Source organism: Pituophis catenifer, unplaced genomic scaffold (assembly GCF_029215685.1).
Source record: "Pituophis catenifer annectens isolate HBS135680 unplaced genomic scaffold, rPitCat1.0.hap2 SCAF_8, whole genome shotgun sequence".
Classification (NCBI taxonomy): Eukaryota; Metazoa; Chordata; class Lepidosauria; order Squamata; family Colubridae; genus Pituophis; species Pituophis catenifer.
This window is the reverse complement of record NW_027256888.1, coordinates 58,043,010-58,111,308: the sequence shown is the minus strand read 5'-3', so window position 1 is coordinate 58,111,308 and position 68,299 is coordinate 58,043,010. Positions and strand designations below refer to the sequence as shown.

General features: G+C 39.6%; 1 protein-coding gene across 1 annotated transcript; it reads left to right on the top strand.

Moving 5' to 3' along the window:
- The first annotated feature begins 15,906 nt into the window (after window positions 1-15,906).
- On the top strand, window positions 15,907-42,964 carry ALPK1 (alpha kinase 1). The gene is made up of 13 exons (XM_070948554.1): window positions 15,907-16,036; window positions 19,868-20,022; window positions 28,830-29,028; window positions 30,811-30,870; window positions 31,418-31,504; window positions 31,612-31,688; window positions 32,768-32,863; window positions 34,441-34,545; window positions 35,475-37,551; window positions 39,434-39,587; window positions 40,620-40,782; window positions 40,910-41,096; window positions 42,300-42,964. Exons 1-13 carry the CDS (start codon window positions 15,922-15,924, stop codon window positions 42,497-42,499), a joined length of 3,675 nt encoding a protein of 1,224 aa, XP_070804655.1. The 5' UTR covers window positions 15,907-15,921; the 3' UTR covers window positions 42,500-42,964.
- The last annotated feature ends 25,335 nt before the right edge of the window (window positions 42,965-68,299 follow it).

The window sequence follows — 68,299 nt, the reverse complement described above, 5'->3', positions numbered from 1 at the left end:
GCAACGACTCGCATGCCATCAGAGAGGGCGCTGTGTGCCACTTCTGGCACTCATGCCATAGGCACGCATGCCATAGGTTCACGATCACGGTTCTATAGGCTGAAAGTATAGCATATTATATAGTGGTCTAAACGGTACCCCAAATTTTGTCTATGTATGACAAGATATGTTAGACTTTGCTTTATTTCCCCTATTTATTGAAGAAATTTAAAGTGGTATTACTTCTGGAGAAATGCTGTAATTGTATCTCTGTATCTCTCTGATTTCTTTTCTTTTTTTAATGCAGGGAGTCAATATTAAAAAAACTGCAAGGTTTTAAAACATATTGGTGTCACTTATAAAAATGCATTATATAAACATTTAGTCTCATAAATTTAGGTTGAAATTATATTATTTATCAAATACAAAAGCATAATTGACAGACTTTAACTTCTTTATATTTGAATCTCAAACAAGATAAACATTTTGAACTCTTTAAGTCAAATATTGACTTAAAGAATGCTTTCACAACTCATGATCATGATCAGGTAGACATGTATCAAGAATTTTTTGTCACATAAAAAATTATCCAGATTTGTTTTGCAGAAATGGTGATGTTTGTGTCTTGCCACTTTAAAACTAAGGCCCTGTCAATTTTAGACATAGATGTAAATATTTGACCCCTGCACAGTGCATCTGGAAACGCATTTGAAGTACATAAAAGGGACTAGATCCCTAAAATACGTAATTGTTTCTTTTCCCCTGAGAGACTGTGAAGGTTTTACACATTTGCACATGAAGAAATATTCCACAAACCTCATCAAGCTCTAAAGAAAGGTTTAAAACAGAGAGTTCCTCTGGTTAATTTCAAAAGCGTGAGCTCACATTACTCTCTAGCATTTCAGCCCAATAGCTTAGGGTTTTAGTGGCTGGTTGGCTGGTGAGGATTTTTTTTTTTTAATTGCAGTTTTGAAGGGTTTGTCTCTGTAGACTTGTGGGCTGATGATACATATTCATGAATGAGAAAGTCTTTCCCAACCCTGTTAACACTGACAAAGACTAAGCTGGTTTCACACAGCAAGTGGATGGGAGTTGTGGGTGACAACAGCTGAATGACAAGATTAGCTGGGGGAAAAAAATCCTTGCATCACTTGGCCTTGCCTTCCTAATGATTTTGCCAATTGTTGTTGGGGACAAGGCTGTCATTCACTGATGACTTCTTCTGACCATATTCAGATAATGACAATTTCCTTAACTTCTATTTTATTGGACACCACCAAGCAAGATCAGAACAAAAAGGAATCAGTTTCAGTTGTTCACGGATTGGAGTTTGGTCACTTCAAAGGTACCTTTGATCTAGAAATATGTAGTGTACCAAATTCATTATGTCTTTTTAATGGGCTTCTTAAATTTATTGCTCTTAATGCTGATCCTCTCTTCAACATGTAGCGTAGTTTTGAGATGGCCATATTTAGAGAGGAACAGTCCAAACTTGTACTTTTAAGAACATTAGTGATGGAAAACAACAGGTGCTTTTGTTCCTAAATGTGACTCTCTTCAGATTCTGCCTTTGGCCACAGAATCTTCCTGCCTGAATGGAGTTGCATACAGAGGATAGTTAGAATGTAGGACTTATGAATAGAATAATTCATCACATAAGAAAAGTGGGTAGGTTTTTAAATTTGCCACCCAGGCCTAAATATATCCCAAGCAAGGCCTAAGAACCCAAATGGGCTCGCTAAACAACAGATGGATACTTGACCTGGATATGACAGCATATAAAAACTGTGTCTGCAAAAAGGAAGACCATAAGTCTTTTGAAGCAGAAAACTCTACTGGCCTCCTGTCTACTGTGCTTCATGGGGGCATCCAAGAGGAAGAAAAAGCCAGAATGAGGAAGTAGGAAGGCCCGATGTAAACATAAATACATGAGGATGACATACAGATTATTCTTAATGTATTTCATATTTTCTTCATTGTTGTGTTTAAAGATTATGATTTGACAGAAGCTTTTGAAATGCCTCTAAAGGGACCAAACTCTAGATTTAGAGAGTGGTTCCTTGAGGCAACACCCTGTGCATCCAGCAGCATCTGCAGCAGGGAGATCAAAATAACAATCACAGCACTGCATTGAAACCCCGCCTCTTCGGTACATGCATCACAAATACCAAAAATGGAATTAAATAATCATGGAACATGTACAATAGAATGCTTCAGTATGAGATTACTGTACAGTAATGGGTTAATAAGAGGATGCAAATGATCACATAAGCTGTCTGAAGAAGAAAAGCAACAACTGCAGCAATTAACAGATTTACTATTAGCATGAATAGAATAATTGATAAAATAATTAAAATTATTTATTAATTAAATAATTAAGTACTAAGTACCTAAGTATTTTACTTAACAAAATATAATAAAGATTTATAAAGCTCACAGAATTGGATCAAAATAATGGCAGATAATTCAAGATGGAAAAAGTTAAACTTGTGATTAGGAAGAAAGGCATTACACAAGTTGCAAAGACAAATAATCATAAACAATGCAGAATACTCAGATTTGACTGAATTTGAAAACATTGCAACATTGCAAAATTCAGAACATCTCTTGGCTCTTATTTATAAGTTGTTATTGAAATAGAAACTAAACAAGTCAAAGATGATCGCGTGATCAAATGAATGGATAATTGATGGTTCTTATAATATTGACTATATATATTAATTATTGACCATTTTAATTGGGATTGATAAATTCCAATAGCAGTTAAGATTACTTTGATCAACCTAATTTTATTTTGAAATATTTATTCAATTTTATCCAGTACATAACTTTTTTTTATTAGTTTGGGGTTCTTGGACCTTTTATTCCTTTAAATAACTTATTCTAGCTATACTACTAAATATTTTTTACAATATTTTTTTAAACAAAAATAGAGTCAGAGCTTTGATTGCACTGCCACAATTGTCATTGTGCCTGTTCTGTTTTCCCCGGAAGGAACCACTGCATATAGCTCTGATCTAAAATAAAAGTTATTCCATCCTAGCTCATGCAACCTTGTCTCGGGGTAATTCACTTGGAGGAGAACCAATTGATTAATTGGAAATAAAAGAAGGTGCTCTTAATATTTTTGAATAATTACTACTGTGTTTGTTATAGTTATTATTGTTCTTATTGTTAAGCACAGCAGAATTTCTGTTCCAAAATTCCATTCTTTCTCATTTTTCTATTATGAGACCTGAGGACAGGTAGTCCTCAATTTACAGCAGTTCATTTAATGACCGTTCAAAGTTACAACAGCGCTGAAAAAGTGACTTAAGACCGTTTTTCACACTTACGACCATTGAAGCATCCCCATGGTCACATGATCAAAATTCAGATATTTGGCAACTGGTTCATATTTATGACGATTGCATTGTCCTGGAGTCAAGTGATCAGCTTTTGTGATCTTTTGGCAAGCAAAGTCACTGGGGAATCCAGATTCACTTAACAACCATCTTATTAACTTAACAAATGCAACAATTCACTTAACAACTGTGTCAAGAAACATTGTAAAATGGGGCAAACTCACTTAACAAATATTTCACTTAGCAACATAAATTTTGTGCTCAATTGTGGTCCTAACCTGTACCGGTAGTCCTCGACTTATGCCCACAATTGAGAACAGGTTTCCATTGCTAAGTAAGGCAGTTGTTAAGGAAGTCATGTCTAATTTTATGACCTTTTTTGCCATGGTTATTAAACAAGTCACTGCAGTTATTGAGTGAAACATGCAGTCATGAAGCTCATCTGACTTCCCCCATTGACTTTGCTTTTTGGAAACCAGTTGGGAAGGTCTCAAATGAAGATCACATGACCCTGGCACATTGCAACCATTGTTAATATAAGCCAGTTGCCAAGCACCCAAATTTTGATCATATGACTGTGGGGATGCTGTGACAATCATAAGTGCAAGAAATGGTTGTAAATCACACTTTTTTCAGTGCCATGGTTGCTAAACAAATAGTTTTAAATTGAGAACTTACTGTACTTTGGCACTTTATACTGCTCTGGGCCAAGGAGCAATGTGTTACATATATATTGTAGATATTGTAGATCAGAATTGTCCAGCATGGCATCCTGCAACATATTTTGCCTATTCTGTCCATCTTGCTGATTGCTGTACCATCCTTCCTGAGGCAAATAAGATTTTCAAGATTTTGTTTTTTGATATACAAAACTTAATGTATAATATCTTTTTATCATAAACAGTTACATATGTGGAGAGGGAAGAATGAGAATATCTGCACTTTTTACCTTGTATTTTAAGACTGCCTTTTCTTTTTTAAAAAAAAAAAATGGAATCTGGGGATGCAGGTCCCACTTCACCATCTCCATCAAAACTCATACTATGATATAAATTAAACATTTTCCCTGTTAGACTATAATTTGCATAATTCCTAAAATGAGACAGATTTGGAAAGCATCAAGTACAGGTAGTCTTAATTAAAGAAAATGTGCATAATAATTCAAAAGTAAAATACAATTTGGGATTTATTTAAAATGTTTTGTAAAATTATACCTGCAATCCTGTGCATATAGTTTAAGAGTAAAGTTCATTGGAATGTGTGCTTAATCCTATGAAAAAAATGTGCATGATATTCTGTCGTCAATATATTTATCTATACATTAGCATCATGAGAACTAATAGACTGTAGTGATTAATGTACTGGACTAGCACTGGGGAGGCTCACGTTCAAGTCTTCTGTTAGACCTGGAAGCCACCCAAGTGATTTTGGGTCAGTCACCCAACTTTGAGTTTTGCTTTGGGATGCTGAAAAACATCTGTCTAGTATCTACGAACCCACACTGGATCAAGTTTGTTAGATTATGATCCATAACCATTAATGAAGAGATCTTTATCCTTCAGTGGATTGATTTGGGCTAATTAGAACTAGCCTCACAGAAATTAGCATATGTACATTGGTAGCTGTGTAGGATTTCCAATAAACATTTTTGTTTTAGAGGGCTAATCTATATAACTGAGACCTGGTACACCCCAGGAGGGGGGAGATGTGCCCAGATGGGTTCCAGATATTGCATCAGCTGCAACTCCAGGGAAGGGGTGGAGGAGTGGCAGATATTGTCCGGAAGTGTCTTTGCCCTCGCAGGAATCCTGCCCCTGAGATTGTTGGTGTGAGTCTCTCCTCTTGAGGTTGGACTCAGGGGCTCAGTTGGGCTTGTTGTTGAAGTACCTGCCTCCCAGCTGTGTTACGACAGCCCTGCCTGTGCTGCTAGAGGCAGTAGCCGGGCTGGCGGTGGAGTTCCCTAGGCTTATGGTACTGGGGGACTTCAATTTGCCGTCACTTGGCGAATCCTCAGATGCGGCTCAGGAGTTCATGGCTTCCATGACAACCATGGACCTGACCCAAGTAGTTCAGGGTCCGACTCATAGGGGGGGACACACACTTGACCTGGTGTTTCTCTTGGGGCAGTGGAGATATGATCTGGAATTAAGGGGTATAGATGCTTCTCCCTTGTTGTGGTCAGATCATTTCCTGCTGAGGTTAGACTGCAGGGTGCTAGTCCTCCATCGCAGGGAGGCGGAGCCGATTAAGTGGTTCCGCCCCAGGCGCCTAATGGACCCTGAAGGGTTCCAGAAGGAGCTTGGGGAGATACCTGACTCCCTTGTCCACAATCCGGCTGAGTCCCTGGTTGCTGCCTGGAATAGGGCGGCATCTAGGACACTGGACCAGATTGCGCCTTTGTGACCTCTCCATGGCGTTGGATCCAGGAAAGCTCCCTGGTTTACCGAGGAGCTCCAGGAGATGAAGCGCCAGAAGAGACGTCTAGAGCAACGCTGGAGGACCAGTAACTCCGAATCTGACCGAACACTCTTAAGAGCCTTTATTAGCACTTATTTAGTGGTGATACGGGCAGCAAAATGCTCGCATTTTTCCTCACTTATTGCATCCGCTGATTCGCGCCCAGCTGCCCTATTTAGGGTGACTCGCTCCCTCCTTAATGTAGGGGGAGTGGAGGAGCCCTTGCAGGGTAGAGCTGAGGAGTTTGTGCAGTTTCTGTCGGATAAAGTCGCTCAGATTCGGATGGACCTGGACTCTGATTGGGCAATTCCGACCGAGATGATGGTGGCAGGTCTTAGTCCCGTTGTGTGGTATGAGTTTGAGCCTGTGACTCCTGAGGAAGTGGACAAGGCTGTAGGAGCGATGAGTTTCTCCACTTGTTTGTTGGACCCTGTGCCCCTCCTGGCTGGTTTTGGCCAGCAGGGAGGTGACACGAGGCTGGCTCCAGGCTTTAGTTAACGTGTCCTTGAGGGCCCTTCCCGCAACCATTAAAGGAAGCGATTGTAAGGCTCCTCCTCAAGAAGCCTTCCCTGGATCCAGCAGAATTAAAGAACTTTTGTCCAGTCTCCAACCTACCCTTTGTGCGAAAGAGAAAGTGGTGGCACTTCAGCTCCTGCGGTCATTGGAGGAAACGGATTATCTAGACCCTTTTCAGTCTGGCTTCAGGCCAGGCTACAGCATGGAAACTGCTTTGGTCACGCTGATGGATGATCTCTGGCAAGCCCGAGATGGGGGTCATTCCTCCATCTTGGTGCTACTTGTCCTCTCAGCGGCTTTCGATACCATTGACCATGGTATCCTTCTGGGACGACTAAGGGAGCTGGGAGTGGGAGGCACCGTGTTACGGTGGTTCTCCTCCTATCTCTCTAGTCGGTCACAGTCGGTGTTGGTAGGAGGACAGAGGTCGATCCCTAGGCCCCTCGTTTGCGGGGTGCCTCAGGGCTCGGTCCTCTCTCCCCTCCTATTTAACATCTACATGAAGCCGCTGGGTGAGATCATCCGACGACACGGGGTGAGTTATCAGCAATACGCGGATGATACCCAGCTGTATATCTCTACCCCGCTCAATTCAGTGATGCGGTGGATGTGATGTGCCGGTGCCTGGAGGCTGTGAAGGGAGTCAACAGGCTCAGACTTAACCCAGACAAGACCAAGTGGCTGTGGGTATTGCCTCCTAAAGACTATGTTGATTGTCCATCCTTGGGTTCGGGGGGGGGAGAAATTGTCCGCCTCAGAACAGGCTCGCAATTTGGGTGTCCTCCTAGACTCACAGCTAAGATTAGAGCAACATCTGACAGCTGTGGCTAGGGGGACCTTTGCACAGGTTCGCCTGGTGCACCAATTGCAACCCTACTTGGATCAGGAGGCTCTCGTCACAGTCACTCATGCCCTTGTCACCTCACGGTTAGATTATTGCAACGTGCTCTACATGGGGCTACCCTTGAAAAGTGTTCGGAGACTACAGTTGGTCCAGAACGCAGCCGCCCAAGCTGTCGTGGGTGCACCTAGATACACCCACATTACACCAATTCTCTGCGAGCTGCACTGGCTCCCTATTGGTCTCCGGTCACAATGCAAGGTGTTGGTTATTACCTTTAAAGCCCTACAGGCTTTAAAGATAACCTGGCTCAGGGCCAGGTTATCTTCGAGACAGCCTTCTGCTGCATAGCTCCCAGCGACCGGTAAGATCCCACAGAGTTGGTCTCCTCCGGGTTCCGTCAGCTAAACAATGCCGGCTGGCGGGCCCACGAGGGAGGGCCTTCTCTATGGCTGCCCAGCTCTCTGGAACCAGTTACCTCCTGAGGTCCAGACCATCCGCACTCTACTGGCCTTCCAAAAAGCGGTGAAGACCTGGCTTTTCCGGCAGGCCTGGGGCTGTTGATCTTGCTCTTGTGATCTGGCAAGATCCAGCCATGAATGGCGTGAATGAGTTTTTAATGTTTTTAATTTTTAAATGTTTTTTTATAATGATTTTTTGGAATGTATTGTGAGCCACCCTGAATCTTCGGAGAGGGGCGGCATATAAATTGAATTAATTAAATTAAATTAAATTAAATTAAATAAGCATGTTTACTTTACAGCCCTTTTGGGCTCAGTGTGATTTATTTCCTGTAAGTATGCAAACAATTGTACAGTCAGGATCAAGCTAGATATGAGACTGAATGCATCATTAGGAAATCTGTCACTTTTGTTAAATAAAGAGGCAGGTGGGTGGAATATGATTGTAGTGCATTGATGGTGTCAATACAACTCTTATCTCCTTGGTAACATAAAAAAATCATGCGAGTCTTCAGAAGACTGCAGACACATTTCTTAACCAAGGGTTTAAATACAGTATTAAAGAATACCTTTTTTTGCACCTCTTAGAATGCCTAGCAAATATGCCCATGTATGTATTGTTGGATATACTTGTGATATTTAATAATAAAGTTTTACGTCCAAGCTATATGGGTTATTTTTTGGCCCAAAGATAAATGGTGATAGATAGAGCCATGATATAGTAATTCCCTCTCATATGAAAAATGTTCTAAAATTGATCTCTTTCTTGTTTTGGATCTGGATTCATATACAGATCTCAGATGACTTAGTAAAACTGAACATTAAGTAAATAAAGTAAGTAAATGATTACTTATCTCCCACTCTAGGTGACTTAATAAATAATCATTGTGGATAAATAGAAGGAAGGATCATGTTATAATACTGGAATCATAATTTTGAGGGGTATTTATTCTTGGCTGTTAAATGCTATGCCAGAGGTCATATACCAAAAAGATTTGTGAGACCACGGCAAAAAAATGTGGTGGATCAAGGGCCCAACCTTAACTTAGTGTAATTGGAGCAAAATTAAAGTATTCAAGTAAACTCATCTGTCTGATTATTTCCCCCTTCTGTCCTTTTGAAAAATGCCTTTTAGTGGCAAATTTTGCAGGGGTTTCTAGAGGCCACCCACCAAGCTTTTCATTGACCACATGTAGCTTTGGGACCATAGGCTGGGCACCCCTGTCAAATCAGTATCCACAACAGCTGGATCCAATTTCTGGAAACATGCTAGATGCATATAGAAATGCAGGAAATCTGCAAATTTTAGGGCAATTGGAGGATCAAGATATTTCCAGTGTTCCTACCTCTGTTTCGAGCTACCAAGCTAAATTCTGTATCTTTCCACATTTCTATAAATTTACAGTTCTCTGGAAGTTGGGGAGATTTGTTTTATAAAGGGACCTTGGTCCTGAACTAATATCTACTAAAATGTATTCATCTCATTCCAAGCTTATCTATATTATTTCTGCAAACAATTTCTACATTGCTCTAGACTATTGTTGATCTCCTTTCACAAGTATTTCTGCTGCAGCTTTTGCTGAGGAAAGGGGGTGGGGTAGGACCATCCCCTCTTGGTCCCCCTCCCCTTTCCCTCATTTTGCCTGTTAATTGGCCGAGACCACCAGAATTTGGGGGACACAGATGTCACTGATAGTTTGCCTAGGGAGCGCATTCATGCCCATCTGTTGCAGTCTCGAAGGCTGTTCATATAGTCACAAGGCCTTCATTTAATTCTTGTCAGAAAGTAATGTAAATCCCGTTTACCTCAGAGGTCGCAGCCAAGATTTATGCCAATGAGCCCCCTGCAATTTACACACACACACACACACACACACACACACACACACCAATGGTTGTATAGGAGAAAAGAAAGCCTTTCATGTAGCTGCATATTAACAAGTAAGCTTGTCTTCAGAGAGGCTTTTCTTGGTCAGGGTTTTCCTTATTTTAATACTGCTGGGGTCATTTGGTGTACTGAGCAATACAGAAAAAAGGAAGCCTTGAGCCTTGCAGTCCCCAAATCAGATGGAAATAGGACTATGAGCAAATTGGCTGGCTCATCACACATTAGATCATTGTGTTACACTGATTCCGTGCTGTGTGGAATATTACGTCTATTACAAGAGTGAAAAGCAACAAAAATTGCCAGGAGGAAAAGAAGGAGAAGGAGGAAGGCTTCATATCTTCTACTGTTATAACTGTGAGCTCAAAGAGTGGCTGAGTATTTATTTCACAAAACTCTGCAAAGTAAATCAAAGCAAAAATACAGAACACAACAAATAGGGAGAGGCCAACAATGCTAATTTTTACTTGTCTTAATAATGCCTCCAAAATTAAACAGCTGGTAGTTCCGTTCCTCCCAGACCCTTGATTCTGCTTTAAATGTAATTTCTGATGAAAAGTGAAGAAAGTGCAAATAAAATGGGGTTTTCCTGATTTGAAAATGGGGAGAAGGCTCATTATCGTGAAAATAAAAAAATTAAATCTGACCTTTGGAAAGGCCATGTGTTTGGGGCTCAGTCCTTCTCCCCTTGACAGAACCACAGGATTTTTGCTATTCAATTCCAAAGAGAGCAAAGCCCACCCTTTTAAAAGAATAGAGACAAAACGCACTGTAGCGTAATGACACGGGTTCAAAGTAGCTTTAATAAGCACGCAGTTCAAAGTGCAGTAGGAAAGGGAAGATAATTTGCAGTGAGGCTGAACATTGGATGCATTAGTTGATCATTCTCTAAAAATGTTTTTTCAACTAATATCAGAGGGGAGAGAGATGACTGCAACCTCCACTCCATTATTGCTACAACAAATAAAAATTGGGCTCTATATTTGTTACAATATTGGCTGCCATTCCCTGATGATAGACTTCATCTGCAGTTTTGTTTACAAGCTTTTATAACATTGTTCCGATCTATTCCACTACTCTATAACTGAAATAACTTTGCTATTCATGTGATTGTAAAATTGTTATCTGATGCAATACTGACAATTCTTTTTCTGTTTTTTGATTTGCAACAGAATTTTAATAGCATGAGTTCTCATGATACACTGCCATAGACGATTCTATTGTATTGACAGCCTCTAGATGGTACCAACACACCATTTCCAGCCCCGAATAAAATAATAAAAATAGCAACTTGTTTATTTCATCATATTCTGATGTTCATGCATGTTTGCTTTAAGGTATCAAAAAAAAAACACCCCATCATTTCACCATTTTTCCCAAAAAACTTGGGTCTGAGTGCAGTATCAAAATTGATAAATTTGTGAAATTTTAACCATTTTACACTGAATATAGACCTGAGTTACCAGGATTGGGATGGAGAAACCTGATTATAATACAGATGTCTGCACAGGGAATTGTTCCTACACAGACAAATAGACCCTAGCATGTAGATTATCCATTGACTGTCCTTAAAGAAGAAGAAATATGAAATGTATTCCATAGGTAACAAACAACTTTTGAATCTTGACTTGTTCTCATTTTGGCTCTAAAATTAAAAGCTTGGTTCTGATATAGTAACATGCACCATGCAATTGTGGGAGACGACCAGGCTAAATCCAAGGGAGGGGTAAAATGCATCATCAGTCTTGAGTCTCTTCACGCCCATAAGACCTCTAAGTCCAGCTGACCTTGAATTCCATCTACCGCCAATTTGCTTTGACCATTAGTAGTTCAGATTCTTGTCGAGAGCTTAAGCTTGCAATAAATCCATTTATTCATTTGAACTGCCTTGGTTTCCTGATTTGTGTGCAATACTATAATTAAAGCTGGTCCTTCCAGGCAAATACTATGGGTGAATACAGCTTCCTTTCTTTTTTTGATACTTGAAAACATGTCTAACTTTGGTAAAACACTATGATCTTTATATAATTTAATTTTATGAATTTAATTTTATTAAATTATGTTATACTTCATCTTTGTGCTGATTCTGCTCAATTCTTTGTTCTGGCATGGGCAGAAGACTCTCTTTCCTGGCACTTCTGGTGAAATGGCTAATTAAAACACAGAGGTTCTCTTTGATATCTTATTTCTTTATATCATAGCTCAAAGTAGATTGTCTAGCTCAGTGTTTTGCACACTTGGCAACTTTAAGATGTGTGAATTTTAGTCCTCAGAATTCATCAGTCAAAGTTCTTTATGCTGACTGGGCAATTCTGGGGTTGAAGTCCATAAATCTAAAAGTGGCCTAGTTTGAAAAACACTGTTCTAGCTATTGGAAGCAAGGCAATCCCCATCAGTGGTGGGATTCAATTTTTTTTACTGCCAGTTCTGTGGGCATGGCTTGGTAGATGTGGCATGGCTTGGTGGGCATGGTAGGGGAAGGATACTGTAAAATTTCCATTCCCACCCCACTCCAGAGGAGGTTACTGCAAAATCCCCATTTCCTCCCGATCAGCTGGGACTCAGGAGGCAGAGAATAGATGGGGGGCAGGTCCACTCAGAGGTGGTATTTACTGGTTCTCCGAACTACTCAAAATTTCCACTACCAGTTCTCCAGAACTGATGAGAACTTGCTGAATACCACCTCTGATCCCCATGAACCAAGTAGCCATGCTTTACACAAGCTTTTTCTGTAAGAACTTTTCTAATTTTATTCTAATAACAATCCGGTAAGGGAGGTTGGACTGAGAAAAACTGGCCTCAAATTGCCTTGTGAGCTTTGTAATCATGAAGGGACATAGACTTGGGTCTTCCCATTGCAGGGCAATGCAATGCATTGCACCAAATCACTGATCTAAATTGGTAGAATGATTGTCTATGGAGATTCTCAGTCATTCAAGTCATGGTTGTCTCAAAAGGTGCTTTTTCAAAAGGCAACTGGACTTTCTTTCTTTGTTTTGCTTGAAGACTTTTCACTTCTCATCCAAGAAGTTTCTTGAATAAGAAGCAAAATATCTGATAGACTGATTGTTCTTTTATACCATCCTAAAACAGATATGGCAAGGGACGCGGTAACTCAGTGGCTAAGACGCTGAACTTGTCAATCGAAAGGTCGACAGTTCAGCGGTTCGAATCCCTAGTGCCGCGTAACGGGATGAGCTCCCGTTACTTGTCCCAGCTTCTGCCAACCTAGCAGTTCGAAAGCACTTAAAAAATGCAAGTAGAAAAATATGGACCATCTTTGGTGGGAAGATAACAGTGTTCCGTGCACCTTTGGTGTTTAGTCATGCCTGCCACATGACCACGGAGATGTCTTCGGACAGCACTGGCTCTTCGGCTTTGAAACAGAGCTGAGCACCGCCCCCTAGAGTCGGGAATGACTAGCACATATGTGCGAGGGGAACCTTTACCTTTACCTAAAACAGACATTCTTTGTGTGGTGTACCATCTGTTAAAATGTTTTAAAAAATAAAGCTACATGAAGCAATAAAGAAACCAACTTAAAAAGCAGGATAACAAACTATGTTATTTCAGAATGGTTTTAGAACAGTGTTAGCAGTTCCATACTGGTCTCACTCCATGCCTGCATAATCCTTCAAGATAGTCCTGATGGAGACTTGGAGCAAAGAAAGGACTCACCACACGTAAGGAAAGCCTGTGACTCTCCATGTTTAAATAATTAATTTTCTGATGCTTGAAAGCCAGAGTCCTTTTTTTTAGAACCTTTAGTTGAATACTTTAAAGAAGAAGAAGAGAAGCCTACCTTCCCCAAAGGGAAATGAGGGAACTGCTAATGGTAATAATGAGCTTTGTGTTTCCTGCAGCTGCCAGATCCCCTAGTAATTCAAGCATCACTCATTCCCCATTTGGCTCTGCAAATGAATCCTAACATAACAAAAAGATTTGTATAATTACAGCTGCATCTATTTCGGGGCCACCACAGATCTCCATTCAAAGAACAAGGAATTTTTGGTGTGGCATTTAAAATAATTAAAATATTTATTTGAAAGTCAAAACACCAGTAGCCATAAATAACAATCGCTTTTCCTCAATTGACTGTGCTAAATCCCAGTGAAGGCGCCTGCGAAGAGCTTTACTTGTTCCCTGTTGGGATTAATCCATAAATGCAGCCTCCACATAGAACTCTTCAAGTCTTTGTTCCCCATTTATTGGTCTCTGGAATTAAATAGTGTAACCTGAGATCAAAATTAGGGTAATTTTTTTAAAAAAAAGAATAAAAGGGCTTAGGTAATCTAATTGGCTTTTCAGAATGTGAAATTCAGTTTCTAACAATATAAAATGTAGGATTTTTCTGTGATGATGTATTGCAAAAGAAAATCAGTTTTGCTGCATTTGCTTGTAGAGAAATCTATTATGACAGAAGCATTTATGAACTATTTATGATCTACTTCGAAGTTCATTGTTTTTTAATATAGTCTCAGAGATTGTACACATACTGCTTTAGAAAACTTGGTTGCATGGGGGGGCAACTTCATAAACTGAGTGCAGAAGTTTAAACTTTTTAGATTATATGAACTATCTTGAATTTAAAGATGAAAAATTAACAAATATAGAGACAAATTAAAAACTGTATTGAAGGAAACTTCACCTCAGGAATACTTGGGTTTCTGTCAAAATCATATGCTTTTTTATGACATTTATGACATTTTCCCTTCCCACTCATGTTCTACTCTTGGGTGGAGAAACTCACAACAGCACAGCATTCTAGTCTTAAAGGGACTATCTGTAGACTAGTTTTTCTTAACCTGATTCATTTCCCATTATCACCCTGCAGTTTTTGGTCATGTTGTTTAGGGAATCATGGAAAATGAAGTTCAACACATAAGAAGTTAACCAAATTGGGAACACTATGCATTAAAAATTGGGGGAGTTTTCCCGGATTCCATCACATATATTAAGCTTGGATATTACAGAATTCCAGCCAACAAAAGAATGCCACGTTCATTGGCAGCTCTGTATTTTTTAAGAAGCGCTTTCAATGTGATCTCTTACAAGGGAAGTTGATGCATTCCTGTTTATTGGCTGGGGGGAAAGTAGAGGTTGCTATCTTCCAACTCCTATGTAGTACATGAACTTATCATATATTTATATTAGTACCATGTTTCCCGGGTTTTATATTAATTTTTTTGCTCCAAAAGACGCATTAGGGCTTATTTTCTGGTTAGGTTTTATTTGGGAGAAATACGGTACTAAATGCACCATCTGGCTGACAATCTTAACTGGGGCTTATTTTGAGGGTAGGGCTTATATTACAAGCATCCTGAAAAATCATGCTAGGACTTATTTTCCGGTTGGGTCTTATTTTCGGGGAAACAGGGTACCATTTTATAAATCCTTAGTAAGACCACACCTGGAATACTGTATCTAGTTTTGGTTACCACGTTACAAAAAAAGATGCTGAGACTTTGGAAAAAGAACAAAGAAGGGCAACTAAAATGATTAAGGGCCTAGAGACAAATATATGAAGAATGGTTGCAGGAATTGGGTATGGCCAGATTAGAGAAAAGGACTAGAGGGTGACATGATAGCAGTATTCCAGTATTTGAGGGGCTGCCACAAAGAAGAGGGGATCAACTTATTTTCCAAAGGACCAGAAGGCAAGAAAAGAAACAATGGATGGAAACTAATCAAGGAGAGAAGCAACCTGGAATTAAGGAGAAACTTCCTAACATTGAGGACAATTAATCAGTGGAACAGTTTGTCTTCAGAAGTTGTAATCACTGGAGGTTTTTAAGAAAAGACTGGGCAGCCACCTATCTGAAATAGTATACCATTGGTATAGGGTCTCCTGTTTGAGCAGGGGGTTTGACTAGAAGACCTCTAAGGTCCCTTCCAGTTCTATTCTGATTGATTGACTATCATAGAACTCAGTTATTGTATCTAATATTCTGTCTCTTTCCTCTAATTTAAAGCTAGAATGCTTTCTTGTTCCCCCACCCCCCCCAGTTTAAAGCACTTAAGCCCAAGAAGTTGTAGATATGTAAAGTGATTCCCTTATTCACAGGTCAGTTGGCCATTTCTCTGTTTGGGTTTTAAAATACTGTGGATTTCAAATTCTTTCTTCGTGCTCCCTTTGCAAGGAGATGTTTGTTGTACTTTAGTCTGTCTTGTGGACCCTGGAGTAATTTCATACCCTTCTCTAATAAAGCCCTTGGAGGCTATAATATACATATCCTATTATCCTACCCTATTTGAGCGTTGCAGATAATTGATGATGTTTTAGTTAATCATCTCCCCCACTACTTCTTTTGTTCACCAGGTATGTCAACCTGAAAGGGATCCTTTTCATTTAGAATGTGTGTCTTCTCCTAGGTAATTGATCACTGTGCAACCAGAACACCCCCTCCTCTTGATTCCAGCAGTGCAGGAGTGTACAACATGAATAATCAAAAAATGGTGAACTGTCTGTTGCAAGAATGCAAGCAAATGTTGGAGCAGCCCTCACTTATGGTGGAAGAACATCCCAAGGAAAGCAAGAATCAACTCTTCGGAGGTGAGATTATTATGTTAAGAATTAGATATAAGACAGCTGACCACCCGTGCTTATATGGTCCGTTGTGCTCCGTTCTCTTGCAGTGAAAATTCTAGACCCAAACCGGATGTGGGTGTAGAGGCAGGCAGAGTAGAGGCCACATTATACCATTGAATTGCTGTCAGTTTCCATTTGAAGCTTCAGTAAACATAGGTTGTAAGGGGCAGTTTTCACTTGACAAAAACAATGTTTCCAAAGATTGGTGGTGTACATACATTTAAATTATTGAAAAAATAGTGATGAATCTCCTGAATGCTGCCTGTTACTGGGTTTTTTTTCTATTTGCTGAAAATCATTCTCTGTTACAAACCTATTTGACAAATTTCCCTATTTTGGAATTCTTTAATTGCTTTTTCATTATATAAGTCATCCCAATATGTTAATAGAAACATTAAATCATTTTACAGTGCAAATTTATGCACTCGATCAAATGTAAGTCTATTTGAACTCAATGAATCTAAGGCAGGGAAACTTGCAAATGATTTGCAAGGTTTTCCAAACTCCGTGCATAATTTCTAATGACCAACAATGCATTGGATTATAAAGTAGTCATCCAGGTTTTCTGCCATATTCACTGCCATCATACCCTTTAGAAGAATAACTTTGTTCAAATTATTTCATATCAAATAGTTATGCTTGCTTTCTTATTCATTAAAACTCTCCAAACAATCACTATCTGTACCACAGTTTTTCTAATGGTAACAGGTTTTGTAACAACCTTTTCTGACACAAAGAGCAGAGGTTTCTCTCCACCTAGACTGATGCATCAGTAATACTTGCTATTTTGTAATAACTCATCCATGATAATTTAATTTACACTTGATACATTATTTTAATAAGATTGCTCTTCTTTACAGGTAGTTCCTCCTTTTGAAACCATAAGTGGAACCAGAATTTCCTTTGCTAAGCAAGGCAGTTATTAAGCAATACATGCACAATTTTACAATCTTTTTTTATCATGATTGTTAAGTAAACTTGTTAAATGAATCATGCAGTTGTTAAACAAATTGTTAAGCAAATCTAGTTTCCCCCATTGACTTTACTTATCGCAAGCCAGCTGGCAAGGTTGCAAATGGCAATCAAAAAACCCCAGAATGTCAGTACCATCATAACTACCTATTCTTTTTAATCACATGACTATAGGGATGCTTCAACAGTCATAAGTGCAAGGACTAGTTGTAAGCCACTTTTTTCAGTGCCATTGTAACTTTGAACAGTTGCTAAATGTAAGACGAGGACTACCTGTATCTAATGTCTATATCAGAGGTGGTATTCAGCAGGTTCTGGAGAACCAGTAGTTCTGGAAAACCAGTAGGGGAAATTTTGAGTAGTTTAGAGAACCGGTAAATACCACCTCTGGCTGTCAAAGCTGATCAGGAGGAAATGGGGATTTTGCAATAACCTTCCTCTGGAGTGGAGAGGGAATGAGATTTTACAGTATCCTTCCCCTGCTATGCCCACCAAGCCACAACACGCCCGCCAAGCCACATCCACAGAACCGGTAGTAAAAAAATTTGAATCCCACCACTGGTCTGTATCTAATATTTTTTGCTTTTGTGACTGTAGAAGTGCTGTGGACTGCATTCTGTGGGAGTGTAGATAGCCTCTTGAATTACAGTTCGTGAATTGCTGATGTATAGCTTTGATTATACAATAGTTCCTTATTGTGCACATTCATTTAAGAATATAGTTTAGTGGGTATAAATCTGTTTATGCCCTAAGGGGTACTTTTGCTTTCTTGTCACTATTTCCTCTCAGCTGTATTACCGTACTTCTTCTCAGATGGGCTGTGCAGCTTCTAATCAGGTGGCTTCTCCTTTGCTTCTTCCACTGTGAAATGCTGCAGATCTTGGTGAACAATCGGTTTAGTTCCAGATCTGCTGCATCAATGCCTTTATAATCACCTCATTAGACAGGGCCCTCCAGGTGAACTGCTTCAGGAAGTGAAGGATCTGAGACTCGGAGCTTCCTAGGATCGATTATCCTCAGCTGAGATAAGGGTGGAAAATCTGCCTGAACCAGTGAAATGGGACATATTGATAAATATCACAATGTGTGACAGAGATTATTGCTTTAGATTCTTAAGTGATTGAAGTTGTAGAAATACTAGACTTAAAATGCAGTTAATTGGGTCATGGCCTAATGTGATTTTCTGCATGATTAATTTAAAAATTTGTAGGTGTCCATTTTTATCCCTGGTGATAAAATGTGCATTATGGCATCACAATGCTGTTTAGTACTTGTATTGCAAACTTCACAGGGAGGTAGTTAAGACCGAAGTTTACAACACAAAGCTATAACATGAATTTTTGGCAATTAATTTATAAAGCATGCATCATGGTTGTAAGATAACAGGAATGGTGCAGCCTGTTTTATTATGGTGGTTCGTGAATTCAAAACAAGGAGCTGTTATTATTTTCTATGATGCTCAGATGAAGCAGAATTTAGGAGATGAAAGGGAAAAGAGAGGAAAAGATGATTTGGAAAGGAATCTTTCCAGTTTGTAAATCCCTAAGCCATTAAATAATTGTTGAAATTATTAACATCCAAATTCACTCTGAACATCAATTGTTGAAATGCAAATTCATTATTGCATATATTAAAACCACGATAAATAAAATTTTGAATACTTTTATATATATTTTGCTTTGTCTTGCCTTGTAGCAGCACTATCTTTCTTATTTTCCATGTTAGTTCCTTTTCTATAACTTCTTCATACACTTTTCATATTTTCCCATTGCATAAGCTGATCAGCAAAGAATTCTAGTGAAGATTTTATTTTAAAACTGATTCATTGATTAAGAAATAACATGATTGAGCATGTATCTAAAGCTGGGTTTTCTGCTAGTTCAGTATCCTTACTACTATACATCCCTGGCTCTCCTTGAGATTCTATTTATCTATCACATATAATAGCTGCAGACTTATCTCTTATCCTAATTTAATATCAGAATAGCATCTCATGAAAAGCTGCTTTTCACGAAGAGAACTTAGATTCATTAGATAATTGGGCTGAGATGATAATTTTTCACAATATCTCCCACTTTCTTTTAAACAACTTTTTAGCAAGATAGAAAATATAATCGTTGCACTAACCCCATTTATAGAACAAGAATATTCAAACCTGGATCCAATCCATTATGATACTTGTCTGAGTTCTTAGCTTGGGATGCAAAATGTCAAACATAGTTAACAATTTTGTTGAGAATCAGTGTGGCGTAAAGGTTCAAGAAGTTGGACAAAGACTTTCAACCATGAAAATACACTGGGTGACTTTGAATCAGCCCAACCTACCTCACAGAATTGTTTTGCATGGTTAAAATGAACAGAGTATATGAGCTGCCTTGAACTTCTGAAGGGCATAAATATATCAGATAATAATGAAATGGTCCATATTTATTTTGTATGCATAATATTGAAAGGGAGAACAATCAAGCCGTTCATTTGTTGCTTTAACCCTTTATATCCAAATTCATGAATTTACTATAAGCATCCTATATCTTCCACTCCTTTCCAATTTATACTCTGTACCGATACTCATGAAATACCCAATCTTTCTCTCCCTGCAAAATTTCTTTCTTTAATGGCAGACAGCTCCAGTTTAGCTGCAGGGCAAAGGATGAGAGGTCACCTGATGACAGGTAGCCCCTCTCCCTGTTGGTCTGTTGCTGGAAGAAGTGGCAGCTTGTAGTTCCTTAGAGGCAATCTGGGGAAGGGAATGCTTTCAGCAAGAAAGGTATCACCTTGTAACCTTTGTGGCTGACTCACTTACCTGCCCTTTGACCCTTTCAGCTTCACTCCCTGAGGATTTGAGGACTCTCGTCGAAGAGGCCAAGGAAATGAAGTGGCCCTTTGTGCCAGAAAGGTGGCAATACAAACAAGCCATAGACCTTGAAGACAAAACAAATTTGCAAGATATGATCAATGCAAGGCTGCATGAGTTACTGGTATGACACCAAAGACACCTGTCCTTGAAACCTGCACTAGCTCTTAAATTTACAGTGACCCGACAGATGGTAGCTTCCTTGTTACACCGGTGACCCCCCCACACACACCCATTTTTCACTGTTCCTTCTACCCCATGACAGTTGCTAGCCTGCTTCTATTCAAGTCAATAGTTAAATTGATTCCCGTTGTCATCAGAAGACATGGGGTCAGTGGTTTGATTTTGTTCACATATTGCAAGATATGTAACCTGATCTGTAGTTTAGTATGCATTTTCATGTAAGCACAGGGTTCATGCACAAAAGGACTTCCTGCAGCGAAGAGATTAAAGAAGCCACTCACTCAAGTGCATCAGGTATACTTTGGATTGTGCAAATGAAAAACACAAATTTAACATTTTATCTGTTAGCCTGATAAAGAATAGATAATATTATTCAGCCACATGAAGGTGAGCATAAAATGATAAAAAAATAAAAAAATGTGCCATTATGATTCTAGTTATCAAAGCAAATAACAAGTAGATAAATCTCTTCTGAAATAATAGTTCCATGATAGTTACTTACGGCACGGATTAAAATTTCTAGTATTTTCCCCTTGAGGTGAAAATTTTCATTCTAAATTTTACCTGTTAGATAAAGATTAACATTAGTGGGCTTGCCTAGCTTTATGTTGAGGGACAGCAAACTTGTTTTATTTGTTACATTATAATTATAATTTTGAAAAGGGTATTTCCATTTGAAAACTTTTTAGAAGCTTCCTTTCTTCTCAAAGCTACTAGGTGATGGGTAGCTGATTTTGAGTATTTGGGAAAACAAATTTGTATATTTCCTAATTTATTATTATTGTATTTTTAATCCCAGTATGCTTTTGGGTTACTTTGTCCTAGGGCTTGAGGATCAGATTTTACGATGCCAACAAGTCAGTGCAAAAGAAAGCAGACTCATATTTCTTCTGCCTTACCCAAACTACAGTATTAGCTCTGAAAGATGAATTAAGCCTCCCCTTATAGAGGAAACATTTTATGCTGAATAATGAAATCAAATCTATTCAAAGGGCAACATGTGACTTAAAGTTCTGTGCATGTGCAATTAGCACCTGATAGGACCATTGACTGGACACTTTTCCTGCAATGGAAAAACAGCCACAATGGACAGCCATAGAAACCCAAAGAGGCAGTTGCTTTAAGGTGTCCCAGAAAATATTTCATATATACCCGCTCAGGGTCCAAATGATGCTTTGTCTTTGAATCTGAATCACTTGAACAGTCCTAATATCCAAAATACATCAGGCACCACAAATTGCCTGGACCAATTCTCTAATGAAACAATTCCACTTGTGTCTTTACTACATTTTAGGCAAATGCATAGAGATAAGATATTCCTATTAGGCATGCTCTTTTAGATTCCAGAATATTTTATTTGGACCCTTCCCATCCAAGGGTCCCAACTTCCTAATTGGCAGCTTTTTCTGCTAAATGTTGCCTATAAAATTGTTGCTAAAATTATTTGCATAGATATGAATTTCCAAGCTTTATCCATGGGATTGTGGGCCATTAACCAGAAAAATGTGTTAAATGTAAGACTCCAAGTGGGTTCAAATAGAATACTGAATGCATCATGCAGTGCTTGCCTGAGAGTTGTAATATTTAAAGTCCTATTGAATCAGTACTAAGTCATTCTCCTTCTCCCCCTCCATAAGCAAATGGGTTTAATTTGCGTGCGTGATGTAACTTACACGCCTTGACAGAGGAGGAGGGCTCAGTTGCTGTTTTACAAATTCCTGGCACTAAGTGGAGTTTTATTGTGATTCTGAATTTGTTTTGGCTATTTTCTACTTCTTCCCTTTCTCCCCTACCCCCTATCCTCCCCCCCCCCCGCTCCTTTTTTCTTTTTCTTTTAACTTTTCTTTTCCTTTCTGGTGTGTGGCCTTAGACAGAAATTTATGGTGGAGGCTGACCCTTTGACAATGCCCACAAAGCCCCTAGACTCAAAAGCATTTGTCTGCTCCCTCCTAGGAAAAACACCTGCAGTAAAACTCCTTGAGAAACCTGGATATATAGGAGATTAATGTGGCTGTAATAGCAAAGCCATGTTTGCACACATTATATTCTCACCCCAGGTAGACAAACCATTTCTGAGATGATACCAATTATTTATTGTTGAAACATCTGTTGATAACTGCAGCTGCCCCAGCAAAACAAAGCAGATCTTGGGGTTACAGGCTATAGGTCTCTTGGCCCCAGGTCATGCTAGTTGGAAACTATTCACTCAAGTGTCCCAAAGTTTGTGGGTTACCCATCATTTTTGTGGTTTCATCCTACCGTAAGAAGTTATTTCCAAATACTGTGCTCCTTTCCCTGTGGGCTTTGAAGTATTATTTCAGTTTCATTGGTAATTTATATTCCAGCACCATTGTAGTGCAGGAGAAAAGAGACACTTCTTTTTGTTTTCCTTTTAATCGTACTTTGACTGACATTTTGACCCATATTATTAGTATTAGTCAAGAAAGGCTTTTTCCTTTCCTACTTTGTTCCCCCCCCCCCCCCCAGCTTTTAAATAATCAAGGCATTATCAGATTTTCAATTGAATCCTATGTATTTTTTCAAAATTACAGCTTGACTGCTAAAAATGAATTTTTTACTGTTTTCACATGATTTGAGGAATTATTTTAATTCTCCCAGAAACACAAATAACCCTTTGTTGGTATTGTTGGGAAAAAACAGTTAACATATTATGTCTGGGTTTATTCTAAAGTGGTGAGTTTAGAATAAGCTGTCGACCAGAATGAACCAGTGTTTGTAAATGCTCTGGGATCCTTGAATGAAGTGTTTATTATTCTGGAAGGCCAGATTTTGTGGTCCTTATTCACAGCATGCAGCATCTTACTTCTTGAGTAGCTTCCCTGATCTCAAAGTATCTCTGTGAGAGCACTTGGGTCTCCTGTCTGAAAATTTGACTTAGCCTTGCATTGTTACAAGCCAAGCTTTGTTTGCAGACCACTGCTTGGCTGAGTATGCAAAGTAATCAGGGCTGCTTACATCAGCCTTTTAAACAGTTCAGCTTGGCATTGGCTGCAGAATCCTATTGTATAAACCTAGCAGAATGAAAACGATCATAAAAGACACTGAGGAGCTGGCAGGGAGTGGAGAGAATCCCCATATTGTTGGTTTTTATCAAACTTCAAAAATTGGCAGAGTGTACCCTGCAATATATTTTTTTTCTCTTCATGATTTTCACTGTTGAACTTTTAGCTAGGAGTTTGAAATGAAAAGAAGATATGGTAACCCTTAGCACATTTTTTCATGAATTCTTTAAGTAGTTTGGATGTAATTCTCATTAATTAATTTAAATTCAGATTAATGTATCTGATAATAAATAAGAGCCTTGGTAGTACAGTGGTTTAATGCACCCTGTAATTAACACAGCTGCCTGCAATTTCTGCAGGTTCGAATCTTACCAGGCTCAAGGTTGACTCAGCCTTCCATCTTTCTAAGGTAGGTTAAATGAGGGCCCAGTTTGTGGGGGCAATAAGCTGACTTTGTATAAATATACAAAAGAATGAAGGCTATTGCTTAACGCATTGTAAGCCGCCCTGAGTCTCCGGAGAAGGGCGGCATATAAATCAAATTAAAAAAAAAAATGTTTGATTCAATAAAATGCAGAAAATATGGTCTCTCTGGACACTAAGAACACTTAATAGTTATTAAAGTTATTTGAATGGTTATTCAAAAAAAGCCCAAACATTTTGAATTTTAACTGCCAATTTAGAATTTCTTCGGCATTCAGTTTTTACTCTTATTTGCTACAATTATTTATTTCAATTGTTATTTTTGAACTCTTTTCCCACCACCCCTACTTTTTGCCTGTTTTTCTACTTCAGGAGATAATATCCACCAGGGCTAGCATAATCGTATTTTTATTTATTTGTTAGGTTAGTAATTCTGCCTTTATCTCATGACCTTAAAATTATGTAAATATGGTTCCCTCTTCCAGTTCTTCCTATAACAATTCTGTTGCGTAGCTAGGTTGAAAACTAGTAGCTGCCCCATGTGACCCAATTAACGTCTGTTATTTAAGAAGAATTTGAACCTGATCTTTCTGAATTACGTCTAATGCCTCAACAATTGTGCTATACCTTGTCTCCATATTAGAAGGTAAAAATAGTTACAAAACGGGGGAAAGCTCCCTTCAAAGGATAGGCCAAAAGAGACTTCATTGATGCCCCTATTTGGGAATCTAGATTTCTCATAGCCAAGTCTTGATTCTAGCTGAGTATTTTGTGATCACAAGATAGAGTTGCCAATAACTCACTGAAATCAGCCTCATTCTTGATGCAGCTAAGCTACATGTACTGTGGTAGAATCTGCACACTTCTGAAAATAAGATTCCTGAGACATTCTAAAATATTTGGGATTTTCAATGTCATTAATTGAAATTCAAATTTATGTATTTCAAAATTTGCATTTAATGAGAAAGCATAACTTGTAGAATTATAATGCAAAAACCAGCTTGCTCTTAATACTGTAAAGCTGTAAACTCCTAGAGGACTTGGTGATGGTGATTCAGTCTCTAAGGAGGAACTATTATGACATACAGAGTCAGAATCAGCAAAGGACTTTAGGAGACATTGGTTCTGTTTGTATTTGTAATATTGATAACAATAACCAGAGCAGGTGTTTCTGAAGAAGTAGGAGTTTTTCTGGCAAATGCTTGATGTTGTAGCATTGGCCTTGAGGCTAGAAATGAAACTATGAATCCCATAAAACTGGGAGGTTTTTAAATCACTAAAATAATGTACTAGAATACAGGACATTCATCCTCTCTGAGCTTTTTAGAAAAAGCTCTTTGGGAAAACATTTTTTTCATCCCCAATCTGTGCATATATCCAAATGCAAACATTTTAATTACATATAGAATTCTGCAAAATCTAATTCCATTTTCACCTTCTTCAGTTCTCTAGCTATGAAGTTCCTTTTGTGCCCTAAATTCAATTACATACACACATTGAACAGATGTTCAAGCAGAGTGCATACTTATTCCTCTCTTTAGCCATGATGAATACAAAAACTTCCCCCCCGCCCATCCATCCTCTTTACACTGTATTTTTTAAAAGGTTGGGCTGTTTGCATTTACTGAATCAATGATTTCTACACTATATTTTGACAAAAATACTACAATTACAATTTTAAATTGATTTATTTGAAATTATACTATATGTACCAGTTGCTTTTTTAGGGGGAGGCAGCGGGATATATGTGTAGAATTGGAAACAAAACCAGTAGCAAGATCAAAACTAGTTTTGCTTCAAAACTGACAAAGAAATTACTGAGATTATATAGTGAATGGAAGCATTCAAATACAGAAGCGCTAACACAACTATGTGATCTGGACGATATCATTGTAAAGGACAGTAGCTTGGTATCATTAACAGTACAAACTTATTTTGCCACAGCAGATGGCAGCACCTGCCTGAACTTGGCAAAGCTGAACAGAGTCAGACCTGATTTATATTTAGATCAGAGACTACAAGAAATATCAAGGCTGTAAACTAGGCTGGGGATTTGAAAAATCATGGAAGAAGCCAATAAGAAACCACTTCTGTACTACTGCAAAGAAAATTTATGAACATAGACTCCAGGAGTTGAGCGTAAATTGTAAGATATTATCTTAATGCATTTTGAAAAACCTGTATCAGATCATTGCATGATGGCTTCAAAAGTCATAATATTTCTATGTGAAAGTCATATAGAAACCAGCTATTCTTAGCTTACATATTATGCATAAATGGAAGGAATAATATAAATCATTTATTTGATTATACTGATATAATGTATAAACATATACATTTCCAAATGATCATCATATTTTCCCTTTTTTCTATCAGTATATTTATACATAGTCATTATTTGATTGTAACACAAGAAATTACTTTTCTTTCAGTTACAATTACTGGTTTGCTTTCAAAATTATTAGATTATAGCTAGTTTTAATTATAACTAGGGAAAGTGAGAAAGTGAAAAATAAGTTTACAAAGATGGGTTGTTTTTCCTAAACACTATTAAATCCTATCCTAGTTTATTGACCAGATTATCTAAAAGGCGAGTCTTCAATCCCTTCATTAGCCTCATCAAGATGAGTTTCTTGATCTGTGTGAATAGAAACATTTGAACTAGGATACCATCCTTCCAGCTGCAACATCATGTTGTTGCATGATGATATCAAAAAGAGAAGCTAGCTTTGTTATAACTCAGCATTAATCTGTCAAAAAAGAAGATTCCAGAAGCACATAGATATTTTTAAAGAAATTATGGCAGACCAAGAATTTATTATAGGCTTTGAGATCAACAGAATTGAATTGGACAGAATCCCCTGTGAGAAATAATTTTATTAGATCTCTGCCGATGATTTTGAGAGGAAGAAGTAAGTTGCTTTATTAGGCTTCAAGTATTGTTACTTTCTTCAATTGCTTCAGACTTGTGCCCAGAATTTGCCTGAATTTTTTTGCCTGAATGTTTAAATATTTTTTAGGGAGAAGAAGTCTGACATCTATACGTTTTACAGTTTTCTTGTGGACTAAATGCTGTTGTATGATTCCATGGGCAAAGAAAAAGTCAAATATTTTCTTAGCATATTGTTGAGAGAGACCAGAGAAGTGTCTATAACATCAACAACTGATATCAAGCTAAATTTATCAGAGTGAAGTGCCACCTTACCTTCAAGGAAAGGAAAAGTAAAATAGACAATATTCTTCCTCTGTCTTGACTTTGCCCTATTTTATGTCAACTTGATTTTGAAGAGGGTTACAAGAGGTTTCAGCATTAAAGCAGAGAGTTAAATTATGCAGCTGCCCAGCCTCCCAGAATAGGGAAACTTGGTATAGATTTTTTTCACAATGCTATTGAAGTGCTTATTTTCCTCCTGAAGAGACACAAACAGATGCAAACTTCTGTAAACACTTTAGAAATGAATTCAGTGAGTTTGGCCTCTCAGCGGTGCTCAATAGCTGACAGAAAAATGTCTAATTAGTGCAAGTGGAAATAATAGGGCCACTTGGATTCCTCCTACCCTTCTTCACATCTCCTTTTCCTAGGAACTCAAAGGCTCTTTTGTCTGGCAGGTCACCCTCTCCCATGCTTTTGTGTTTCAGTTTCTTAAAGGAAGGCAAGATGCAAAGGGGAAAAATATATTAGGCAATGAAGGCAATGCTTATACATATGGTAGATGCTGGAGCACTGTGAAGAATTTATACCTAGGCAGTATCAATTTACAGGTGCTTCAAGATGGGGAATTCCTCCCATAGTGGAAAGTATATGTTCCAGAAAAGGGGGAATCCTTTTCAATTGCCCCGTTTTATTTTACTGTCAAAAATTCTCAAAAAGAATCAGTTTTTTTATTGCCTAAATCATCTGAAGAGCAAACTTCAAAGTAATTAGCACCCTGATCTTGTGAGTAAACATATACTCTGCATTCCTGCTAATACCATGCAGGAAAATTTCCCTCACTATAGTGAAAGGAAGTCTGCTTTCAACATTTCTTTATAAGGAGAAGAGACATGTGGTGAAATTCTCATGACTGGAGAGAGTGTTCTCGCACTTATTTATTTATTTATTTATTTTCTTAGATTTCTATGCCGCCCTTCTCCTGTAGGACTCGGGGCGGCTCACAGAATAAAAAACATATAACAATAAATAGAACTAAAAACATCCAAATGTAAAAACCCCAACAACTAAAATCTCATAACAGATCAGGGAAGTTGCTGAAAAAGCCATGTCTTCAGTTTGGCGTGGAAAGCACGGAGGTCGGGGGCCATCCGAAGCCCAGTGGGTAATTCATTCCAGAGGGTCGGTGCAGCCACCGAGAACGCCCTCATCCTGGGGGCCACCGGCCGACATTGTCTGGCCGATGGCACCCGGAGGAGGGCAGTCCTATGTGACCGCACTGGGCGGTGGGAGGCTGGTAGGAGGTGGTCTTGCAAGTACCCTGGGCCCATGCCATGTAGGGCTTTATAGGTCAAGACCAGCACCTTGAAGCGGATCCGAAGGGCCACCAGTAACCAGTGCAGCTCGCGCAGGAGAGGTGTTACACGGGAGTAACGGGAGGCTCCCGTAACAACCCGCCTGGCCGCATTCTGGACCATTCACTTATGTGAAGAGATGCTGTGCAGTTCTTAGTTCTGATTAAAATTTCTGTGATACATTCTCCACAATTTAAGCCCTGTTGATTTTAGTGAGAACCAAACTTAACTTTTTTAGCTGTAGATTAACTTAATACCTAGGTTCGCTTAAACTGTACAGGGGATTAGTTTAGCCTGTGGTGTGAATTCAGTTTCTATAGTTTGTCAACCATATTTTATATTTTTACATTATCTGTGAACCCAGCAGCAGTGGCTTAATCAACAAACTAAACTATTAGCAGCTTAGTACAATCTATATATTTGTTTACAGAATTAAGTTTCTCACCTAACTTCAGTTAACAAGCTGAATGAACCTGAAAAATATCACTGCACACAAACGTAAAATGTTACACTGCTATACCAAAAGTGTATACCATATTTTGTGAAGTCTTATTTAAGTCCTTTTCCACCTTTTCTATTTGTTTTCTGCATTGGATGAAATACATTCCAACTTTGCCTCAGGAGTTTCTGTAGCTCAAGGGAAGCATAAACATCTTTCAGAAAAATAAGTGAACAAATATTGCAGCTTGGTACCTTTTCTATCTCCTGATGAATGATGTTTTTTATGAATCGTCCCCTGAAAACAGTTTCCTAGAACAACTTGTTCCTATTTATATATTTTGGGTCCTCTTTTCAGCTTTGCTTAAAAACCTCCATTGCCAACAGAGACTATCTGACAGCAACAGCTATTGCATTTCTGGTTGACCGGTTTTTATATTGGGTTGATGGTTCCAGCCAGCTTCTTCAAATTGTCAAACGGCTGCATCAGCTTGAGCCTACGGTACCAATTGCCCCTCAGCTGGTTATCCGTCAGGCTCGCATCTCTGTGAATTCAGGTAATGAAATGCTGTCTGCAAGCCCCTTGACCCTTTCTCCATTTTCTTAGCCCAATTCCAATTAGAAGATACTTGACTTTCAAGAGGATACTTTGTCTCTTTTTAAAGGTGACATTTCTTTATGCCATGCACTTTGCCAACACAAAGTTTCTAATGGGGAAGAAAAACAGGAGAAAATTGTAAAAGAATGTGGAAAGCACTAATTAGAGCTTTTGTTGCCTAAAGGCTGCTCCTTGCCAATCGTCCTCAATCTCCCTCAGGCTCACAAAGAAACTTTTACCTCAGAAAAATATTACTAGCTTTTCAGGGCGCTTCTGGGCCCATAACCTGTCAGAGAATTGCACAGCAGGTGTCCAAATCAGAGACACTAACACAAATTTGTTTTATATAAATAAATATTTTATATCTCTATATATACATCAAATTAGATAGTCAGGCAAACAGGAGCATCATCAGGTAAATCGATACAGCAGGAACATCATGAGGTAAATTACAGAACACACGGGAAAAAAGGCGGGAAACAAGGAAACTCCCCCTCCATACCCACAGCAACCAATCACAGCACAGATTGCCTCACGCAGGAGCTAGCAATCTACAACCAATTGACCACAACTATGTGTTCTGGCTCGCTGCACGATCTCACTGCACCAGCTACTAAATTTAAAAATCTTAACATAAATACTGAGTGCTAAATTGCTGTATTTTGGAACAAAAATGTCTTAAAATAGATTACACAGTTCTAATATTTTCTGAGTACAGTTCAAACTCCATATAAGGGGTTAAAAATCTGCAGATACTCAAGGTTACAAATTCTATTGTATAATTAACCGGCTTATATAAACAGAGGAGTTTCCTTCGCTCTCAGCAAAGAACATAAATGGTATTGTTATACAGTAAGTAACTCAAGAACAATACCAAGTAACTCAAGACTGAAAACATACATAATATTCCTTCCTCCTTCTTCCTCCTCTTTTTTCCAACCACAAGAACACTATGAGGTGAGTTGGGTTGAGAGAAATGACTGATCAAGAGTCACCCAGCTGGCTTTTATGCCTAAGGGAAGACTAGAACTCCGTCTCCTATTTTCTAGGCCAGTATATCGCACTGGTTCTTTATTTTTGGAAAAGGATTATTGTAAAAAGAAAACAAAATCTGTTTTTGTTCAGCCGTTTGGTAAATGATCATGAAATTATAATCTTTTAATAACTGCATTTTAACACAATAGAAGCAGAAATATTAAGTTTTCTAGCATTCTACTGGCAAGTCTGAAAAGTAGATATGTCAACAAAACAGAGAGATGGGTCTCTGTTCATTCTTTTAATTCAGTGTCAGTCAAAGTAGCATATCAAAAGCATAAAACAAGGTTGTGCATTGTCTCATTGTTTAATATATTGTCTTCAATAGTGCTCACTCCCAAGTAAGTCGCAGCTTTAGCTAATAGGGTGAGACTGAGACCATACAGCATATCACCATTCTCTAACCAAGGCTGCTGCTTAGTCACAGCCTAATTTAAGGCGGGTCCTGATCATTACACTATGATTAGAAGACACTACAACCCAAGTTAACAAGTAGATCCCATACGTTTTTTTAAAAGAAAGCCTATAATTATGTCAAGCATGGTGAGAAATTATTACCACAAAGTTGATACATGTGTGTAATTGTATGTGAAGTAATGCAGCTGTCTGTATTCACCCTGGTGATCATTTCAACTAAAGGAACTTTACTCATGAAGTGAAATTGCCCTATCACGTTGATTATAACAAAAACATTTAATATTTCTAGGTAAATTATTGAAGGCTGAATATATTCTTAGCAGTCTTATTATTGACAATGGGGCAACAGGTAAATAAATTATGGTTTTTATACTTCTCTCCATTTTAATTGATAAATTCCAGTTATTGCTAGTTATGGCCTACACTGGAATATGCAAATAATTTTGGATATGTTTTCCTTAAGTTATAAATTAATTCGTTGGGAGTAAAACTATGTTTTAGTCTTTATTTCTTCAGTTTTTTATGTTTAACCTTGCATGTTACATCTATTGGGAACCAATTTTAACATATCCTCATTTTTTTTAATTGCTGTAGTTTGGCTCACTGAAGAACTGTAGTGTGTATTAGTAGGTAGATGTTAATGAGCATTTGTAGAAAGATATATAAGCAAATATTGTAATTATATTGAATGATAAATATAAGTCATTAAATAAAATATAAAATAATCATGTATTTATGTCTTTGAATGTTTCCCAGAGCTTAAGTTACAAAACAACTAGCTGTAAAACAAGAACTGTTAATTTCAACCAAGTGTTAAATTCTAGTCTTCCTATTATTATTCCTCATCTTTAAAGCTCTGAATGATATTTTACTGACCTTTTGGTTTTGATTTTTAGGAGTATGGAAGTACTGTAAAGAAAGTGATCGTATTCTTGTTCAATCTGTCTGTATACAGATCAGAGGACAGATTCTACAGAAACTGGGTAATAAATCTAAGAACCTCTATATTGTTCCAAAGCTACAAGTTTGGAACAGATTGCATTTAAAATGTTTTTAAAATGAACATTTGTTTATGTGTGTTGTATTTTAGGGATGTGGTATGAAGCAGCAGAGCTGATTTGGGCCTCAATTTTGGGTTATTTTACACTTCCCCAGCCAGATAAGAAGGTAATAAATGTATTTTTGACACCTTGAATATTTTCTATTCAGTCATACCCTTATTAGAAGCTCATATTAAAAATGGGCATATTGAACACTGATTGTATACATTCAAATGACTACAAAGAAGCAGACTGCTTCATAAAAAATGTTTATTTTGAAGAGGCAAAATTCCATGTTCTTTGAAGCCCTTAGTGCTTGAGCCATTGACATCTAAGGGATAATTTTGTCTCTCTTTTCTGATTTTAAAAAGTGAAATAGCTGTTGGAAGTTTTGAGACTCTGGTTTATATAGATGCATGTAACTAAGAAAGAAATAAGAGTTCCTAGAAGAATGTGGACACTTTGTCCTTTCTCTCATGGATTCAAGCACACAGGCAGGCATATATGCCACCACCACCACAAAAATATGACTCTACAGTTTATACCTTAAAGCACTTTAGTTTAAGATGAAAGAGAGTGATTAATTGAAGGCAAATTTAATTTTGAACAGGATCAGTGTGGAAAACTAATTAGAGGTAAATTAATTGAAGAGAAATTACTGATTTGGAATAATTGAAGAATGGCAGGTGATTTGGATGGGAAATTAATTGTGAAATTTAAATATTTCTTTATTTCTATATTTGCATCTGGATATGAGTTAGTTTATTAGTATTCTTCAGCTCTCTACTAATCTGGAAAAAATATTGATATATCTAATTAATCTTGAGTTGGTTCAGCAGCCATAAAACCTTTAAGTACCTAATATCACTGTTCTCTATTATTTACTGGTGTCTACAGAGTTCATCTTATTCAACTGCTTCATATTGTCCAGATTTATTGTAATCATGATCAGATCTGCTCACAAATAGAAGAATATAGATTGTTGCAAATCTGTTGCAACAAAAAACTAAATTTTCTTGAAGTATATATCTTAATATTTCCTGACTGGTGAAAAACAACTGATTTTCCTTGTGCCACTAGAATTAGATAGCTAAAGAGCCTTAGATGGTGTTTTTTCTCTCTTTTGACATGTTTGAAGTAGGCTAAAATAGAAACAAACCGCAAATAAATATATATATAGTTGTTCATATGTGGTTTTTTTTTTAGGGAATAGCTACCTCACTGGGTATTTTGGCAGACATCTTTATATCCATGAGTGAAGATGATTACATCAGATTTAAAAACAATTCTCAGCTGGGCCTGGTAACTATTTATTTAGTACAGATGAACCTGATTTAACTAAGTTTCATACATACATACTTTTTGGAGCAAACATTGTGCAGAGTACAGAAAAGGAATAAACAATATAAACCAAATGAATTAAAACAAGAAAAAAGAAAAGTAAATTTAGCTAAAACTAATTTTGTATCAACATAATTCATCATATTGCTTTATAGCTGTTTTTCCTTGCTAACTATTCTTGTTTCTGCCACATCCATACCGTTCACATATATAGCCTTTTGTTCTTTCTCACCTTTCTTTTCAAGACTTTCATTAACTCCACCCAACGTTCCTCTCAACCCATTCACCTTTGTTTCATATATTTGTTTTGTGTTTGAAGCTCATCATTTTCATTGTTTGACCCATCTTTTTTTTTACATCATTTATTGATATTTGCATTCAAGCCACATTTGTGCATCACCCATTCATTCACAACCACGCGCTATATTGCTTGTTTCATCATACACACTTCCCATTGCCCCATGTCCAATTTCCTTTTATGTTTATTTGCATGTACCCAACTCTCCCTTTTGTACAACAAAGTAGGCAGGCTGTTACTATAGCTATTTTTCACTTATTTCGACCAACATTCTTTCCTTATAATCAGCCACACAGTATCCACTCCTTTTCTACAAACATTTTCATCATTCAAAATCCATTCATTTTTTTCATTTATTTTAAATGTTATGTAAAAAAACAAATACTTGCTCCAGTTATTACGAGTTATGTATAGTTTGCAATTGATCCCTCCATTTTCTAATTCAAATGCAAGTACCATTAATATTTACTTATTGTTTATTTATTATTTGGTTCGATTTATATGCCGCCCTTCTTCAGAGACTCAGGGTGGCTTACAATGCGTTAAGCAATAGCCTTCATACTTTTGTATATACCTACTTAGTAGGGCTTTGCCCCCCCGCCCCCCAGCGGTGTTCTTTTTATACAAAGTCAGCTTATTACCCCCACAATCTGGGTCCTCATTTTATCTACCTCGGAAGGATGGAAGGCTGAGTCAGCCTTGAGCCTGGTGAGATTTGAACTTGCAGTAATTGCAGGCAACTGGCAGCTAAGTGTTACTTAACAAGGCTCCTTATAAATTAATTTTCAAATCCATATTTCTAATTGCATCAGACGCACCTATATTATATTCACTACAAGTTATTTGGGCTGTCAGGAACCCACATGTCATTATTACAGATACATTAATGTCTCATCCCATCCAACATACTATCAGCATTCCTTATTTATTTGACCAGAAATACATTAAGCAAATAAGATGATGTTACACACATTTGTATTACTCCAGTTCAATATTAAACCATTCTGTAAGAATTCCATTTATCATTACACATGTTTTATTGCTATCATATACTGCTTTTGGCACATTTAGCAATCTTTAGCTTCTTATTTATACAAAATAGTTTGTAATTCAAGCTTTTTTATCATACACTGTCTCTGAATTGAGAGATGCAATTGAATCTATGTCATATAAAATATGCATTTAAAACACTCAAAACAAGTATCTTTCAATGTCCATTTTCTTTTTGTTATTTTATTAGAACCTTCTTAAAGAATTCAATCATCGTTTGCTTTCAGCTGCCGAAGCTTGCAAGCTGGCGGCAGTCTTGAGTCAGTTCACACCATTGTTTGTGCTCACTGCAGTTGTAAGTACCATGTTCAGCATTCCTATTTTCTTCCAGTCTGAAAATTCTTTACAGTGGTCTTTGACAACTACTGATATAATATGATCCTGCCTAGCTAATACTTGGGATTCAAGTTATAATATAAATTTCTAGTGCAGATGAAAGGAATGAAATATAAAGCAGAACGTTAAACTGCACCCAGGGACAAGCTTTTTACTCTAAACAGTTATGAATTATTCCTAAACAATTATTTACTATTGTCTGAATTAATATTTCAGTTCAGAAAGATAAATAAAAGCATGTTCCATTTATTTCACTGGCATTTACCATAGGATAAGTATAGTTATAAATGCAGCTTCTATTAGAATCCATATTTAGTTATCAATAAGTTGAAATTAATCTTGCTTTACTTGATGCAGGAGTAGAAAATGTGGTTTCTTTCACATTTCAAGGTTACAATTCCCATATTTTATTTATTTATTTATTTATTTATTCATTCATTCATTCATTCATTCATTCATTCATTCATTCATTCATTGCATGTTTACACCACCAATCATACCTAAGTGACTCTGGGCAGCTTACAAGATTGGTTGAGTTAATTTGGATGTTTTGTATCTTTAATTTCTATGTTTTATATGTTTCTGTTGTAATTATGCCCATTCTTGTCTGAGTCTGATTACTTTCCTTTAATGTTTTTGAAATGTTTTTACTGTATTTCTCTAAGCGCCCCCATTTTCTACAAAGATGAGCAGTGACTTAAAATGTTATGCTAAATAAATTTATGTTAAAATAAAACTAATAATAATATTTCACTAAATGTAGGAACTATAATCAACTGAAAATTAGTGAAAACAATTCTGATTACATGCTGGAATAGATTTTTAAACATATATATTGACACATGAATTTGACAAATCCTATTCATTCCCACTGTACTTATTTTTCAGAATATCCGGGGAATATGTTTGCTAACTTACAGCTGTTCAAGTGTATGTCCTCCAGAAAAGCGAGCATTTTATTTATCACAAGCAAAGGAGTCCTTTGAAATTGGTTTATTGAGCAAGAAGGACAAAGAACCAGTCACCAGCAAACAGGAGCTCCACAGTTTTATCAAAGCAGCTTTCTCCCTTGCCAAAGTACACCAGCGGCTGTATGGGGAAAGCAAGAGCCTTAATCAGGTGAATCAGTTGTGCCAGGAAGCTTTGGAGAAGCTTTGTGCTTACAGTTATTCACTTCAAAATGAAGAGCAGGAAAAAGAACTGCTTGCTAAAGACATCATGTCCCTGGTCATGTCAGTTAAAGAACAATTGCAAGTGCAAAATTTTCCTAATTCAGATGCCAAATCCTACATTCCCGATAGCTACAAAACGGATGTCAAAAAAGAAGTTCTGAATTGTGATTTGAGCTTTGAGGAGGTTCTCAGAATGTATTTTCAGCATCATGAATCAGTCTGTGATGTTTTTGAAAGTTCTTGCAGAAACCATAAAATTAGACCAGGAAAAGGGAAGGCAAGAGTCTGTATAACAACTTTGAAGACTGAAACCAGAAATATGGATACCATATGTGCGACTGAAGCAAATTCTCATTATGAAAATCACAGTGTAGCAATCCTAGTTTCACAGAAAGCAAGGAAAAGACATGATGGCCTTAAAGACCAAATGGGAAAGAAAATTTCTCACATTGTTACAAGGGGGGTTTCTCTTGATGATCAGACAGAAAGTGAAACTTCTGATAATCAAAACAAAGCTGGTGAGATTTCAGTGGATTCCCAAGGTGGGAATAAAGTCTTTAGTGAACTGGGAACTTGGAGCAAATTGTCCAGATCAAGCTCCAATACTAGTTGGGAAGAAATTGTCAATAATAAAAACAATCTACCCCAAGATAAGGTGCAGAAGACAAAGAACACTACAGAGTTGCCTGAAGATACTGAAAAGAAAATTCAAGAAAGTGATCTTTCTTTGTTAACTAATAAAATACATAAAATCATACTTCAACACTCTCAAAATGACACAGTTTCTTTAAAGCATCCCTTTCCGAAAAGCATACCTTTCACTAGTACACCAAAAGAATTGGACCCAAATTTAAGAAAGAAACATATGGAGGCAGGAGTGGATGCTTCAAAACAGTCATCCGGAAGAGCTAGTAGCAGCAACTCCAAACAAGATAAAGTAATGAGTGTTACATCGGAAAAAGATCCTTTTGGAATAATTTCTTCAGGGAAGGTTTCCAGAACCAAGGACAGCAGCAATGTTGCTATTTCTAGTATTGGAAAAGGAAGCATTGAAGACAATGCAAACCATACACGAGATTCAGGCCCAATAAGTAGAAATCATTGGCAAATGGTTGACTTAGAAGGAGAAACAGAAGAGGGGACGGAAGATTCACTAATGAATCCAGATCTACCCAGTGAAAAGACAGTACCTGCTTCTATAAGAAACAATGTATTAAAAGCTGAATGTGACCATTTTGTACAAAATTGGATTAACCAATCTGCCAATATGATGTTAACAGGAGGCTCTCCTAAAATATCTGAAGTTAAAACACAAGCAGAAGATGACTGGGAACTGGTTTCTGATGATAGAAGAGAGTTAACAGACCATTGTTCCAATAAAGGTATAATAAAAGATCCACAAAATTACAGGACTGAGGCCCCAAGTTGTTCATTAGGTTGGGGCAACAAGCAAGTTTCAAATCATTCTAGTGATTGTGCTACAACTGAAGAAGATGAAGGTGAAAATATGAAAGGCATTTTAAACGGCTGCCACAGCTCAAGCTCTTGGAAATCATGGTACAAAGGACCCAGTTTTTCCAGTAGTTTTTCTGAACTGGGAAGTTCTCCCTTAATGAATTCTAGCGGAAGCTCTTTTTCCTTTATTAGCATGGTCAAAGAACAAATGCAACAAGCTCGTACTCTGAGCAATGATGATTATAACAAGCTATTTTCAGGTGTTGAACATGCTTGGCTAGTTGAGAGATTGAAGAATACAGGATTCTTTAAACCAAACCTCCTGCATAAAACACACTGTAAGTCACATTTTCTAAACCATTATCTTTGCTCCAGGAATTTTGATCCCAGTAAACCTATGCTATTTTCAGAGACAGAAGTTGATTGCATCCTGACACTTTCATACTGATTTATAAATGTGGACATTTGACTCATGGTAGGTTTACCAGTTCATCCACCTTAGTTGGGATTAGAAGCTCAGTAGGACCTGCTGCTATGGCCAGCAGATAACACTGTGCATATTTTTTTAAATATTTACCACCAAATGTTGAGGGATAAATATCAGTTATTATTGTCTAGCTTCATTCTGAATTTGTATTTCTTTTTTTTTTTTACCCAATTTTTATCAATGCATGGATATTAAAAATCCAGGATCTATACTGTACTACAACTGTCTGTAGCAGAGCAAATAGCTGCATATTATGTAAAACCAATCATATAATCATTTTGGGGGGAATGATGCAATTAATGCTATTCTCTCCATGCTACCACATAGAATGCCAGTAGTTCCAGGGGCTTCTCCATTCTTTTTGCTGGGTCCCCTTCCTCAAAGCTGCAGCTGACCACACATACAGAAGTTCTATGACTGCTGATGTCAGATGATTGTATGGAATCTTGTAGTCTATTGCTGGAAAGAGGGTAGTACAGTGAAGGACATGATACTCACCCTAGGGCTATGTTGAGGCTAATTAAACACACAAGCTTCATACCCTACCAATGCGAATTTCATGACCTAAATTTTTCCCCTTTTTAAATGGAAATTTTAAATTTGGTTTTAAATTATTGGGGTTTTAAATTTGTTCAGCCAAATTATTTAATTTGTTTTATTCTATTTTAAATTTTGTATTTTTATGTTTTATCCTATGGCTGTTCACCACCCTGAGTCCTTCGGGAGTAGGGCGGTATACAAATTCAATAAAACAAACAAATATAAAACAAACAAAATGTTGATGTAAAATTGAATAAAATTTATTTTTCATTCAAAAATAAAGGAAAAGAAATGAGGCTACAGAAGTTAAGAAAAGATCAAGCTTTTGAATTCAGATCTTGTTTGATACAATTGTTTTTCTATGGATTTTGTATCATATTTATATTCTTAAATGTAAGATGTAAAGAAACTGTTAATGATTTAATGAGAGGCAGAATCTAAATACTGATATCCACATATTTCAGTTAAAGTTCTGTATCTGCTGCAGAATCATTTGTTTTGATTTTAGTGTTTTTGTGGTTATCGTATACAAAACAATATACTTCCTTTGGGAGCATGGCCATAGTTGTTTTTAAATCTGTAGTCATTGGCAAGATATTATTGAGAAATACCGTATTTTTCAGAGTATAAGCACATTTTTTTCCCTCCTAAAAGAGGCTGAAAATTTGGGTGTGTTTTATAATCTGAATGTAACCCCGTGCAGTGCCCAAAATGGCTACCCGGAACAGCTGCTGCCTTCTCTTATCCCTTCTGCATTTTGCCTGCTTTAGTCACTGGAGCTCCCTCCAAGGATCAGCTGTGCTTTTGAAGCTGTTTTTCAGCCCCATCTTCCCTGCTTTGCCTGCTTTTCTAATTGCTGCTCCCTCTGACAATCAGCTGTGCTAAAGCACAGCCCCAACCAGCCCAACCTAAAAACCAGTGAGCGAACTAATGTGCTGGGACTAGCCAGATGAATACCTGGTAGGCAGAATTTTTCCCCCTATTTTCCTCCCCAAAAACTAAGGTGCGTCTTATACTCCAGTGCATCTTATACTCAGAAAAATACAGGTATCTTCTCAGTCCAAAGCAATTCATCTTGTTTTGCTTTTCTGTGCACATATGAGACTGATAGCTCTATGCTGCAGTACAGATCAGGTTGTGAAAGCACATGTAATATACCATAGCTCTGTCACTTCATCCATTTTTTTCTCTAGATGCTCTTCTTTTGAAATATTCTAAGATATCTGGGCTGTGGACAGCTCAGGAGACAGCTGCATATATTGGAGATAACCTGAGTGTGGCAAAGAAAGGCAAGCAGAGGAATGCTTTTTGGGTGCACTTTCTGCACCAAGAAGAAACCCTGGGAAGGTATGACTCAAGCTAACATACGATCTGGAAAAGTTCACACAAGCTCCATATTATGTTGCATTTGACTACATATAGGGCTCCTAGTAGCAGAAATTTACTTCAACCTTTATAAAGTGTTCCACCATTGCTGAGACTACATGTTATTTTAGCAGCCTAGGATAAGTGGCAAATACAACACAAACTCGAGCAGTCTGCCACTATTTGATTCCCACATCTGCTTCCTGAGATAACCTTTCCCAATCTGAGTACCCTCTAGATTATAGACTTCATTTTCAATTCCCAGAATTCCTCGGCAGTAGAAGCATTGCTGACTTGAAGTACTCACATGTATTGAGCACCCATATTATCAAAGGATGAGTACAGAGGTTTCAGTTGCCAGACCAGGTTACTTCTGAAGTTGAATTAGGGAAAGGGCAACATTAAGATAGCAAATATCCTGGATATTGAATCTTGGGGGTGGGGAATTTCCAGCGATTCGTTTTATCATGAAGCTCCTCCTCCACAGGAAAACCAGAGTTCTTCCTGGAGAAGGCTTCCTTCAATATTATCCATGTTTTTCATGAAGACCTTTCCCCTCTTCCCACTACTAAAGTATTCTAATAGCCCATCAATTGCATATGGTTATATCCCTATTTTTAGACACTTTCCAAACACGAGGAAAACTTATATCAGTCATACAGAATTTTTACTTCTTTTGCAAAATAAATTATAATTAAAAGGTGAAGGGGAAAATAAAGGAAAACCAAAGGAGGTTCAGAACCATGGCTCCCTTTTCTACTATGAACCCAGACTGACTTCTGGTAGTGATTTCTTAGCTATGGAAAATCTTCCAGGTTATTCATAGGGTCATTCTACCTAGATCATATTTAATGTGTTTATATTAAATATATATATTCATGTCACACCTAAGCTGCTATTGGAGAAGAGCAATGAACACATTTTCTAAATAAACTTGAATTATTACTGTGGTATGTTACATTAGTCCCAGTAATTGGAGAATATTATTTGTGTTGTGTGTTACATTATCCCTAGGTATGTTGGCAAAGAATACAAAGAAGAAAAAGAAATTATGTACCATTTCAATGATGTGGAACGGCAAATGACAGCTCAGTACTATGTGACAGAATTCAACAAAAGACTGTACGAGCAAAACATCCCTACACAAATCTTTTACATTCCATCGGTGGTACTCTTGGTAAGGAGAAAACAAAAGGCTATAAGGAATTCAGCAGAAGATAAGGGAGAAATGTCCTCATGAAAATAATGGACAGTATCTATATGGAAATGCTATTCATACTGTAGCTCTCTTATTTCTTTGTCAGATACTAGAAGGCAAGTCTATCCAAGGATGTGTAACCGTGGAACCCTACATTCTAGGAGAATTTGTGAAGTTATCCAACAACACCAATGTAGTAAAATTGGAGTACAAAGCCACAGAATATGGACTTGCATATGGTCATTTCTGCTACGAATTTTCCCAAGGCACAGATGTGGTGGTCGATTTACAAGGTTTGTAAGCATGCAGTTATCATGTGGTGAAATCTAACATTTTATTAGGCCAATGGGTTATTAAAAGCTGAAGTTTGGTTTGAACAGGCATACCTTCTTCATCATGTGACTATTTGGAGTTCTAATTTCAGTAGCTATAGAATGTTAAATAATTACATGGGACGAAGATGAGAGGAAGAAAAAAATGTTGGCAGGCAGAAGGGAGAATGGAATTAATGTATCTCAAAAGCAGCCAAACAGCAGCAAAAGTTTTAACTGATTGATTGGAAGCTGCAAGTGATTAATGTCCATTTCACTTAAGCTATAAGAAACTTCTCATAAGTAGATCCCATAAATAATTTAGATGCCATTTGTCCTCATTTGTGAAAATAAGTCTGAAGACATTTTTCTACTAAAGTTATTATGGTGTCCAATATGCTGTTCAATCAAAGGGATTAATGTTAGGAATCAACCCTGATTCAAAGACACTGACTATTTATTTGGTATGTTCAAAACAATATTGATTTCTGATACTTACATAGTTTTCTTGGCAAAATTTTTGAAGTGCTTGCTCTTGCCCTCTTCCTTTTTCTGGGAAAGAGTGAGTGGCCCAAGGTCACTCCATTGCCTTTGTGAAAAAAAGAAGAATTAAAACTCATAAAATCCCAATTTCTAGCCTTGAGGTCCTCTGCTTTGATCCAGTTGCAGAACCAATATTTACTGCTGAAATATTTTAGGAACATAGAATTAAAAGAGCATATAATTTTACTTCCGCTGTACTTCGTACTTTGAAACTGTTTTTAATTGTTACATTTTCGATAAATACACCTTTAATACTAAGGGACTAAGATAGATCTAGATTCAAATCCATCTTTAGCCATGGAAACTTGCTTGGTGATGAGGCCAGTTACTCTTTCTTGGTGCAACCCACTTCACAAGGTGGTTGCCAGGGAAAATTAGATAAGGAAGTGCTATGTATACTACCAAATGAAATATAAATCTAATAAATAAAAGATTACAACTTTTAATCAGTGGAAGCATTTTCAAAGCTGCACAGTCACAAGTCATCATGTGTGAGTTGGGTGGCTATATAAATTTGTTTAATAAATAAAATATTTTTTTTTGCATGTTCACTTTTACGTTTGCTTGGATTAGGAGAGTTTATATAATGCTTACATTAAGAAAATGACTTTTTGTTTTGTTTTGTTTTTTTCCTTTGGACAGGCTGGGTGACTGATAATGGAAAAGGCCTCATTTATCTTACTGATCCCCAGATCCATTCTGTCTCTAAGAAAGAAACATCAGGCCTTACAAACTTTGGAAAGAAAGGAATCTACTATTTCTTCAATAATCAGCATGCCGAATGCAATGAAATCTGTTCCCATCTTTCATTGACAAGACCTACAATAGAGAAACCAAAGTGATATTAGATGACCCTTGCCCCTTTACCCAAGAGTCAGTGGTGAAATCCAAATTTTTTTACTACCATGGCTACCAGGGCATGGCTTGGTGGCCGTGATGTGGCTTGGTGGGCATGGCAGGGGAAGGATACTTCAAAATCTTCATTCCCACTCCACTTCAGGGGAAGGATAATGCAAAATCCCCATTTCTTCCCCACTCCTGGGGGAAGGACACTGAAAAATCTCCATTCCCACCCCACTCCAGGGGAAGGATACTGCAAAATCCCCATTCCCTCCCCACTCCTGGGGGAAGGATACTGCAAAATCTCCATTCCCATCCCAGTCTGGGACCAGCCAGAGGTGGCATTTGCCGGTTCTCCGAACTACTCAAAATTTCCTCTACCGGTTCTCCAGAACCAGTCAGAACCTGTTGTATTTCAAGAGTCCCTGCTGTGACTTTTCAACAAACATCTTTTCCTATTTTTTAATATCTGCACCATAATATCCAATTAAAATGTGTTATGTGCGTTCTGATATCAAAAGCTCATTCTGTAATAAGGCAGAGGTGTTACTCATAAGGAGAGACCTTGCATTTAGTTGCTTCTTTTGTATCTTACTCTTTGTACAATTGCAGTGTTGTATGCACAGAAGTGTTGTTCTAACTACAGAAATATCGGTAGCTCTGTGCTTCAGCAGCATACAAATTAGTCATTGAACGTCGGTACTGATAAAAGACAATCTATACACCACCTTATCTTATCTGGAAATGATTATTAATGCAACTGAGCAACGTTAAATAGGCTTGGTAAGACTCTCAGCTCAGCCAGCACGCATGTTCTTTATGTCATGCATTTTAAGTACATTTTCTTCCAAAAGACTGCATTTCTCCTTTCTTGTATTAATACTGCAACACAAATAAACTAGCTGAGCATTGTTAAATTCATTAGTCACCAGATTTCAACAACTGCTTAGATTTATATATTAAGTGGGAGCTCTGCTTTGAACTTGAGCCATGGACCCTGATTCATTTTCAACTTATTATCCAGGGACCAACAAGGAACACATGATAATAGGTGCCCACATATTAAAAACAATACTTCGTATTATAGTCATGGAATCAAGGTGATCCAAAAAAATTCACAAGGAAGAAGGAAAATTTTTTTCCAGTTGTGATAATCATGGATGTTATAGGTCATGGTCTAATTATCCTGTATCCTGATGTTTCTTCAAGTGTCTGGCATCTTCATAGGTACAAATTATATACTTCTTGAGAGTTAACAAATCAAAACAAAAATAATTTCATAAGAACTTAAACACCACCAATTCCACCCTAAAACATTGAAGCAACAAAAAAATAATTAAAAGCAATTAAAAAGCCCTACATTTAACTTTTCTTAAAAAGTCAGTGTGTCAAAAATCTGCAATATTATCTTTAATGCCAGTCTCACATTTGTGACAGAGAAAGATGCAAGCCATAAAACTATTTAAGCCTGGTCTTAATTTATTCAATAGTGTTTATTAAAGAATGTACAGTCCTAGACCAAACCTTAAAATAAAACATTGAATAATAAATAAATAAATAATGTTAGTTAATAATTCAAAATAAAAATATAATTGTGGGAAGATCTTGGATTTAAGGAGCTTAATGGAATAGGAACTTGTTATGTATGTATATTTGGACATGTATGTGTTTAATGTGTAATTAAAATAGTCCATCTCAGTGAAGACCTCACTTGGAAAAACAGTACAATCCAGGTGGCCAGGAAGGCCCAACAGAGACTCCATTTCCTTAGGGTATTGTGTAAAAATAGGGTGGAACAACATCTGATGACCTCCTTTTACCAGTCCACAATAGAAAGCATCCTCACTTATTGCATCACGGTATGGCATGCTGGTCTGACAGCCGTGGATAGAAAAACATTACAGAGGGTGATGAGTACAGCACAAAACATTGTGGGCTGTCCCCTGATACCACTAGACGAGATCGCTAGGACTCGCTGCCTTAGTAGAGTGAGGAAAATCTTCAGGGACGACTCTCGCCCTGGTCATCACTTCTTTAACCCTCCTACCATCGGGAAGGAGATATAGAAGTATAGCCAACTGCACAAACAGGCTGAAGAACAGTTTTTATCCATGGGCTGTCAGACTCCTGAATGAGAAATAACATCGTAACTACGTAGTATGATGGACTGCAGGACCAGCACAATGTGTAACATGTTCACACTGGTGCAATAGGACTGGGTGTTTTGTTAATATGATTTATTGGGTTAGGGATTTTCTATCTTCACTGTTGAGTTGTATTGTGTTGGGGGGGTGCACTGAGGGAGCTCAACCAATCTCATTGTACAGATGTTGTGCACTGACAATAAAGATTTGAAATTAGAATTATTAGATTGCTAAACTGATGCAAAGCCATACAAGCAGGAATAAATGGAGATTCTCCCAAAACAAATGAAAGCATAAATGTCCTGGGGTGCAACTACCCAAAATCATTTTGAAATGCATTGGGAGGCTAAGTGCATAATAAAATTCACCTTTGTTTTAGCAAACATTCTTTGCAGCCACTGGGCCTTAACTTTCTGTGCTGGTTTCCTAATCTTAATTTTAAAAGTCAGAGCTTTTTTCCCAGAGCTATTCCTGAATCAAGCGGTCCCTCATTCTGTTACATTGGCCAATGATATTGCCATTGAGCCTGGAACAGAGGGTGTTGCTCACAGCTATCTAACATATTCAGGCTGCTTCTGGTTGGACACTCATCCTCTTTGAATGTTTTGTAGTATGTATGCTGTTCTTGCACTGGGTAAAAGCAGCTGTTACCTTTTATTCTTTCTATCTATCTTTCCTTCTTTCTTTCTGTTTATGAAGCAATCTTTTGTGTTTTTTGATCAAAGCTTATAATTCATGGATGTGACCTTCCTGGACTTTTGTCAGCTACCACCTGGAGGACTTTAAAAAGAAGCAATAGAGGAATTGCATCGTTTCGTTTCCTAAATATTCATATGGGAATATTTTTATTCCCATCTGAACAATATGATAACAGTAATACACATTTTCCTGCACAAAACCCATTAGCTGTTACATGGTTCCCCTTCATTTTTTAAAGTTGGTGGAGGAGAATGTCTAAATCACTGTGGTTCTCAACCCCTTTTCCCCTTTAAAAGTAGTAATTACATTTGTAGCTTTCCTAATGTTAAACAATGGTGGGATCTCAGCTATAGAGCAGACATCTGTTTTGTACCACCCTGTGTGATATGGATTTCTTTGAGTGCACCAATTCACATGACCCTGGAATCCCTAACAAAATGTTAGTTGATAATTTTCAGACTGAAAATTAGATCAGCGTTTGGCTGGTTGTTTCATCACACACCCATTTATTTAAAAAAATATTTAGAATCTCATTTAGATGGGTGATGCCTGATTTGATATGGATGTACATTAAAGCAGTGATGCTCACAAGGCAGAATTTTGGGGCAGATGTCTAAGGCCCAATTAAACAGGAAGATTTCCACCAGGATCAATTTAACATATTTAGATGATGTAGTATACTTTTCTATCCAACATAAAGATATTAAATCTTTAGTCTAATTGCACAGCTAAGAATAAGGCAAGATCTAGACTTAAAATGGCACTGATGATAGTGAAAGAATAATGATTTTTTTCATAGGTGGATGGAAGAGAAAAGTGAAAGAGAGAAGTTAAAGAGAAAGTAATATAGTTAATGAAATTTTAAAATGCTTAAGGAATAGTATGGAAATTTAAAAAGTAGAAGAGTGAACTTGGAGTCAAACTTGAAAGCAGCTAAAGAAACCAGGGCTGTCAGATCGAAAAAAGTCAAGATTCGATGGCAGCATACAGTGAGCTTGGCAGGGGAATTCAAGGTCTGTGGCTAATTTCCAGGCCTGAGAGGCAAGACAAGCAAAGCAAAGCAAAGCAGAGAGGAGCAATTTCTGGATTACTGGCTTCTCCAGTGCTGCTGTGCAGCAGAACATCTTCTGCAGTGGAGATAGCATCTGCTGTTTGGAGTAAGACGTTTCAGAAAAAAAGATAACACTGGCTTCATTGACCAGGTATATCCACAAACAAGGACAAGCTAAGTTTGTTATTGATCTATTGTCCTCTGTTGCAAGAAATATATTTACTGGAGTTTCTGGCTCTCAGGTGCTGGGGAACTTCAACTTACCATCCTGATTATGATGGCAGCCCAGCAATTCACAACCAAATGATGTCCCAGTTACATTGGACTAACACATATAGGTGCCAATCTGTGTTGTTGCAAATGAACTCCTTATAGGGCACAATTCAGTAACTATTTTTTTATTTTATTTTATTTTATTGCAATTTATATGCCACCCTTCTCCCGAAGGACTCAAGGCAGCTTACAAGATAAAAATTCAACAATATGAATTAAATATAAATTAAAATCCAATTAAAATTAATTAAAATTATTACAATGTAAAAAAACCCCTCAACGGGTCAGTCCATTTGATGAAAAAGCCACGTCTTCAATTCAAAGGAGAGGAGGTCGTGGGCTGTCCTAAGCCCGGTGGGCAAACCGTTCCAGAGAGTCGGCGCTCCCACAGAGAACGCTCTCCCCCTGGGGCCGCCAGCCGACATTGTCTGACTGACAGCACCCTGAGGAGGCCCGCTCTTTGAGAGCGCACAGGACAATGGGAGGATGGCAGAAGATGGTCCTGCAAGTACGCCGGGCCTAAGCCATGTACCCCAGGCCTATCCCACACATTATTCTCTGAATCTGAGTTCTAGTACTTGTCAAATATCAGGTATATATATTAGCTTAGTTCTTAGTTCTTTCTACATTATGTGTTACAACTCAGTATTATGTGCCAGGTCTGCCATTCCCTTACATAGTGTTTTACATGCAGATTATACCTATATACTTGTTGTAAATGATCTATTGTAGAGATAATTTATAACTCTCTTGCTATTTAAGTAGAAAACAGGAATATTTTCTGAACCCAGCAGCTTTTTAATAAACTTCCTTGAGCTATTTTTTTATGAAGGTATGGTGATGGTATCTTTTTAAAATATGTATAAATATCTGGGTTATTTTGAGATAGATCAGGAATATTTCATAAAAGAATTCATGATTTCCGCAAAGTTTAGCTTAGGGAGGAAATGGCTTTGTCTGTCAAACTAGAGAGAGTTCAGATTTTGTACAGCAGTTTCTTTATCCTCCTTTTGTCACCTATATGATGCTTGTGCTGCATTGTTTGAGTACATAAATGTTCTGTCACAGTCCAGAGCTAGAGAAGAAATTAGGTAGTAAGAGTAAAAAGCGGGAGAAAGAAAGGAGGAGAAAATTAAATCTCTTTTAAAGCTCTGTGCAAAATCTTCAGTGTTGGGACTTTTGCAGCTGCACAAGAAGAAAATGCATTCAAAAATATAATGCCAGTGTGAATAATCCTTTTCTAGAGTCTTGCTCGCAGACTGCTCAAGCTTTGTAAGGTGAACTTGAACTGGGTCATCAGCCTTGCTTTGGTTCCCATTGGTTCCCATCACCCGAGGGCATTCAGCATCTTGACTGTGTTAAAAAGAGAGCAAACAATCCATCAGCTATCCCAGAGCTGCTTTCTCAAAGAAAAGGAAAATCAGCATGTGACAGTACATTTGGCTGTGGGGTTTTGCCGATTAAAAGGATACATGACAGCTCACGTGTTCCTAGGAAGATTACGCCAGTTCTTTTTCACAACTAAGAAAGACAGACACCTATCTACTCTCAAAAAATTTAACCAAGGGACCAGGGCTCTATCTACAGAAGGATGGTACTCATACTCTTTCAAGTCATTCTGTGAAGCTAAAATAGAGTAGCTTTGATTTTATTTTATCTGCTTGCATGTTGATAATGTTTGCTTAACAATTTCAAATAAGCATAGTTTAGTAGATATAATCAATTTAGAGCAGTGTATCCCAAAAGAGTTTTATAAAGTGCAAAGGTTTACTATAATCGTTAAAGAAATGTTCATGCACCTATGGAGTCTGGCCCAGTTGGGATTTCTAAGCATCAGTATACAGGTCTACATCAGTGGTGGGCTGCTACTGGTTCACCCAATCCGGGACGAACCAGTATTGGGTGAACCAGTATCGGCGGTAGCGGGAAGCTCCACCCACTTGTCCAGATATCTCTGTTCATGCGCAAGTGCATAAGCACCCATGAGCAAACCAGTAGTAGCCAAAATTGAAACCCATTACTAATATAGTCAACAGGACAATACATAGAATGGACTATACACTGCAGTAAGCCATGTTTTTTTCCTATGTCTTATTGCTAACCATTGACTTAGTTTGCATATCTCATTAAGCCAAAATCAATGTCATTTCTTACTGTGCCTTAGGTCTAACTGCAGTGCATGAACCTAGTCATTGTTTTCTTTGCATTCTGAAAATGAAGAACTATCTGAATAAGCTGTAAGCATCAATATTACATAATCCTTCTCAAATAGTTGTACCCCATTTTTTTATATTCTTCAGGTTCATATTCTTTGTTGGCTACACATTCTTTATTTTTTATTTATTTATTTATTAGATTTCTATACCGCCCTACTCCCGAAGGACTCAGGGCGGTGCACAGCCAAACAATAAAAACACATGCAATACAAAATTTAAAAAATAGAATAAAATCAAATTAAATAATTTTGGCCCTGACAAATTTAAAACCCCAAACTTTTAAAACCAATTTAAAATTGAATATATAAATACTAAAAGATATTTAAAATTTTAAAAATCTTTTATAAAAGAGGGGGAAAATTAGGCCAGGCCGGCCTGGTGAAATAGTAAGGTCTTTAAGGCGCGGCGGAAGGTGCGCAGATCTGGGATCCTCCGTATCTCTGGGGGGAGCTCGTTCCAGATAGTAGGTGCCCCCACAGAGAAGGCTCTCCCCCTGGGGGCCGCCAGTCAGCATTGTTTGGCTGACGGCACACGTAGGAGCCCCTCTCTATGGGAGCGTACCGGCCGGTGGGAGGCTATTGGTGGTAGTAGGCGGTCCCGCAAGTACCCGGGTCCTAAGCCATGGAGCGCTTTAAAGGTGGTAACCAAAACCTTGAAGCGCACCCGGAAGACCACCGGGAGCCAGTGCAGCTCGCGCAGGAGAGGTGTTACATGGGAACGCCATGTCGCTCCCATTACCACCCGCGCGGCCGCACTCTGCACCAGTTGGAGCCTCCGGGTGCTCCTCAAGGGGAGCCCCATGTAGAGAGCGTTGCAATAGTCCAGGCTGGAGGTGACAAGGGCATGAGTGACCGTGCGTAAAGAGTCCCGATCCAGAAAGGGACGCAACTGGCGAATCAGGCGAACCTGATGAAAAATCCTCCCGGTCACGGCCGTCAAGTGCTCTTCTAAAGACAGCCGTGAATCCAGGACGACGCCCAAGTTGCGAGCCCTCTCCATGGGGGCCAATGATTCGCCCCCAATAGTCAGTGATGGCGTCAACTGACTATATCGGGACGTCGGAAACCACAGCCACTCAGTCTTGGATGGGTTGAGCCTGAGCCTGTTCCTCCCCATCCAGATCCGTACGGCCTCCAGGCACCGGGACATCACTTCAAGGGCATCGTTGGGGTGATCCGGGGTGGAGATGTACAGCTGAGTGTCGTCAGCGTACTGATGGTACTCCACCCCGAAACCACGGATGATCTCGCCCAGCGGCTTCACATAAATGTTGAACAGGAGAGGCGAGAGGACCGACCCTTGCGGCACCCCACATATGAGGGGCCTCGGGGTCGACCTCTGTCCCCCTGTCAACACAGACTGCGACCGGTCAGAGAGAAAGGAGGAGAACCACCGCAACACAGTGCCTCCCACCCCCAACTCTTCCAACCGGTGCAGCATGATACCATGGTCGATGGTATCAAAAGCCGCTGAGAGATCTAACAGGACCAGGACAGAGGAGCACCCCCTGTCCCGAGCCCTGCAGAGATCATCAACCAATGCGACCAATGCCGTTTCCGTGCTGTACCCGGGCCTGAAGCCCGACTGGAACGGATCCAGATACGTTGTTTCATCCAGGTGCTGGGGGAGCTGTTGCGCGACCACACTCTCAACAACCTTCGCAACAAAGCGAAGATTGGAGACCGGACGATAATTTACCAACATTGCCGGGTCCAGGGAAGGCTTCTTGAGGAGAGGCCTCACCACCGCCTCTTTCAAGGTGGCGGGAAAGTCACCCTCACTCAGCGAAGCATTTATAATCCCCTGGAGCCAGCCTCGTGTCACTTCCCGGGAAGCCAGTACTAACCAGGAAGGACACGGGTCCAATAAACAAGTGGTCGCGTTCAGTCTACCCAGAATCCTGTCCACGTCCTCAGGGGTCACAGGATCAAACTCATCCCAGATAACATTCTCAAGACCTGCCCCTGTCTCTCCCCCTGAGACTACCCAGTCGGAGTCCAAATCTTCCCGAATCTGAGTGATTTTGTCATACAGATACTGAACAAAATCCTCGGCTCTACCCTCCAAGGGGTCCTCCCGCGCTTCCTGGTGGAGCAGGGAGCGGGTCACCCTAAAGAGGGCGGCCGGGCGATTATCTGATGACGCAATAAGAGCAGCAAAATAACTACATTTCGCTGCTTTTATCGCCACTAAGTAATTCCTAATGTGGGATCTTACTAGTGTCCGGTCAGATTCAAGAAGACTGGCCCTCCAACTACTCTCTAGGCGTCTTTTCCGGCGCTTCAACTCCCTCAGCTCCTCAGTAAACCAAGGAGCCAATTGAGATCGGCGCCGGGTCAGAGGCCACAAAGGCACGACCCGATCCAGAGCACCAGCAGCCGCCCTATCCCAGGCGGCCACCAGGTCTCCAGTCGAGGCGTGTGCCAGAACCTCAGGAAATGGCCCAAGCTCCGTCTGGAATCTGTCAGGTTCCATCAGGCGCCTGGGGCGGAACCATCTGACCGGCTCCGCCTCCCTGCGGCGGGGTGCAGCAATTCAAAAGTCGAGACGAAGGAGAGAGTGATCTGACCATGACAAGGGTTCAGTAACTATATCCCCTATATCAAGATCCCTCAACCACTGTCCAGAGACAAAAACCAGATCCAGCGTGTTTCCCCCTGTGTGGGTAGGGCCATGAATTAACTGGGTCAGGTCCATAGCTGTCATGGAAGCCATGAACTCCCGAGCCATCTCTGACGTCTCACCCACAGACGGCAGGTTGAAATCCTCCATGACCATAAACTTAGGGGTATCAACCGCCACCGCGGCGATGACGTTGAGTAGCTCGGGCAGGGCTGTTGCCACGTGGCAGGGAGCCAGGTACGTGATCAGCAAACCCATCTGAACCCCATGACCCCATTTCACAAAAAGGGATTCACAGCCGGCCGTCTGAGGAACAGTGGCCTCCCTCGGTCTCAGACCTTCTTTAATGATAACCGCTACCCCCCCGCCCCTCCCCTGTGACCTCGGCTGATGGAATGCTTGGAAACCTGGCGGGCACATTTATAATTGAATCTTAAAAATACTATTTAATTAACTAGCTATTAAACTATGACAGTTTCAGAAAGCAAAAGATTTATATAATTTGAAGAGAAATCATAGTATGGATAGATAGATATTGATTAGATATAGATAGATATAGATAGATATATGAGACAGAGAGAAAGAGAGAGAGAGAAAGAGAGAAATGAAAAACTAACTATTCGTATGATTCATCCACCAAATTAAGAAAGAATAAACAAATGCCTTTTGTGTCTGTTGAAATCTAATAAGGGTGAGACTAAATTGAGTTTGGTAAAAATGTAGCACTGGCACAAGCACTTAGACTTATGTACCCTGTCATAGTGCTTTATAGCACTTTCTGAGCAGTTTACAAATGTCACATATTGCCCCCAATAATCTGAGTCCTCAGTTTACCAACCTCAGAAGGATGGAAGGCTGAGGCAATCTTGAGTGGGTCAGGATTGAATTCCTGGCTGTGGCAGAGTTAGCCTGCAATACTGCATTTTAACACCGCACCACCAGCAGTTTTGTATCCTCTACATGCAGGAAACAATAATGCTATGGAGAAAATTTCAGTTCCACCCACTCTGATGACATGACACCCACTGTATGTCCCCCAATACAGAGGCCAAGAGAGTGCAAATGGTTGCCCATCTCTGCTGTAAGAGAAGAAGTGTGTTCCTACAATCCTGCATTCTGGGACAATTGTAGGATTCTGGGTGTGTATTGGACAGTGCTACCTGTTAAGGATATTGTTGTGTTACCAACCAGCAGAGTGCACAGAGAAACGATACTGAGAGCAATGAATACAATACATACAAACTGGTTTAACAAAGCTTTTACTTTGTAGTGAAAAACAATTGCATAGTCTTTTAGTCAATCCAAGTCAGTCCGAAGTTACAGATATCTTCTTACCATACAAACAGCAGTAGGTAATAAACAGCAATTCAACGTTGGTAACAAATCACGAGCAGATCCATCCACTTCTTCAGACACGACAGTAACAGTTCCAACCAACAAAGTCAAGCAGCAAGTAAAGCAACAATGACTATAGCTCGGCTCTCTCCTTATATACAGTTTACACTAGTAATTATCCACTTAAGATAAGTGGAGTCAGCAGTGCAATGACTCAACAGTACAATTAGGATAATTGGAGTCAGCAGTCAGTCAGCAGTCAGGTACAATGACTCATCAGTACAATTATTCAGCATTACATCTTAAAGTTATAGCACACATATATTGCCTGGACAACTTGTTAGCCTTACACCATATCCTAACACTACCATCCCGTGCCTTCTTCATACAACCATTTGTCTGTAATAGGGTTTCCTGCTTGAGCAGAGGTTTGGACTAGAAGATTTCCAAAGTCCCTTCCAACTCTGTTATTCACTTTTTTTAATGCAGAACTTTCCCAATTTAAAATTTTAAAATTCTTTTCTTTTAAAGAAAAGCAGGACCGCCTGCTGCCACCAATAGCCTCCCACCAGCCGGTACGCTCTCATAGAGAGGGGCTCCTCTGGGTGCCGTCCGCCAAACAATGTCGACTGGTGGTCCCCAGGGGGAGAGCCTTCTCTGTGGGGGCACCTACTATCTGGAATGAGCTCCCCCCGGAGATACGGAGGATCCCGGATCTGTGCACCTTCCGCCGCGCTCTTAAGACCTTTTTAGTCCATCAGGCTGGCCTGGCCTAATCTTTTTCCCTTTTTCCCTTTTTAAAATGTAAATTTTAATCTGTTTTAAATTATTGGGGTGTTTTAAATCTGTCTTGGGCCAAAATTGTTTAATTCGGTTTTACTTTGCTTTTAAATTTTGTATTTATGTGTTTTATCTGTGGCTGTTCACCGTCCTGAGTCTTTCGGGAGTAGGGCGGTATATAAATCAAATAAAATCTAAATCTAAAAATCTAAATCTAATGACTTAATTTCCAGTTTATCATCCTTCTTGTATTTCTTTAGGCCTAGTATCAATCTGTCTGAATCCTTCTTAAAATATGTTATCCAGAGCTACACTTGGACAGTTGTAACTGAAATCAGTAGTGCATTTTTTAAAAAAGAAACTGACTTTTAAACCAAATAAAATTATTCAAATACTTTGTTTACAGCAAGAGATCAGCAATAGATATAACCAGATAAAACCAATTAAGAGAAAATAAAAATGATTGTCAAGTTATATTTGATGTGAGTTTTTGGCTTATTTTTTATTACTTCAAGCAATAAATTTGGCTACTGTGAAAGTGGTGTAGTGATCACTTTATGTGTGATCTCTAAGTCAGGGGTTAGTTTCCAGTAGTGAAAATTTTGAGTAGTTCAGAGAACTGGTAAATACCACCTCTGACTGGCCCCGCCCCATCTATTCTCTGCCTCTCGAGTCCCATCTGATTGGGAGGAAATGGGGATTTTGCAGTAACCTTCCCCTGGAATGGGGTGGGAATGGAGATTTTACAGTATCGTTCCCCTGCCATGCCACACCAACCAAGCCATGCCCACAGAACTGGTAGTAAAAAAGTTTGAATCCCACCACTGCCGTGGACCATTGGGAACCAGGCCACGAAAGCGGCAAGTGAGTGTGCAAAACTCCATTTGTGCAAATGAAGCTTTGCCCGCGAATGTTCGCCACTTGCACAAATGGAATTGCATGCATGCACCTGCCACTTGCACAGAGCCATCCCCTTTTCTCCCCCACCCCACCCCTCACCACTACCAGCGGCTGGTCCACAGACCCAGAAAGATTGGTGACCGCTGCTGTATGTTGTAGAATGTAGAATCGCCATAAACAGAGCCCTCAGTTCAGACACTCAAAAATAATTGGCTTATTGAGCAAAAAGGCAAACACTCCTAATAGATGAGGCTTAATAGTCAGTTTAATCATTCCATGCTAGAAGATCATCCAGTGAGTACTTTCTAGTTAGTTGAAAACTATGATTTTTATAACTCGGCGTAATGTAGGAATCAGCCTTTGCTTGTTCAACAAGCCATGGCTTAGTATGATGTGTGAATTGTTTTCAATTATAGAACGAATTGCTTTAAAAGTCTGCACAGCAGAGTTAAATATGGGGCAGTCATAACTGAATTAACTGACTATGCTTACAGTTGCACATGTGGTTAATTTAGACTGACTTTAGCTCAGAATATTAATCCAGCTAGTTTATAAACTAGGACATTAACTTTTATGAGTTATTCAAGCCACGTATTGAATAAACATGGCTAATTGAAACTAAGGCTTGATGTGATGTATATAGCCCACTATATGAAAAGTGGAGATACCACCGGACTAACTACTACCGTAGTCTGACTCCAGATATCTGGGCATCAGACTAGTTGCCTTTAGGAACACCGTGTTAAATTAAATAGTCATGGGTGTGATTTTATGTTCTTAATTTTCAAATAATGTTTTGAAGGTCAGATACATTTCTCGAGCAGCTCGCAATGGCTGCAGCTGTTTTTGCATTCTGTTTACTTCATTGTATGTTTAGTCATCTTCTTGTCCAATGCATCAGTTGGCATTTTCATTTAGTTACACCAGTTGCCCTCTGCTGCCACGTGAAAAGTTGCTTTGTCCCCTCCTTTTACTAAATGACACTAGTTGATCATGTTGGAGCTAGAGTAGCACCGACTGATGTTCCTGAAGCTGGTGGTAGACGAGAGGTGCTGCTCCCCTTAGACTGCAGCATCATGTTAATCAGAGCTGATTTGTAAACGGCGTCACCCCTCCCACCCCCATCAATGGCACAGATGCTGCTTTGTGCTGCCTGAGACCAAGCAGCTATTAACAGCAAATCCAGCGAGGGAAATTAATGAAAGACTCTACTAATAAAAGGCAGCTCAAGACAGCCAAATCAACTTGCTCCAAGCAGTAATTAACTTTTTAGAGAAAGCTCAGTAAGGTAAATATTCCATCAGCAGCACTCCATGCTGTCGTGCCCCTCTTTTTTAAAATAATAATAATAATAGGAGGGAGGAAGCAAAAGATAGAAAAAAGAAAAGCAAAATATAACGACTGAGATTCCAAGACCTAAAGAATAATGCTCAATTAGTTGCTGCCATTCTCCTCTCATTTAAAGTTTCTGGCACAGAATACATGAAACAATAATTAAGACGCTAAAAAAAATATGACCCACAAGTATTCTCAGTAATTAAAATGGTTAGGAAACAAGTAATACCTCATATACCCTTTAATGCAAATATATGAATGGCCACATTACATGTTTTCTTTTTTCTTCTTCCTCCTGGAAGATAATTTTTGTATAACCATAACCATTTGTTATGAATTTAAATATGAATACCCACAAATGCATTTATACAGTGTAGCATTATTCTGTTTTCCTTCTAATGAAGCTTCAGCAAGCAATTTCCCTTAGATGGAGTGGATACTAAGAAAGGCATCACTCAAGGACCTGGATTGCCAACCTGATACAGTATTTTACTTAGCATCTTTGTTTGTTTTAGCGGGAAAAAATGGGTAGTTACAGGTTGCTAAACAACAGTCTCTTTCACAATTTATTTCCAAGGATGCTTATGGATCCTACTTAAAACCCAGAATTACAAAACTACATTGATTGTGTTCACACATTTGGCTAAGCTGAAACTGAAAGCCACATCCACTCTGTGAGACGCTCCTGGTTTTAGCTTCATACTTCTTGGGTTTCAGGAAAATGGTAAAGAGCTCCCTGCTCCATCTTGCATGGGAAAAGGTGTGTTATGAACTGAAAGTGGGTTCATGGGCATGTGACATTTGCATTTTTAAAATTTTATTGTTATATGCATCTATTTTATGCTGACATTATCATAATTTTAGTACCTTCAGAAATGAGTAGCATACAAGTAAAAAGGGAGGGAAGGAGGGAAGAAGGAAGGCAGGAAAGAAGGAAGGAAGGAGAAATGTTTGAAAATTTTCCCTCATCAGAGCTTCTTTGACAAGTTACATCTTTGTATATCTTTTTATCTGCCACGCTTGTAGTTTCCATTGGCTGCTGCCTAATAAATCTCACACTACCTTGATTCTGAGTATTGTGTCAAGTAATAGTTTAGATAATGCCCATCACTTCCAAACAAAGCTTCTCTTCTTACTTCCTTTCACATATTTAGAAAGGTAAGTTATGAAATAAGTCCTCATTTCAGCACCAGCTTTCATGTCTGTATCATGGATAGTCTCAATCTGACTTTTAGGGTAATTTACTTAAGAGTGGTTACAATATTCACAAATTACCCTACAAATGTTCCTACAGTATTTCTGGATCATTAAAAAAATTGCAGCAAAATGCATGCAAACATGATGACTGGACAAAAGTGATTTATTTTGAAATTTAGTTAATTTATTATGAAATTTATTTGTTGTCCATCTCGTATCCAACAACTCTGGGTGCTTACAATATAAAAATTGTAAAGGGTTAAAAATAATTTAAATGCCCAAAGTCACCTGGAGTAATATGGCAAATCTTGAAATCTTCAGCCACTCTTTCAGTCCAGTCTGTGAGATAATATCCAAATTAGATGACTTTAAAAAAAAAACAGAAAGGAAAATAAAAGCCACCTCGGATTAATTGTCAGTGCAAAATGGAATTTCAGACATATTCTTATTCAGACATTCCTGCCAATCTGAGAGGCAGTTAGACACCACAAATTGGTTTTTGCTTGTGAAAAATATTGAGAAACAGAGAATAAGAGTAATGTTTGGGTCTGCTTATGTGTTTTAAAGGGCAAAGCTTAAGAGTATTCTTTGGCTTTGAATTTCTTGATTGGGCAGAATTCTCTACGTTATTGTCCATATCTCAGAAAATACGATTAGGGGACACAGTTCTGTTCTGCCCTTCAACAGTGTGATTGTGTTGCTGAGCGCAGCTGTTCTGAGCTGCTTGCCACCAAATCAAAATCTCCCCAATAAGGGTCTGATGACGCTTGCCTAGAAAACAGAGGCTTAGCTTCCATTTAACTGTCAGCCTTGCTCCTGGCTCCGTTTTATTCCTTCACGCTGAGTTTATCTGATTACTTCAGTCAAGTGAAACAGAAGGCCAGTTGACATTGTCAAGTCAAGCTTCAGTCAAATGTGTGGCAGACGATCATCAAGTATTTCATGAACAGGCAGAAATAAGCTTCTGAGGAACACCAAGATAGTCTGAATAGAACTGGTGCCTTACACATTTCTGTCATGCAAACAAATGCAGAGTAAGTGTTGATGTGCACTAGCCTCTATTAGCCTGAATTCTGCAGGCAAAGTCTTTCTAAAGATTTCCATAGTTTAGTCCAAAGTATGTTTACTTGGAATTAAGTCCCTCTATGCTAAATAGGATTGAGTCTCTACTAAGTATGTGATTAGGTTGCAGCCTGAGGGTTCAATCTTACAAACCAAGGATGTGCAAATGTTTTTAAGATAAGATCACATTAACTTTCTGGTTGCCATGTTGGGGGAAAACACAGTTCAAAATCAGATGAGGCCAGAATAAAAATTATCAAAACATCAAGGTGTAAAAGTTTTTTCCGGGTTTTTTTTTTTTTTTTTTGGAAAAAACAGCAATCTTGTCTTTGAAAAGGTTTCTTTTTCCATGTTTTGTGTGCTTATTATTATATTAAAGTATTCCGGGGAAAAGAAACTTTTTGTCATAGATATTGAAACTACATCAATCAATTATTTAATTTGAGATATACTTTTTCAGAAGGTGGTTGAAAGTGTTTATACGCTATGAATGAAGTACCATGATGTCACTGACGAAGAAATTACTGATGGACTGGCATATTGATGTGCACTAATTCCTCTGATCGACTGCAAACGGGCTCCGTTTTGGCGCTAGCCTAATTAAGAGTTATACTGGATGACTTAAGCAACATGATAAATCTTGGTTAGAAGAATCACCCAAGAAATTTCTGATGGAAAAAAATAGTGCAGTGAGTTCCTGTGGCATAACTATTCAAGCTGTCTCTATGTGCATGTGCAGCATCTTAAAACTTATAGTAAAAACTATAACATGGCCGATACCATGTTTTCTAAAGCCCATCTCACCTTTGGTCTCAAGAAACAAAGAATAGCATCATCTGAGTTAATACCAGTGTTTTCTCAATCTGTCTTATGTTTTTTTGAACCCTGAAATAAGTGCTTGGCCTTATTGCCATGTGCTCAAAAGCCCGATTGGGCTTATTATCAGGGAATGTCTTATTTTGGGTGAAACAGGGTACATGCCATTTCTTCATGCATAACTTTAAGACCATTACACTGTTGTTTATCCTTTTACAAAGTTATGTAAAATTAATGATTAAACTACACTTGACGAACATATCAATTCAAATAATTATGATTCAAGGGATGACTAAATTAACCATATGTTATTTAATGTAATGCACTAGAAATCTTAGAACTGTGTGGAAGAGAGATGGATTGTAAATATTTTAAATTAATGATTAACTGATGGCCCATCATCTCTGGATTATGTGCAGGCCTCCAAAGGGCTTCCATCAGAGGCTCCAAAGATTACACCATCAAAATTCAATGGCAATTTTCTAATTTCGAAAGTATGAAAAATATGGTGCCTTTTTAAAGCAAACTAAACCTTAAATAATAATGTTCAATTCTGCAAGAGCAAAACTTATCCAAAATTCACAGCCACACACATTATCAATGTGTAATTACTATTCCCTCTGCATCTCTTGCTTACTGGGGGTGGGGGGGTAGCTCGGGACAGGGGCTGTTCCTCTGTCCTGGTCCTATTAGACCTCTCAGCGGCTTTTGATACCATCGACCATGGTATCATGCTGCACCGGCTAGAGGAGTTAGGGGTGGGGGGCACCGTCCTATGGTGGTTCTCCTCTTTTCTCTCTGACCGGTCGCAGTCTGTGTTGACAGGGGGGCAGAGGTCGACCCCGAGGCCCCTTGTATGTGGGGTGCCACAAGGGTCGGTCCTCTCGCCCCTTCTGTTCAACATTTATGTGAAGCCGCTGGGTGAGATCATCCGTGGTTTCGGGGTGAAGTACCACCAGTACGCTGATGATACTCAGCTGTACATCTCCACCCCGGACCACCCCAATGATGCCCTTGAAGTGATGTCCCGGTGCCTGGAGGCCGTGCGGATCTGGATGGGGAGAAACAGACTCAGGCTCAACCCATCCAAGACCGAGTGGCTGTGGTTTCCGACATCCCGATATAGTCAGTCGGTGCCATCGCTGACTATTGGGGGCGAGTCACTGGCCCCCACGGAGAGGGTTCGCAACTTGGGTGTCCTCCTGGACTCACGGCTGTCTTTAGAAGAGCACATGACGGCCGTGGCCAGGGGGACATTTTATCAGGTCCGCCTGATTCGCCAGTTGCGTCCCTTTCTGGATCGGGACTCGTTAAATACGGTCACTCATGCTCTCGTTACTTCCCGCTTGGACTACTGCAATGCTCTCTACATGGGGCTCCCCTTGAGGAGCACCCGGAGGCTCCAGCTGGTCCAGAATGCGGCCGCGCAGGTGGTTATGGGAGCGACGTGGCGCTCCCATGTGACTCCCCTCCTGCGCGAGCTGCACTGGCTCCCGGTGGTCTTCCGGGTGCGCTTCAAGGTTTTGGTTACCACCTTTAGAGCGCTCCATGGCATCGGACCGGGGTATCTACGAGACCGCCTTCTGCTACCAATAGCCTCTCACCGACCAGTACGCTCCCATAGAGAGGGGCTCCTCAGGGTGCCGTCGGCCAAACAGTGTCGACTGGCGGCCCCCAGGGGGAGAGCCTTCTCTGTGGGGGCACCTACCATCTGGAACGAGCTCCCCCCAGAGATACGGAAGATCCCGGACCTGTGCACGTTTTGCCGTGCTCTCAAAACTTTTCTATTTCAGCAAGCTGGCCTGGCCTAACTCCCCATCTTTTAAATTTTTTAAATTTTTTAATTTGTGATTTTATAAATTGGGTGTTTTAATTTGTGTTTCGGCTGAAATATTTAATAATTTTAAGGGACTTTTTTAATATTTGGATTATCTGTATTTTATCTTGGCTGTTCACCGCCCTGAGTCCTTCGGGAGTAGGGCGGTATAGAAATTTGATTAATAAATAATAATAATAAATAAATAATAAAAATCCAAACAAAATCCATATTATTACTGTAGTGGACTGTAGTTTTGTTCTTCTCAGCATACTTTTTGGTAGTTTGAGTGGTGTGTGGTGGTAAAGCAGCTTTTCCCAACCTGATTTTTCCAGTCACGTTTCATTTTTCCAGACACAGGGACAAAAACTGGCCAAAATTATTCTTGACAACTAGGAATTTTCACTGTAGGTACCACCCTAACTAGAGATTGCCAGGGTGGCTAAAGCTATGGTAGTAGCGCTATCATATATGGGCTGAAAAATAATCATATCAACACTAGATAGAAGTAAAGAGTTACCTAAAATTTCAAACTCTTTGTTCTCATCTAGTGGTCCCATGGATTTTGGCAGCCTTAGTGCTAAGCATATGCTAGAAATCCTCTTGGAACCAGGGGTGAAATGCTACCAGTTTAGACCGGTTCGAGAGAACCGGTAGCGGAGATTGGGGCTGGTTCAGAGAACTGGTAGCAATCGCTGGCTGGCCATCCCCTGAACTGGCCCACGGCCCACAGCCCTGCCATGCTTCCCTGCCTTCCATGCAGCCTTACTGGCATCCCCGTGGCCAGCTTGTGAAGGCAGGCAAGTGGAAGGCCACGTGGAAGGCAGGCAAGCATTGTAGGGCTGCAGGGAATGGAGCTAATAGCCTACTCCCTTCCTCTTAGCCCTGCCATGCTTGCCTGCCTTCCACGCTGCCTTCCTGGCAGTCCCCCATGCCCGCTTGCCTTCTGAGGTCAATGTCCAGCTAACCCTAAGCCCCACGCCCTTGGGGGAGACTCAGCGGCTGCGCTGTGGCTGAGAGTGGCGCTGGCGCCAGAGAGGAGTGGGCTTAACAAATAGGGACCAGACATGGCAGAGGCAGACAAATAAAGAAGGGGAGGGGAAGCCCCACAACAATCCAGTTCTGTTAGAACCTTTTTATTTTCCTGCTGCAAAAACTCCCCACAATACCTTTGCCCAAAATGCCTCTTGCATCTTTCAGAAGCGATTGGGGGGAGCGGGAGGGGGAGAGCACCCAGCAAAGGCCAGGAAGACCCAGCTGCCCCCTCCTCCCTCTCCTTTCTCCTGTCTGGGTCACGGCGGGAATCCAGCCTTTGCATGGGAGAGAGTTGCTTCCTGCTGGGTGGCCCTTGGGGGAGATGCAACTGTTGCGCTGGGGCTGAGAGAGGCTGCTTGCTTTCTTCCTTCTCCCGCTGCTGCCGCTGGAGCTGCTGGGGTGTGTCTGGGTAGTCTTGGGAGGGCGGACAGATGTAAGGCCGATGCTGGTGGTGGGGAAGGGAGACCCACTGCGCTCGGCCGAAGAGATGCCTTGGGACAACATTTTATTTTTATTTATTTATTTATTTACTTCAAATTTATATACCGCACCTTCTCCCAAGGGATTCAGGGCAGTGTACAGCCAGATAAAAAACATACAATACAAACATTAAAAACAATTAGAAAGATATATATTAATTTGGCCCCAATTTAAGATAACAAACCAATTAAAAATATTTTAAAAATATATTAAGCCAGCCCGGCTTGCTGAAAAAAGAAAGTTTTAAGGGCACAGCGGAAGGCACCGAGGTCTTGGATTCTCCTTATCTCTGGGGGCAGCTGATTCCAGAGGGTAGGTGTCCCCACAGAGAAGGCCCTCCCCAGGGCCTTTGGGCAACTGCCGTCCGCTTGCCTTCCCCTCCGCCTTGGGTCCCGCTGCCAGCATCCAGCCCATGACGGGGGATGCGCTGCTTCCGTGCCGGGCCGCCCACCCTCCTGGAGCACTTTCTTCCTTCTCCCGCAGCAGCCGCTGCTCAGATCAGGTCTGTGTGTGAGAGAGAGTGTGTGTGTGTACGTGTGTGTGTGAGAGAGAGAGAGAGAGAAAGAAAGAAAGAGGAAAGGAGAGAGAGAGAAGAAAGAAAAAAAGAAAGAGTGACGTGAGTGACGTCATGTTGGCCATACCCACCCAGTCACATGATTGCCAGGCCACGCCCACCAAGTCACACCCATAGAACTGGTGGCAAAAAATTTTATATTTCACCACTGTTTGGAACCATCATTGATTGGAGAAGAGCAGGTTTTAGGATGACCACCATCAAGAAGTTGTGAGAATTGTTTCTTTCTTTTTAAACTACAGTGCTAATAATGTAACAAAGTAGACAACATTAATCAATTTGTGCATCTAACACTTAAGCGGTGACTGAACCAGTTCCCAAAAATCTGGCTGCTCAAAACTATATCACTAGATTGATATTTACACAGTCATTTTTTCATTCTGACTCCTTAACATTTCAACATCATTAATTTCACATCAAGATTGTACTAAACTATGATTTCAAAGTATGGGATTGAATAGGAGAGAATGTATAGCAGCTCTACAGCTTGTATACTGTGTTTCCCCAAATATAAGACCGAGTCTTATATTTTTGGCGGCTGCAAAATAAGCACTAGGGCTTATTTTGGGGGATGTCTTTTTTAAAAAATGTACAAGAGGCAGTAAGTGCGGGGGCCAATGAGAGGGGGAGTGCTGCTACTGCCAACCCTGCCCTCTCCATCCCACTGTCTGCTTGCAGCAGCCACAACGGACCAAACTCTTGACTTGCCCCAGCCTCCATCTGCCCTGCCTGCTGACCCTGCTGCTGCTGGGACACTTCTTGGCCATGGCAGGCACCGTACTGGCCATGAAGTGGCTGCCTGTGCTGCTACTGGCTTCATGAGGGCTCTTTACCCCCCTGGCAATGCTGCTCTAAACTGCCTGCTGGGCTGCTCCAGCCTGGTGTGGAGATAGTCTAGGCTAGCCTGTACCACCCAACTGTGTGTTTGGGGCAGGGGTGGGTTCTAAATGTTTTTTACTACCGGTTCTGTGGGCGTGGCTTATTTTGTGGGCGTGGCTTGATGGTCATGTACAATTCTTTAGGATTTAGCAGAGGTACTGGTCTACCAGGCTTTTAACTGCTTGCAGAGCTGTACCAGTCTACCCATTTATTTTTGCAGGCACCGGTCTACTCATGTATTTTTGCAGGCAGTGGTCTACCCATTTATTTTTGCAGGCACCGGTCTACTCATTTGTTTTTGGAGGCACCTGTCTACCACCAAACTGCCTTTTACCACTGATAAGCTGTAGGGCGGCCCTTTGAAGCCCAGCGGCAAGAGTTTAAACAGTTTTTTTCCTCATAGCCCATCAGCTGGGACTCAGGAGCAGCAATAGTTTGGGGGTGGGGGCAAATAAAAGATAAGAATAATGTGGGGGGCGGGGGGCAGAACTGGTTCAGTGACATCATATCGTCACCGCTACCGGCTCGGCGGAACCAGGCGGAACTGGGAGGAACCCACCACTGGTTTGGCGATGCGTGTGTGTGATGCATCAGAAAAGAAGCTCCAAGTGTCCACCTCCTTTCATCCTGAGTTGGAAGAGTCACATGGTGAGGGATTGCCAGTCAGGTTGCTACGCAAACATCTTCATCAGCTTCTTCCTTTAAGTGGTAGCACCACCCAGTGCAGGGGCTGGCCAAAAAGCCCTGACTTTGGCACACTCACACCAACATACTTTTAAAAGCCTCTTACATACTCACCCTGGCTGCCTTCGGCATCTACCTCACCTGCAGATGCTCTGCCACCGCCTCAGCTTTCACCCAGCCTGGCCCGCCATTGGGGTTGGAAGTTTGATCACTCCCTGCAAGGGAACCTCTACCCTTGGCATCTGCAAAAGCTGAGACAGAGCAGCCGGAGGAGATTGGGGTGGGAAGGAAAGGAGAAAGTGCGGACCTTCCTTGGCACAAAGCTTCACAATAAACACAGCATAAAAGAGCTGCTGCGCATGTCAGCCAGTATGGCGCCGTGGCCAAGAAGTGTCCCAGGAGCAGCAGGGACATCAGGCAGGGCGTGTGGAGGTTAGGGCGCAATGAGAGCTTGGGTGGCAGGCTCCGCAAGAGCAGCAGCAGGGTGGCAGCCAGAGTCAAGCTCAGGCAGAGGCAGCAGTTGCATGGACAATGCAGGGAGCCGCTCATGTCACCGCCCACCGCCCATCCCAATTAAGGAAATTTCTCCTTAATTCTTGATTGGATCTCTCTTTAATGATCTTCCACTTGTTACTTCTTGTCCTACCTCAGGTGCTTTGGAGAATAGTCAAACCAGGGGTGAAATGCTCCCGGTTCGGAACGGATCACCCGATCCGGTAACAATGGAATCGGGTGGTTCAGAGAACCAGTAGCAAAAATCCCTGCCCCCCCCTCATGCCCAGCTGAGCCGCGGAATCATCAGAGGCTTTTTAAAAAAAAATTAAAGCATTTTTTCTACAACGCCTTCGGCCGAAAAAATGCTTTTAAAAGCAAAAAAAAAAGCCTCTGATGATCGTGTGGCTCAGCTGGGATCATCAGAGGCCTTTAAAAGCATTTTTTCTACAATGTTTTTGGCCGAAGAGGTTGTAGAAAAAATGTTTTTAAAAGAAAAAAAGCCTCTGCCGATCAGGCAACGCAGCTGGGATCGTCAGAGGCTTTTAAAAGCATTTTTTTTTGGCCAAAGTGGTTGTAGAAAAAAATAGTTTTAAAAGTAAAAAAAAAAAAAGTTGGCCACGCCCACCTTAGTCACATTACCCCCCCCACCAAGCCATGCCCACATGTAACAAATTTTACATTTCACCACTGGGTAAAACCCCTTTTCTCTATGAGAACCAGTGGTGGGATTCAACCGGTTCGCACCACTTTGGGCAAACCGGTTGTTAAATTGATGGCTGGCCCAACCCCACCCCTTCCAGAAGTCCCCACATGCCCCATTTTGGCTCCCAGGTAAGTGCAGGGAGGCCAATTAAGCCCAAAACAGGGCACCGGGGGGGGGGGGGGTGCAGCATCTCCTGTGCTCCATTTTTGCTCCCAGGGGCTGCAGGGAGGTCTACTAGGCCCAAAATGGGGCATGGGGTCTGGCATGGCCCCCCTGAAGCCCATTTTTTCTCCCAGGAGCTGCAGGGAGGCCTACTAGGCCCAAAACGGGGCATGGGGGATTGGTGCCCCCCTGGTGGCCTGTTTTTACTCCCAGGGGGTAAAGTCTGAGTGCTGCCTGTCACACACTCTGCCGATGCCCACCATGCCCACGCCCATCCAGCCAGTCATTAGGGCAGAGAACTGGTGAGAACCCTTGAAGTACTGGAAGACTACTATCATGATATCCCTAGTACTCCTCTTTGTTAGACTAGATATACCTAGTTCCCTCAACTGTTCATCTTTAGCATGTGGTTTCACACTAGTGCAGTATAAAGTGGCGCTATCACTTTTCATGATCTGAATACTACCTCTCTGTTGATGCAGCCTAAAACTGCATTGTCTTTTTTAGCAGCTACAGCACATGATTGTTGGCTCATACTTGACTGGGGGTTCACTAGGATACCTAGTTCCCTTTCACAGTTACTACTGTTGAGCCAGGCAGTAGTTATATTACTACCTATTCTATATCTGAGCATTTGATTTTTCTTGCCTAGATGAAGGACCTTACATTTTTCACCACTGAACTGCATTTTGTTGGATAGAGCCCTGTGTTCAAGTCTGTCAAAAATAACAACTATCAAGAAATATATATATTTCTTCCATTTCAATCTGCAGAAGGCTGAGATCCAAAGTCATCTTGTTTACCTCCACCACATCCACACCAGCTCTTTCCAACATAAGGGAATCCCCAATCCCCAAAACCAATATATCCTCCGACTCTTTAGCCATTGTCCTGCAAACCATAGAATTATTTGCTAACTGACAACGTTAAACTTTCAAGAACAATAACTGGAAACCACCTACATTACTTTTAAATGTTCATATGTATAAATAGACACTTTCTACACAGATTATATTCTCTCCTATTTTTGAAGCTTCATTGATTTTTCTTTTCAATGGTCACACAACTTAAAAAACAAGCAAAGGATTTCGATCCCCCGGAGGCTTTGATGTTTGGCTTCTTGTATTTAATTTTATGTTGTGGTCAATGACAGAAAATTAAGGGAGGAACAGCTGATCAACCACCATAATAATCCATGTAGCTTCTCCCTTTGTTGTAAGACATTCATCCAGAAGAGGCAGGGAAAATATCTTTGTTTAAGATTACACAGCCAAATTATGGTTGTGTGTCAGGAACACTCTTTTTTAATTATGGTGCTATGCTCTGAGAAATGTGCATTATCCCAAAGAAAGCAAACACAGGCTCTTGGGGTTAGCCTTTGTCACACTGGCAGTAGGTTTGGCTTCTCAAAGCTATTCTTATGCCAAGGAGGGCAATAAACCCCCTTGAGAGGCATAGAACTGCCAGTTGAGCATTGATAGTATAGCGATGCTTTTATACTAAAAGCACAATACGCACAGGGATCATAAAGATGTTTTCAGGGAAGATGACCTTTTTGTCAGGAGAAATTAAGCTTTTATGGCAAAAGGCTGCTATGGAAACAAGCAGCTTTTACTCATTTTGGATGGACAGTTGTCCATTGGTTATCCTGTTTACATAGCACATCACATAGCACAGCATTAACATTCTTGTGGGACCCAACTGCTCCAACTTGATAAATGTAGACTTACTACATTTAAAGGAATTTATTTATTTGATTTCTTAATGCTGTCCATCTCAACAAATGACTCTAATTAAGAAATTATTGATTAAGCAGATTTTTTTTTTTTAAATTATTGTGCTGGCCAGCCAGGAAATCAGGGAAAAAAAAGGACTTTTGGAAATCGTAATTTGATGAAATGAAAAGCTATGCCAGAATAAACTTTGCTAGATGCTATTGAATTCTTTCTCATTTTGTTGGTAAACCAAATGTATGTACAGATATCCCACTGCTTTCAGCATGTAAAACATCCTAACATTTGTGGGTTTCTCAACATTGCTTATAAGCCACAGTGATTAGTTTATCAATCTGTGGTTTTGGTTTGTTGCATAAATCAAAGCCAAATAAGCTATATCATGGCTTAAAGAATATATCTGAAAGGCTGTATACAATTATTTTAAATAAGTAATAAACAAGGCCTTCTGTTTGGAGAAATGTTTGCTGAATATCCATTAGCAGAATTATTGGTTAAATTTGTTCTTCATTAGGTCTATATTTGCTTATACTGTAATTAGTCTAAAATTATGGCTGCATTTTTCAAAAAGAGATAAAGTTTCTATTTTTAAAAGCTGAATAAAGCCAAGAAAATCTATTTTGGGAATGGTAAAAGTGGCCAATAATCTGTGCGAACAGATCTCACTCTCAATCAAGTTATGAGTCAAAGTTCCAATTTTCCCAGCCCAGTCAGGCTCCCCCAACTGAAAACAAGCTGTCTCCCTTCTGGTTTAAGCACACTCAACAGCCTTGTATTGGTGCCATTATATTTGGAATAACAAACAAACATT

Excerpts from the sequence above, each read along its gene's own strand:
- ALPK1 (XM_070948554.1), top strand. The coding sequence starts at position 15,922 with ATGAATAATCAAAAAATGGTGAACTGTCTGTTGCAAGAATGCAAGCAA. Across the intron at positions 30,871-31,417 it reads TATTGACAATGGGGCAACAG|GAGTATGGAAGTACTGTAAA; the intron begins GTAAATAAATTA and ends TTTGATTTTTAG. Across the intron at positions 34,546-35,474 it reads TGTTTGTGCTCACTGCAGTT|AATATCCGGGGAATATGTTT; the intron begins GTAAGTACCATG and ends CTTATTTTTCAG.